The sequence below is a fragment of the Typha latifolia genome, chromosome 13 (assembly GCF_019914945.1).
Source record: "Typha latifolia isolate L0001 chromosome 13, TyphaL0001v2, whole genome shotgun sequence".
Classification (NCBI taxonomy): Eukaryota; Viridiplantae; Streptophyta; class Magnoliopsida; order Poales; family Typhaceae; genus Typha; species Typha latifolia.
Window position 1 is genome coordinate 5,507,072 of NC_133098.1, and position 72,089 is coordinate 5,579,160.

General features: G+C 34.7%; 2 protein-coding genes across 2 annotated transcripts; both read right to left on the reverse strand.

Annotated features, from left to right (window-relative positions):
• Nucleotides 1–1,437: 1,437 nt before the first annotated feature.
• LOC140799771 (uncharacterized) lies at nucleotides 1,438–37,866 on the reverse strand. The gene is made up of 15 exons (XM_073154225.1): nucleotides 37,669–37,866; nucleotides 37,224–37,394; nucleotides 36,809–36,887; nucleotides 36,613–36,720; nucleotides 33,981–34,065; nucleotides 32,833–32,887; nucleotides 25,958–26,362; nucleotides 23,603–23,662; nucleotides 14,580–14,678; nucleotides 14,400–14,510; nucleotides 12,686–12,757; nucleotides 12,466–12,582; nucleotides 10,466–10,615; nucleotides 3,787–3,887; nucleotides 1,438–2,033 (listed from the first exon to the last, which is right to left on the reverse strand). Exons 1-15 carry the CDS (start codon nucleotides 37,729–37,731, stop codon nucleotides 1,706–1,708), a joined length of 2,004 nt encoding a protein of 667 aa, XP_073010326.1. The 5' UTR covers nucleotides 37,732–37,866; the 3' UTR covers nucleotides 1,438–1,705.
• Nucleotides 37,867–70,895: 33,029 nt separating this feature from the next.
• LOC140799865 (ethylene-responsive transcription factor RAP2-1-like) lies at nucleotides 70,896–71,963 on the reverse strand. The gene has a single exon (XM_073154371.1). It carries the CDS (start codon nucleotides 71,902–71,904, stop codon nucleotides 71,299–71,301), a length of 606 nt encoding a protein of 201 aa, XP_073010472.1. The 5' UTR covers nucleotides 71,905–71,963; the 3' UTR covers nucleotides 70,896–71,298.
• Nucleotides 71,964–72,089: the final 126 nt, after the last annotated feature.

Below are 72,089 nucleotides of genomic sequence, written 5' to 3' on the forward strand. Positions count from 1 at the left end.
GGCTCTTCACAATACACGGGTTTATAGATTGAACAACGAATATGATGGCACTGAGAGGTATAAGCCAAATTGGTGATAAAAAGATTACTAACAAAGGATCTGGTTTAGGACAATAATGTGTGGAATTGACACATGCACTTGGACGGGTGAGTTTGCGGTGACTCATAAAATTGACATTGAAGAGCTAGACTCTTGAAACTGATAGATAATTGAAAAAGAAATTGAGCGGTTAAGAGTAGTAGATTAGACTCGAAGGGGAGTAATTGATGTTAGGCTCATTGTTAAGGAGGAGATTGTTGAGTATCACATATGAGAGTTTAATACTATATTAGAAAAAGAAGAAAAAGCGAAAGATTTTATATATACTCTTAGGCCTTCATCTAACAATTAAGTTTTTGGGTTGAGTTAGGTTATAAGATTTGCATCAAACCCTATTTCAGGACTCCCCTGTCTCCCAGCCCGGTCAGCATAAAAGCGAGGAGAGTTGACTGCCTTGACCATCATTTGACAGTCAGTGTAGATGAAACAGCTTGAGGACACACGTCTACTAATAATGATCTTGATATTACAAGAGCTTCCTTGACTAAGGAGCTGTCAAAAAATGGGCACACCGGGGTAGTTGCAAATGTAGATGCCAATACCACCCACACGTCCTCCATGCCAGAAGCATCAACCTAGCAGAGGGGGACAAGGATTCGAAGCTCTCGCTCAACGTGATATTTGTAGCATCTCTAACATTCTCCATGGGTTTGGCAGCAATTTGTATTCCCCCCCCACATGATAGGAAAAGCTTGGGCCAGCAGAGGGGAGAGAGAGAGAGAGCTGAAGGAGCTAATCCAATCTCACCAGTCTGGGAGGAAGCTGGCTACATTTGATTCCCAGGAGGACTAGCAAACTAAACTGCACGAGCAAGGGACAGTTTAGAAGCAATGTCACAAAGTAAAAAGTTCAAAATATCACTTTGAATTTTAGCCAAACCACAGAGAGTGCAACCAAGCAAACTCCGTTCATGGCTTAAAATTAGTTTCGAGCTTAACTCAAAGCAACAAGTTTGAATTAATAACATTCAATTGGAGAAAGTACTTTAAGATTTTAACCAAACCATCGTAAAGTTCCCACTTCTCTAATAATAATAATAAGGAAAAAAAGAAGAAGATAACATCAATGTGATAGTTCTCAAATAGTTAAAAACTCATCAATAAGTTTTCACTCATCTCAAATAATAATAATAATAATAATAAGATAACACTTTATAATGAGAAAATATAATGCGACGGAAGACTTGAGACAGGCCTTAAAAACTTGCAAGATCCATCGGATACAGGTTTAATGTGATTGGATTGGCCTTTTAAACTGACAAAATCACATTAAAAAGACATCTAGCTAAAGGTTCTGCTTAAAAGGTAAACCTGTATGCAGATCACAAGATCACAACCGTACACAAATCATTCTTATACATATGACGGGAATAATCAACAGAACAAGGGAGTGTGCTATGCACAGATCATTTCTGAGAGCTATTAATGAACAATTGCAGGCATCTCTCTCTTGGTTCAACATGGGAGTAAGCACACGTCTATATACATTGAAGAAGGTCGATATCACTGCACTGAAAATCTGAGTAACAGGAAAACCATTTTTATTTACATATATCATTAAGGAAATTTAAATGATTCCATCAAAAGTGAATATGAAGGTGATTGTATCACAACACTTCGTCTTCTTGTTGATAGAGCCCCGAGTCGGTCTCGATGGGAAGGGATGGTGGTGTCCCAGGTGGAATTAAAGCAGCACCGTTCTCTCCTGCACAGATGCACAAAGCCTCGGCGTCTCTTATGGAGCGATCAAGATCTATATGGCCACTAAGTTCATTGATGAACTTCAGGAGGGTGTCAAAGTCCATCTGCTCACCCATGATTCGCTTGCGGTATCTTTTCAAGATTGCAACACACATGTACAAGTGGAAGTGCTCTGATAGATAATGTGTCCATAATACTTCCCACAACAGCATTATCTGCTCATATTCAAACTCCCTGAATAACACAGGAGACAGCAAATTCAATCAGGTGTGATATACACAGGCAAGAAACAAAGTATAGGCACAGTTAAGACTATAATTTAAGAAAAAGACCCTATAGAAAAATTTAGGGATGAGATTAACAACTATTTTAATATTGTTGACCTTTAATTGCAGCCACTAGTACCAGAAATGTGTCACATACTTACTATAAACTTAGATAGACTGGAATCCTTGGACAATCAGGCTTTTACTTTGCAACATTAGTGGTAAATACAACATATTCCTCTACCCGAGACTACTGAACATCATTACATCTAATTGCCCTGACCATCTACCACTGGAGAACAATTCAACTTCTCCTTTTCTTTTTCTTTTTTCTATACATGTCTTAGAGTTCATATAAGTGTATAACAACGTAAAACAACACTGAATTAGCAGAACCTATTTAAAAATTTTGGTGTACACAGATTTCTTTATCTACCAATCATACAACAACAATGACTTCAGCAGAACCTAAGTTCACATTAATTAGGCTTCGACAAACTACTGTCCAAAATTGAAACCTAGAGAGTTCACAGTGGATGTGAATTCCTTGCATAAAGCAAGGTGCCTTCATTAAAGTGGAGCAATGGAAGAGCTTATGTAATTTGGAGCCGCTTCTTTTCCCTAATTTAGAAACATATAGGAAATTTAAAGTGTAGACCACTTTCCTACAAAATTCAAACCGTCCTCTATTCTTCAAGAACTAGCATATTAGCATGTTAGCTCAAAGAGCAGAACTGATATCAGCACCTGTCATCTCATTTACACATTGGACATGCCTAATATTAATTGGACAAGCACATAAATCACAACCCTAATTTAGGAAAGAGGTAAAGCATATATTTTCAATGAAATGCTAAACTTCATGACTATACTCAGGACTTTCTTTTTACCATTATTCTGACAGAGCACATACATCCACGATATCTATTTATTCACTTATTGTGTTATGGATACTTCACCAAGTCCTTCAATAACAAGTCAGCATACTATAAAGGTCTACATTATTTCTGGCTAAGGAAATTCTGGTATCATTTAAGAAAACTATTGTCAACTTCTTCTCTGTGGTTTAAACATAACAAATCTGATGGACGCTGACAATGGTAGATTTATTTAATGAATGCATTTGATGGGTGTCAAAATAGTCAATTATTTAAAGAAATGAGGTGAGATTGAAATATCAGAGTTAAGATCACAGGATAACCAGACAGATTTAATTACAGCAGTTTTTAGTTATTAGCATAAAAGTGTCAGTTTTAGAAAATTGTTCCAAAAAGTGATTCCATTTTCTATTTGCATCACAAGTTGCCTTGTTAGTGACTTCTGCGACCTTTTCAGGTACAGCTTAATATTTAATTATGTCCACTAAATTATTAGTTCTAAAATTCCCATCTGTAAGCCGAGTGTAGAGAATGTCAATGAAGAGAGTTGAAAGAGATGATAAACAGAAGAAAAAAAGAACTATTGTAGTTGCAGTCTAGTCCAATAGATAATTCGAACAGAAAAATGACAACCAAAATAGAAGAATGGACTGGAGATATATCAATAAAACAGAATGCCCCAGATACATTATCCATCTGGTAAGTATTAGACAGGGCTAAACATGAACTGGAGATAATACAAATAGTTTATCACAAACTACTCTTCAATGAAACAGAAAGGAACACAAAAGAGATTAGTATATACTATGTCGCATGGCTCTTTTTGAGCTGTACCAGGATTACCTTTTGAACTGTATCAGGATCCAGCGAAAACAAAAGAAGTAATTTAAACAATCAGCCTGCTTAAAGTAGTTATGCAGCGGACAATCAAGAAGCTCCACCAGCTGAAGAAATTAGAAAACAATAAAATAGTTGCTCAAAAAACAGACTGTGCTAGAATAAACCTTAAGAGAACTTCATGCATTGAGTTGTTGTATGAGAAATTTTTTGAATGAGGACAATTAGTTCATTCCAAATTGAGGGACTGAATTTACTAATGGACAAATCAAAGGAAAATACAGCATAAATTACCCATCATGGATACAATATCCCACGGAATGAATTAAGAATTAGCTTAGTATAAGAGTATATACAAAAGAGGAACATTTCTAAAGGACATAATGGAAAATGTTCCCTTGTAAAAGTTATCAACAATAATATTCAAATCCACCAAAACAATAAAAAAAAGTTAAAATCGTCAACAATGAGTCATATGCCAAGTGAGCAGGGCCATTTGCATTTTGTTTTTCAATTGACAATAATGGGCTCTTGGTGTGCACCACATATATAAATTATGTATACTCCATTATAGCAAAATATACATCGACTATAGAAAATATATGCACTTAGTTTTTAAAAGACAAATTTTGCCAATTAAAAAAATAATTGCAATTAAATTGCAAAAGCCCAAAGTGAGCATGACAAACAGTTTCCCTTTTCAGAAAACTAGCCTGCAAAAGTTTAACAGCCCTCTGGTCAGATAATGTCATGCAGTTGGAATAGTTACAATGCAATAATTTTTGATACGTAAGGGTCAGTTGGCATCAAGGATTCCATCTAAAGATACTATATTGACTGCCTCTATTGCAAGTCCATAACATCCCTTCTTGTTCATTATTTAGAACAAACCATATCTGAAGATGTCATACCCAACAATTTATCAATAGTCTAAAAGTCCATAAAACTAGTTGACACTGTGGACATCCTTCTATGGCATCCTTATTTAAAGCCATTAAAATGATGAACTGGTTAACAAGCATAATAGCAACTTATTCATAGACAAAAAGAATGTATCAGAATCATGGACCATAGATGGCACAAATTTAACATATTTTTAATAAAAATTTAAGATATTTAGAAATGTTTGAATCTTTAGCATGTCAATCTTTGATTTTTAGTTTAAATATATATATTAAAACCTACATTATAGTGTTTTAACTTTAGATTATTTATTATAAATAACTTATTTTATTAAAGAAAAAGTAATAGTCAAATATAAATATTATTCAACACATTCACAATTCGAACGGCAGTCGTGTCCGTTATCTTGACTGCCTTGCGACTCTATCCTTGCCACTACAACCTCAAATTTTCCACCACCTCTATGTTCCCAGCTAATAAATAAGAAAAATAAAAAAGAATACGTGGAAGAGTTCGAGTGCATCCATAGTCGATGCGACCCACAATGGTCTGAATTTCAAAATTGTAGTGCGTTCCTCTCGGGTCCTCGTGGCGATATCCAAGCCAAGGTATCATGGAGAAGATAGTGGAGGACACACTACTTATGGAGGAGAAGCACCGCAAGTTAAGGTTGCACCAGTGAGCACCGTGGATTGGAAGGGACACGCGCCAAGCCAGCTGCCCGAGGGCAACAGACGAGAATATCGCAACTGATTGGAGGACACTGATGATTGTAGTGTGACCGAGAGCTCCCCTAAAGCTCTCTAATGACGTGAAGCATCTACTTAGACCCCCTGGACGGACTCTCACACTTGTTTAGGTGGAGGAGCGACGCTCCAAGGAGCAATGCTTCCGTTGCGACGAGAAGTACAAGCCCAAATATCACTGCTCGTAACTGAGAGGCACCGTCTTGCTTTTCGATGGTCTCAAAGATGAAGGAGATGATTTAGCTATTGTGGAATGTTCGAGGGAAGAGTCAAAGACAATTATTGGTAGGTGAGGTGAAGGAGGAGAAGAAAGAAGAGATGACAACCATAGCTTTGCTGATACGTTTCCATCAAGAATGTATCGAGAGTTCAATCGATATAAACTTCAATTCTGGAATTTATGTATTGTTAGGCTAGGGCAAGCCACAGAATCTGAAATCAGTGGCTGCACGAACTGCAGATACAACCAGGATTCCTAACAGCACCATACTTAGGTTTACGGTCACAATTGTCAGGTGCGGATGCTTTCATAAATTTGTTTCAAAAGTGTCGTTCTCATAATGGAGCCATTATCTCTACTATTGATTGGTGCAGCCCAAGCAGAAAGATCACAGCTTGACTAGTGAGAGCTCACCAAAAAGTGACGCATGTACATTGGCTAGCATAAGCTAGCTAGTGACCCTCTTTTCCTTTATCGCAGCCAGAATACAAGGCCAAAGTAGTCTCTTCAGTTATCTCTCTCCCTCTCTCCCTTCTGTATCAATCCACCATATTTGTCGTGAAACCTGTTTTGAGTAATGATGTGCCAATGTTACACTCTGACCCTCCGTCTTTTATTCCTACACCACTTTCGGCCTATTTCTTTGATCATCATCGAAGAATGAATGGCTTCATGTCTTTGATGGTTGATTATAATATTTTATCTCGTAGATCCTCAAAGATCAACAAATGAGATATCCTATATATTCCTCTACTTGAGCAGTCTTTGAGGAAAAAAGAAGTCCAATTATTATTTAGTCAACTTTATTCATTTGCATTAATTGATTAATTTCCAATTGAATTATGTATTCATTACTGTATATATTTTGAATTCAATAACTTTATTAAAATTCATTGTAATCCACGATGCACCCACATATGTGGCATGCAGTACCTCTAAGACTGCTACTGCAAACACATTGACGTATTGGATGAACTAAGTGAAGCTTTAACATTATGGTAGGCGGATTGGTAAGGAAACCTAAGAAAATGTCTCAATCTTTCAGGTTTTAAAGCCATCATAGATCTCACATGCCAGCTCCTACACACTCTTGTCCAAGGGCCCTACTTTGCTGCTCTCTACGTTTCATGCAGAACATGAATTTGTCTCTATCTATTGAGTGGAAACATTAGACATGGGCTCAATCAATGGGTGGGCTGCAAATGTACTTTGATTTTGGGGCTTCGGCCCAACCATTTGCTTAATTTTGTGGGCAGTGGGCCAGCCTATGTATTGGGCTTTATTTTAGCCCAATTAGAGGATTACAAGGTTATTGTTAAATTCTAGAAATACCTATTAAAGTGTGAAATTTTTTATAGATAAACGTGAAGATTATTTATACTCGTACCTGGATTAGGGATTTGAGCTATCCCACATGGACCTTAGGTGAGTAATTCACTCACGTATTTATCGTCTCATATTTTGTACTACGATTCCATTATATTATTTTCGTACAATATTATAATCCATAAAATGTTAATCTTCATACATTGCTATTCTTCATGCAAAATAGAAAATATATTGATCATGAATAGCTAGCAAAAAATTGGTTGAGTAGGTAAGGACTTTGAGAACAGTCTCTTAGGCTAGATATTTTTTATGCATCTTCCTATGATGACTTAAGTCTACCTTGCATTCTAGGAAATAAATCTATTTCTGATCAACCTATGATCCATTTAGGCAACTTTAGCGGGGTTAGCAAACAGTCTCAGACTAGATTAAAAATATTCTTGAGGTGATCCTAGTCTTTGTTATTAAAAAAACAAGGTACGTTTATCATGTAGTGACACCTCCTAGTGACCTTAATCGGATTACATATGAGGAAAAGAATCGAGCGCTATCTCGATGTGAACTTTAGTTGATGTGGATATATGGGCACAGTCCCAAAATAAAATACATGCTATTTAGTGAGATTGAGAAATTTCATATAATGAAATTGAGCATGCTATCAGCTTGTTAATTGCCTTATTATTAGTTGTGCTTTATTATTCTCATTATGAGCATGCTAGTTTTTGCTATTAATTGTTGAGTTTTAGTTTCTATATCATGTTGTATAAATTTTGAATTTACTGGTTTTTGGGTGGATTCATCCACTAAACTAATGTTGTTAGCTCATTAAACTTTTCGAATGCTGATCAACGCAACGAATGAATGTGGTGCACCGGGACTCATTTGCCTCAACTTAGAATTTTAGCCTTTCTACTTTCAATTATAGTAGTGGTTTTCGTTTTAAATTTTAAAAACTATTTGTTGCCTTAGTTTTATTTAGAAAACATTAGTTGTATAACTTGAATATCTTTGTTTCTTTAGGAGTTCTTGAATTGGAGTTATTAAATTAATTTTGAGTTCTTCATATTGTGCATGTTTTTATACCAATTTTGAACCAATTTGAAATGAATTTGATATATTAATTTTGAATTTTTAAAATTTAGGGGAAAATTGGGGAAAATCTAGTTTTCCCTTTGATTCTTATATTTAAAGAGTATTTTCCATAGATCTAGTATCAAAATGCTAGATTTACGTCGAAAGACCTTTATAAATGATTGATCTAGCCAAATTGTGCTAGATCTATTATTTATACACCTCAAATAGTTTTTGAAGTGTAAAAACCTTAGAGAATGAAAGAAAAAGATAGCTTTAAATAGGATTTGAAGAAGAAATCTTGAATTCTTCCTTAGTTCCCCCCTTTCTCCTCTCTTTTACCTTCTCTTACTTTCTCTCACTTCCACTTCTTTTCTTAGTAAAATGGCTGCCAAACAAAGAGCCTAAAGGTCTCTTTGACTAACCCTTAACAGATTATTCAATTCTGGGCATCATCTGATCCATGTCGACGAGCATGGATCGACACAAGGCCATAATGATTTGGCATGCACCTGTGCCGAATGTTGATACCTCAGCAACAAAGGGAGTGCCGACAAGCATAGCCATCCCTGGTAAGAGTGTCATTGTTATTTACCATATTGGATATGATACGTGTCAGTCTCCAAGGATATCATTGATTTTTCTTTTTAAGTATCCAATTTTTATAATAAAAGTAATATTATGAATATGGCTTGGATATGCTTAGGCTACATTGTGAATCTGATTAGTGATTAGTTCCAAATACAACTGCCGTCTCTTTCTGGTTAGGTCTAGAAGGCTCTACTTTTTAAAAATAGACATATTTGCTATTTTAGGAGGCACAATTCATGAACTTGAATGAGGTCCAAACCAAGGATTGTTATGTTGATACTCTATTGGCACACCCACTAACACGCCTCTAATATGTTTTCATGATTTTTATATAAGTTTTTAGTTTGAATGTATGTATTAAAGCCTACATTAGAGTCGTTTATCCTTAAATGACCTATTTTGTTAAAGATACAACAATACTTAAGTGGAAACATGATTCAACACATAATATGATTGAATACATTCATTAATTGATAATAATTAAGTAATTACGAACCAAAACTAGAGTAAATAAGTAGTTGAGGTAATTTTCCTAATTTTTTCCTTTCTAATTTACCTAATTTTTTCGAATTAAATGAATTTCCTATTTTATGAGTGAATTTTTGGGGATTTCTTTATTTTACTATGTTCAACTCCATGTATTCTCTATTTGTAGAGTACATTAAATGTACATAAATGGCTATAGGATTTATCATTTGTACAACCTAAATTAGTTTTTAAAGTGTAAAGCAAAGGAAATACTCAAGAGAATAAAAGAAAATTTTACCTTTTGATTTGAAGAAGAAATCTTAAATCCTTCCTAGATCTCTATTTCTCCTCTCTTTCTTTCTCTTACTTCTACTTTCTTATTGGGAAAATGGTTGCCACAGAGTCCTATTAGACTTGCTTTAATGGGTCTTGACTCTTGAGGAGCACCCACTGTGTGAAGCACGGTACTCTACTCTAGCTGGTCAGCACAGAATGGCATGGCCCGGCACACCTTCGTCCAAACTCCAAATTAAGATTTCAAGCCACAATAGCTACTTCCATGATTTAGAGATCAAATTTTTTTTTTTTTATCTTACATCTCAATATCTAATGGTATAGATAATATTGAACCATTCTCTCATCAACAGTTGGTCTTTTAATGAATAAATTAGAGCCATGTGATAAGTTCACATATATATACTATTGTATGTTACACCACAATATTTTCTTAATAAGATTAATGCTTAAGGGTACTATTTTATATATGTGGAAATGTGAATATTACATTATACAAATATCAAATACACATATCCACTACATATATTCAGTGTATACTATCTTATTTTTCAAATCTACCATATAGCACATCTGTGCTCTGTGTGTGGCGATGCTTCACAGAAACAAACAGACTGAAGCATTCCATTATTAAATAGTAACCTAATTATCAGAATAACCTTTATTTGATATATGCACCCTGTTGAACTGCATCTTAATTAGTTGCCCTCAAAATATGTGCACTCTTACATCAGAAGGTTACATAAATATATTCCCCAGAATCTGCAGTAGTGAGAACCTTGTGCAATAAAACACCCTTTTTCTAATTAATGAACTAGGCAAACCAACTTGTTATTTGGATCCGAAAGAACTGATGCAATAAAAAGCCAGGCCATGTACGTGTCGTGCCTACTTATCTGGATATGCATGAGCAAATTCTCTTTTGACAATTCATTGAGATAGATAAAAGAATGAGGGATAATCAACTAAAAGAAATAGGAAATGACTGGTGGTAGTATTACTATTTTTATACCCTGAATATTAGAAGAATAAGTGCCAGCATTGAAGAGCACAAAGAAGGTACCTTAGTTAATGCTAAAAGTTGAGAATGCATGCCACTTTGATCACGATTAAAGTTGGGTCCTAGTCGTTCCATCAATTCAACAAAGCACCAGAATGACTCAGATTCATCTTCCATAACAAATAATATCGGTGATAAAAGATCACTCATACCCTGAAAAATTACATGCCCAAATGTTAGTACTATATCAATTACAATCAACATAACAAATAATAACAGTGATAAAAGATCACTCATACCGTGAAAAATACACGTGCCCGAATGTTAGCACTATATCAATTACAATCAAATATATTATTATTGAAAAATTATCAAGAATCTTAGATAAAAAAAATATATCATGATTAGCCATCTAACTACCACCACTTTCAATTTATCAAAATTCATAGAATAGGTGATGCAGGCTAGTTCCATAAAAGTGAAAGAAATAGGAATTTAACAAAAGAGAAATAAAATATGAAACAGATAATGAAAAAAGCACAAAAGACTAGTCAAAGAACTTCAAAGATGTAGGAACATCTCGATTCACAAGAACATGCCATACAAATATGCATCACGAAGTTAGAGAATAACACACACACACACACACACACACAAACACATACACACACACACACACACAGATATATACAGGCGTCTGTTAAATTCCAAAAGGAAGAAGGAACTCTGAGGTTAGGCCTAAAATCAAGGTCTCCCTACCTCTTCTATTGCATTTCCTCTACCAAAATATGTATAAAAATATAGTTGCAGTACAAACTTTACATGAATACATTGGGAAAAATTATTCTTTTCTAGTCACTTGCTGCATCTCAGGATCATAAAAAGCTTGTTCCAATGTGCATAGAGAAACTGATCTTAATTTTTCTTCACCTCAAGTGAGCTTTTATGAATCTGAAGGCTAATTAATGTAATGGCTACAGAAGTGTTAAGACTTTTCCAACGTTCTAACTTAAAGATTGTAGTCTAGCCACATATATGCATAACACACCATTAAGAAGCAAGAGAAAAATGTATGATACTTTGATATCCAAACTCCAAATTTTCAGATATGGATTCCTTAATTGACATCAAGACTTGCACCATGCAACATGGTGGCACATATTTAGGGTCGTAAAACAACCAATCCAATATCCGCTGCTAATTCCAACAACAAGAAATGGTTTTGAGACCTTTTGGAATTCTTATATGTGACAAACCTTTAGTATTGATACCTCTGCTACAAGACAACTTAGAAGATCCCTAAAGCACCAACAATTATGACATTAGAATCGCTAGTTTGTATTAATATTTTTTTTACCAATTTTAACTGCTAAATACTAGGAGGAAGAGAACACTAACACAAAACCACATAAACCCTTATGTAAAACTAAAACCCTGATTTTAGCTTGTTCTTCTCACTCCTACTCAAATATTCTTATACAGTAATGTCAAAAAGGAAGATATAATAAGATGATTAATGTTGAAAAGGAAATAGATGATAGAAGTCTCGTCAAAAAATCAAAGAAACAAGAACTTCACCATTCTAGGGCCATGAAGTTATGCATCACATGCAAGATTGAAATAGCATACATAACTCCACAACCAGAAGAAAAGCAATACAAACCAAAATATCCATCAGGTGACTGTGTTTAGCCCATAACAATTTAACTGCAGTAAAAAACTATGCAGGTCCAGTTACCATCATATTGAATTACAATGCCACTATGGAGTGATCTAGCTAAATGAGAATGTTAAAAAAAAGGTATTCTAATGACACGCCTAGAATAGAGAAAGAAATTATGCTACTACGACAAATCGCATAATTAGAAAGCTTATATACAACTAATCACTAGATTTGTAAAGGTTGTTAGTCATTACTCAGCATTCAGCAAGGACCACAAAAGAAAAATTAGAAAGGAGACTTAGGAGGGAGAACATAAAATTTGAAGATTGTGCATATGATTCAGGAAACAGAACAGATCTCTTTAGCTTATGCAGAATTACTCCAAGAAGTTTCCATATACCTGACAGTAACCAAGGTCAAAATTGTAGAATGAATAAGTCAAGAGTATGTCACGTAGAACTGCAACATTTGGATTATCATCTCCTTCATAATAGGAAACTGATCTGTCTGTTCTCACCTTGAAAAATGATCAACATAAACTAATAGGTCAATTATAAACTGGTGAAGCAAAATGCTTTAGAGTTCAAATTTCAAACAGAAATAAACAACTACCTACTCACCACATCTTTGTCAATGAGACCTTTCCTCTCTCTAAACTTTGTAAATCTTTTAGCCTGTGTTACCGAGATACTCTGCACATGTACCAAAAGTACAAAGAAAATGCACAAGAAAAGTAAATAAATGTATTGTTTGTAAAGAAACAAAAAAAAATAGCATCATTATTAATTTTGAAGCTTGCTTCAGAACCCATGTAATATATCTTCTTATTGGTAAAATCTAATAAATATCAGATATAAGTGCCAAGCAAGAAACTATGCTGATGCAACAAAGTGAACACCCAAAAATGAACCATGAGATAAGCTCAACAGTTTTAGTACTTATAGGCAACCTAATATATAAAGCAAGAAGAATCATGACACCTAATGCGAGGAATTAAATAAGTTAAGCATATATTTGTTCCTGTAGGTTCCAGCACAAAAAATTGCATGATGTGCTACAGTAAATTATAGGAGATAGCTCAATTGTACATAATGGGAGATAGCTCTTAACTGTCAACAAACAAAGGTGAAGAGAGGATACTCTTTGTCGCTGGCACAATTGAAGAAAGAGGGGCATCAAGATTTTTCAAAGCTTAAATGCCCAAACCATATAAAAAGGAAGAGGATGATACAATTTATGGCTGGTTTTGGTCAACCCAGTTATATCAAAGACGAATCCAACCTAAAAATTAAGATTTACAACCTCAATAGTTAATACCAAGTCAGGCCACCCATATGGAGTTCTATCCAAGCCCAAAGACCCTGTGAAATTCTATCCAAGCCCAAATAGGATCAAGTAATGTTGCTCTTCTTCCTAGAGTTTAACAAGGAGGAAAATGACTTACCAGTTACCATCTCTCTCTTCATACCTGTCTCTCCTCTTTGATCTCCCTCTTTGTTATGTGCAGCTGAGACAACCTATGCTGGGCAGCATAACCCATGCCACTTGGCATGCACTATACTGGAATCTTGCATATATCCAGCAGATTATAAATCCTTGTTTGTTCCTTTGACCTTTTGTGAATTAACATGTTACAGAATTACAAACTTCTACAAAAATCTTTCATTCTCTCTTGCATTTTAAGGGACTGGGGTCTGGAGTTGCCATGGGTTATTTATTCTTCCATTGTATAATATTAGTACCAAGAATGTAAGTCACAAACCAATAAACTGATGATATTACATAGTATTGATAGTCTGCAGTATCAAAAAATCAACCAGTAATTAATAATATCATAGCATGACAAATAGGTAGTGATAATGTTTGCATTGAGAAGCCAAGCCGATTTGCAATAACTGGTTAGGAAACCACTTAGGCACTTACTATGCAAATAGAATAGGAAAGATCATTCTTTAGTAGATAAACCAATGTAAATCAATCACTGCAAATAAAATGTAATCCAACATGATCCATGCTTCATAATGACTAGGAATAATACTTTGCTAGAATTCATCTTTTTGACCTACCATGACAATGGGCAAGGGTCATAAAATGACACTCAAAAAATACAAGACAAGCTATAGCAGTTTCAGAAATATTAAGGTATAGCAATGTAAAGTGCAGCAACAAATCACCATCATATATATTGAAGAAAAAGAAGGCACGCATATTAATATTAGCTTAATGACTTGAACCCATACAGATGAAAAAATGATTGGAAAGAAATTATAATGAGACAATTTTAATCTAACAAATTCTTCAGAAAGAAATATATAACGATATATGCCTTCAAACCTGCCACTGGGATTTGATGACTTCATACTCAGATTTTTTTGCTGCAGCAAGATACTCCCTCTCAGCATATGTTGAATCATACTCATGGAATCCCAACAGAAACTTCCATACCTTTAAGGGTACAATTGTAAATGGAAATTCAAGACAGCAACTTTCCAAAATTTATTATATGTCACAAACCTCTTTTCTCAGATTGTGATCAACTCCTCCATAGAATACTCTTTTTCTTAGTGCCTTTGAATCCGTAACTCGTCCTTCAGAATCTAGAAGAGCAGCCCACTGCCACAGGAGTTAAGACATACGTATGAGGGGCTTCTAAAGAGAGAAACGATGAAACAAAAAATCAAGTGGAAAACTGGAGTCTACGTTATGAATGGAATTAGCACAAGCTGAAAGTTGAAATGAGAAAAAAAATAATAGATCAGAAGGCAACACACTATAATCAAATCGACATGACTTATCCATACATTGCAGTCAATTGCAATTTTCACCAATGTATTGGAAGGCGGCCAACAGGTGGGGGGCGGTCACTCCACCGCTTAGCGCCAAGGCGGACACTAAGGCGGTTTAGTATTTCTAATATATAAAAAATAATTATATATAATATAATATAATATATATTAATATATTATATATAAATTTTTTAATAGTGTAATATACAATCATAATAACAAAATATAACAATTTATATTTACATTACATATTTTATTAATACATTTCACATTAATAAAAATGGCTTGGTGCATGCCAGCTAGTGGCCATTTAGTCAAAGTGGTGCATGCTAGGCTGCCATGTAGCAAGGGAGAGAGAGAGAAGAGTGACATTTGTCTTCTTTTCTTCCTTCAATCTATCACTAGTAGCTTCAAGTATCAGATAGAAAGGAAGAGAGAAGTAAGACAATGACTTGTCATCGCTGGCGTCGAGAGTGAAAGGGAAAATATAGAGAAGAAAAAGAAGAGGAAAAGAGAAGAAAGCCTACTGCCGCTGCCGTTGCCACTACTGTTTTCTCTCACTGCCGTCGCTAAAGAAGGGAGAGAGAGGAAGATGAGAGGAAAGGAAAAGGCGGGTCGCTATGACAACTAAGCGGGTTGCGTGAGCCATGAAAAGGAAAAGGCGGGGCTGCCAAAAACAAATGGTGGCCTGCCCACCACTAGCAGGCTACCTAGTTGCATGGCAAGGCGGTTGGGTCGCTGCCCCGCCATGGCAGCCGCCTTGACCGCCTTTAAAAACATTGATTTTCATGACTCTTTCTTGTCTACATGACTTATCCATACATTGCAGGCAGTAACAAAGAGAAAGGGAAGATAGAGAGAAGGTTTTATCTTTAAATGTTGAATTATTTTATCTTTTATTTTAATCTTTGTTTACTTGTTTAGGTTTATATACACTAAAAATTAAAATAGCTTCAAAAGAGAAGTTACACGACATATATCAGGTGGCAATATCAATATTGCGGCACTCTTAGGTAAAAAATGCGTCAAATGCAACTGGTGTGAAAAAGAAATGAGTGGTAGTGTTAGCCGTTTAAAGTACCATTTGTCTGGAAAGTGAAAAAATAGCAATTTGCACTCAAGTGGCCGTAAAAATTAGAAAAAAGATATTAGCTAATTTAATAGGTAAAAGGAAGGATAAACAATATGTACAACAAAAAGAGTCAATAATTCGTGAAGAATTGATGCATAATCCTATAGACATTAATAATGATCGCAATTAGCAAAATGGGAAAGATGATAAGGAGAGACAAATGAGGTGGGCAATAAAATATGGCATAAATATGCATACAAAAGAAGAGATTAGTTTATATACAGGGAGAAAGAGAATATGGAGGCAACAGTTCAACTTTTAGGACTCCTAGTGTTACAGCAGAGTCGGTAAATATTGGATTAATGGATATATATCTTCAGAAAAGAATTGGTCGTATATAGACTATTATCAAGATAGCTCTTAAAGATTTATTCATCCGCCCCGAGCCGCTCGAGATCATCTCCCTTCTCGAGCTAGGGTATCCACATCACATTGGATGGGGGCGGCTCGACAACGAGGTCAACGGCGAGCGAATCGCTGCTAAGAGGGGTGTTGTGCAGCACCCCTCATGCCACGTGCTTGTACACCACCAGCACACCCCATGGTGGTTGGCATGGGCATCGTTGGTTGATAGTCCTTATTATCATATGATGGATGCTATACAGTTAGTAAAACCTGATGTGAAATTCTCTTAGTTTAAATGATATTGCTACTAAATATCCTGAGTAAGAGGTAGATAAACCTCACACTTATATTAAGACATTTAAAAGGTATTATGATAAATTTGATTGTACACTAATATGTGATTGATGGACTATACAAAATAGAAAAAATATAATTAATTTCTTAGTGTACTTGAGCAGGGGAACAAAATTTTTAAAGTTTATAGATACTACTGCAAAAGTGCAAATTACATTTATTAGTTGATAAATGAGATAGTAGAAGAAATAAGTGAAAAAAGAGTAGTCCAAATAATTATAATAATGGGGCTAATTATAAGGCCACTAGAGAATTACTTGCGCATTGTATATATCATGTTGGAAGATATTCCAAAGATCCTGAATTTGACATATATGCATAAGGTTGACAAATTTTATATACAACCATAGTTAGTTTCTTAATTTACTTAGGCAAATAACTGGTGGTAGAAAGATCATTAAATTCGGCCTTACTAGATTTCTCACCCATCTTTTAACATTGGAGAGTATCATGTGCTATAATGATAATATTATACAAATATTTACATCATAAGAGTGGCCTATAAAAATTAAGAATATGAAACCTAAAAATAAAAAATTAGGTAAAACTTTGAAGATCATGGCTCTAGAAAATGTATTTTGTGATAGTATTACAATTGCAATGATAGTATTTGAGTTTTTTGTCAAGGTATTATGACTTGTAGATAGTGATGACAAGTTTGAGGTTGTGACGTAGCAAAGAAACTAATAAACGAAAATGTGAGCAAAAGTTATACGAAGTGGTGGAAGATGATTGTTCTAGATGGAACAGATAATTACATAAAAAAATACACGCTACTGATAGACATACTTTTAATTTATTAATTTACTTTTACTTATAAATATTTTAAAATTTGAATGCTTACAAATTTTAAATTATAAATTTCTACAAAATATTTTCTTAATCCAAAACTTCAGTTCTCTACAAATGTCAATAATAATATTGAAATCTTACTGGGAGTTAGGAAGGTAATTAGTAGACTAGAGGCCAACATTCACAAACAAATCATTTAAGATAAAGAAGTGAGTTATGATTGAATTAAATAATTTTGTTATTATTTGTTTTAAGTTTCAAGTTTCAACATAATTATTTCATATGGAGGATATAGATTGAGAGCTAGGCAATTTAGTACCATTAAAGTTATTGTAGCTATATTTCATAATAGTCCAGCTGAATGGTGGTCTATTTATAGATAAGAAGAGGCATCAAATTTGACACTAATAGCACAAAGAATTTTACGTCAACTGTATTTTCATTAAAATGTGAAAAAATAGACTATTTCTCCTTGATTCAAACCAAGATACGCAATCAATTGACAATGAAAATATTGAACAAGTGAGTTTTTGTCATTATAATATGAGATTGAGGAAGAGAAATCTAAAAAGGCAGAAAATGGTCAATTAATTGATTTATATCATATTTTTTATGAAGAAGACCCCTGACTCCATAGATTAAATATATAGAGGAGAGATTATTAGATGATATAAATAATCCATGGTTAAATAAGGTATTAGGGGAGAACGCGAGGGCAGAGGCTGGTACGAGTCGTTTGACAACGAGAAATAATACACCTACTAGTATTAGTGATAACCTTCCATATTTACTAAGGGAAGTCAAACAAGCATAGAGATTGAAGACAGACAAACTGATGATATACATATTAGCGACATCGTTATAAGGATATTGTTCCTTATGATTATGGTAAATAGAATTTATTGTTTAAAGTCATTACAAGATCCTTATGCTACTGATTGTTATTCTCAGTATCCTCAGACACAAGATCTATATGATATCACTAATATGATGCAATAACTTTTTGAAGCATTAGACCTTAGGCATCATTATATAAAAATTTATGATGATTTTGATAATGAAAACCACAGGAATTTACTAAGCTAGTTTGGCATTCATCAAAAAATTTTGAGTAAATTAATATATTTTTTAAGTTTTTACGCTTCATATGTAAGTAATTATTATTTTCTTTTCATTTTTTCTAAATTTTTAGGAACTTTTCTACATTTTTAAATAATATTTAGAATTTTTGTAATTAAAATAGTCCAATCCGATAAAAGCAGACGATATGCCTGATATGTATTGTTTTTCTGAGTTTTAAAACCTTGGTTTTAATTGAAATTACATCTTACTTCGGCCTACCAAAATCTAATTGAAATGCAAGCTCGTAACAAGCTGATTTCGTATCCTATTCTAATATAAATATCTCCACTGGATCAGCTTTTGCGATACTCTCGGAATAATTCTATTCTTTTTTATTTGATTAACTAGTACTGAGAGTCCACAAATTGCCATGTCAGCTAGCTTGGTCAATAAGTATCATGGTAGTAAATTACTAATGCAGCTTAAGGGCAAGAAAACATGCCGATATGGAAAAGATCTGGAGGTACGTAAATCTACCCCTAAAGATATGACCTCTTTGAATATCTTTATCTGCCTCCATGTACTCTTTTCATACTAACATGACTATATAGATAGAAAAGATAAAAGATAACCTATCAAGCCGTGAGGGAGAGAAGATCAAATCCACCTAGATTGTGGGGGACAAAGAAAACATGATATTCATTACAAAATAAAGAAGATAGAGGAAGAGGAGAAGGGAAAAGAGGTAAATGTGGAATCCTCCATAAAATATTGTCTCAAATTTTCATATTTTTCTTCTTTTATCGGAAACCCCATCATCTCTATAGTCTATATATAAGGAGATTATATCAAATCACAAATTGATCTTATCCACATCTTTCCTATTCTAGTATATAATTAAACTCACTCTTTTAACTTAAAAATAAAAAATATCCTATTAAAACTTATCTCAAAATAAACTAACAATCTAACAAACAAATCTCCTAGATTTTTAGAAGTATTAACTAAATTGGACACTATAAAATCAAACCTAATTTTTAGATAAAAGTACATCCAAAAATAAAAAAGAATAAAAAAAGGACCATCATTCGCTTCCACTGTGCAACTCTCATCTCGATATTATCTTCACAATCTGTATCTTTGAAATTTTCTTCATAAAATATCTCGATTACTATGCACTCAGTTTTTATATTTGCGAACTAGATTTCCTTCATGATTGATTCCATCAGATTTAAACTTGCTCTAATACCAAATTAAAGTAGCCTAGGAATGAAAAAAATATGCCAACACGGAAAAACATTACGAGGTACCTAGATCCACCCACAAGAGAAAAAATAGGGCCTCCGTGAATACTTTTATCTCCCTCCAAGTACCCTTTTTCATTCTAGCATGTCTAAATAAATAAGAAGGTTAGAATATAACCCACCAAACCATGAGAGATAGAAGATCAAACCCACTAAAATTGTAGGGGAAAAAGAAAGCATAATATTCATCGCAAAAGAAAGGAGAGAGAGGAGGAGCAGCAGAAAAGGGATAAATATGGAATCCTCCACAAAAATATTATTTCTCAAATTTTCACACTTTTTTCTTTTTTTATTAGAATTCTCATCACCTCTATATATAGAGATAGAGGAAATTACATCAAATCACATATTGATTTTATTCGGATCTTTCCTAATTTAATATATAACTAAAATAAGATTCTTTTAACTTCAAATTTAACCATATCCTAATAAAATTTACCTCAAAACAAACTAACAATTAAATCTCCTATAGTTTTACCAAATTGGACACTCTAGAATCAAATCTAGTTGTTAGGTAAAAAATACATCTGAAAATTAAAAAAATAAATGGAAATCTACTTCCCACGAATTATTGGCACCTATACAAAGAATATCTTGATACTCGCTCATTCCACCCATGCCAACCCATCCTTCTAGGTATTGATGAGCGTATGTTACATTAAACAAACCCATTTTTGAGTTTCTTTCATCCCTTTTAATACGTCTTTTCTTTTTAATCCTTGATCTACATAAATCACCATGACTTGAAAAATCGTCTGGACCCGAACTGAAATAGATGGGATACTACAAAAATCAACAATATCTTGTATGAACATTGCGTTTCAACTAAACTGGGTCTATTTCTATCCAAAACTCACCCAATTAATTTATCATGTGACAAACATGATTTAATATTCTTGGTCTTTCCCCTTTATCCATCAATCTTCTTTAGTCCTTTTTTTTAATACTCTTACTCCAATCAAATCAATTAAACAACTCTCTTTCACTCCCTTTCGCGTGAGCTGATGCCTCTAAAGTCTAAAGCTCTGACTTACTTTTTACCTTTTTCTTGTTTTGTCAATCTCAAATCAACTCTCTTTCACTATATTCACATGAGCTGATGCCTAAAGTCTAAAGCAGAGATTTAAAAGACTGTCGGCAATGGACAGGCCAGCACTTAGTATTCAAGATGGTTAAAAAATAAAGAAATAAAATAAATAATAGAAAGAGAAGAATTTAAAATTAATACCTACAATCTAAACAATATACTAATGCATTCTTGTTAAGAACTATAGTAAGCTATTAGAATCCACTAATTCATTAACATGTCCGATAGTTTTGATTTTCAAAGTCAACTTACATACTAAAATATTATATGAGATGCTAAGGCAGTCAGTTAGGCAAGAATTAGTTGTATTCTATCTAAAGTAGGAGCCTAGGCATTAAGGCGATTTTTTTTATTACTTTTATTTATTTTTGTTTTTTCTTATTTGCATCAATCTCAAATCAATTCTCTTTCACTCTCTTTCCCGTGAGTTCAGAGTTTTACAGGTATTATGTGAAATTGAGAGCTTTGGAGGCATAACATGAAATTGAAAGTAAGACATGAAGTCATGAACAAGCTGCTCTCTCTTTCTTTCTCCCCATCTTCCCCAGCCAACCATAGCCCTCCTCCCTCTTTTATTTTTATATTTTCTTGCTTCTTCTCTGATGATCTTCGTACTAGGACAAATCACTAAAAGAAACTCAAAGTAAGTTTCAGAATATGAATTAACCTTTGTTGTCAAGGGCATGTTGTCGGGAGGCCCTTAAGTTTCATTGTGTCGTTCCAACCGTCCAGATGCCTTTGACCCCATACGAACAACGTGTTAAAAATTGTTGCTAAATTTGTTTTTCTTCAAACTCTCTTAATTTCTTCGCATGATCTGATCACCCATAAGTTGTGACTTGATCATACATAATTCATAGATTGTACATCATAAATATTTAGTATTTTATGTCCACAAATTTGCTATTACAAAATTTGCACTAATAGTTTTTAAAGTGTAAAAAAAAAATGTGACGATCAACATTTGCCATGCAGATGGTGGCACAACACCTGGCATGGGGTGTGCTTGCCGGTCTGGCACGCATGTGCACCGACCCGTGATGTGGAGCCTATTTTTTTAAACTTTTTCTTATTTCCATCAATAATCATCAATCAACTTTCATCATTTTCTTATTATATATATATTCCTATTAGAATGACAATTTTATTAATCAATCAACCACCAAGCAGACTTCATCAAAGACAAATGAAAGAAAAACAATTATCTTAAGTTCAACATGATTACAGTCAGATGAGGAAAGGAGTCGAGTATATAGATATCAACACATTAAGAGAGGTACGCTCACAAAATGATATAAGTTCATCATCACATCAATCACACTCGTTAGAGCCACAACATCCTTATTATACTCCATATCCATAATCCACATATGCTTATTGTGTGCCTATGCCGGTGTCATTTCCGTGCATGTTCAATATCCATATCATATTATAGGAGAATTGTAAAATTCATATTTTTGTGAAGACTATATGAGATGTTTTAATGAGCAATACTATCAATAGATGAGTTTTGAAGATTATCGATAATATTTAACACAACATTCTTGTGTTATTCTTGTGCCAGCAAATAAAGTCTTTGATCTTTTCCGTCATTCTACGTACAACTAGATATAAATTTTAATTATTAAACTATTATCAATTAAAATTATGTATTGAATGTTATTATGTGTTTAATTATATTATGAAGTATTCAATCATATTATAAAATATTCAATCATTAATATTAGTTCTAATAAATGTATTCAATCACATTATGTGTTAAATAATATTTATATTTGACTATTGTTATACCTTTAATAAAATAAGTCATTTACAAAAATAATCTAAAGATTAAAAACTATAACATAGGTTCTAACACATATTTAAACTAAAAACCAAAAATTAGCATGGAAGACTCAAAAATATCTCTAAATATCCTAAAATTTTTCTTAAAATTATGTTAAAGGTGTATCACTAGCACGTAAGAGCGTGCCATTGACACACCAAGGAGTGTCGAGGGCGTGCTAGTCGGTACGACATATGCCTTCGGCACGGCCATTGTTGATGCCAACAACACATCAACTCGACATGACACGTGCCCCAATATGTACCATGCCAAGCCATAGTTGGCACACCCTTTACCTATATCATGACAATCTTTGCCTGAGACTAATCGTAGATCCTTGGAGTAGGAAAAATACATCTCCTTTGCCCCTTAATCATGAATACTAAAAAGAAAATGCTAATCCATAAAAATGAGGGAATTTCATATAGCTAAGTAGTGCAAAGGAAAGATTGAAAAGGCTACTTCATGGGCTACTTTACGACCAGCATCTCATGAAGACTCCTCAAAGTTGCAACATTTAAGATGGATGTATAGCTAGTGAAGTACAATAAGGCAGTGCAATAATTGTCGCTCAAAACAATGCTATATTGCTAACCTTTTGTAAAAGTTAACTTAAGCTAATTTAAAGTCATTCATAAGCTTCCACCTAAACTAAAGAATTAGAAATAAAACTGTCAATGAACTTCAAGGTCAAGACAACTATATGAAATAAGCGAGAGGAGTGACGTGATCATCATTCTCAATTTTACATGTAAAACTGTTCTGAAGCAATATCAACAGATTTAGGTAGATAAAAACATAATTACTGAAAGAAACATCAATTATGTTTCAAATCACTGAAATAACATACCTCTTGAAGGCATAAGGAACGTTCTCTTTGTTTTCCCCATACAAGTGGTAATTTGTCAAACTGCAAAAAGATAAATATGACTTACCACAATAAATAGAAGAGTTTTTCTACTAGCTTATCACACCACAAATAACAAGAAGAATAACAGGTTTTCTTGTTTGATGAATCTTAACGGAAATTACCATTATCAGAGGTCTGGCCTACTAGTATGCATCAAATTGTTAAATAGATTTAATATTTTTTAATCAAGGAATCTATGTCTGGGGCAGTGGCATCAATATTCAGCAATAAAACAAACCTAATAGGCTAATAATACTAAAAGCTGTATCAAGTCAAGCTTGTCTTTCTTAGTGATAAGGATAGCGAATCAATACTGAGAAGTGAAACAATGACAATTTTTAAAAGAGGCATATGCAAGTGGGAGAGTAAGCAAAGCATTACTAAATCACTACCGATAAGAATTTAACTCCTATTTGTTTTGAGTTTAGAGGACCCTTACCTAGTTCAGTAACCAAAATAATATAGGACCCACTCTCCAAATAAATATTAATATGTAAAATTCAATATCATTTTAAATTGATTCCAATTTTATCCATGACTATTATAGATACTATATAAGTCAGCAAATATGCATTTAAGCCCACAATTGACTATTATAAAAACTATATAAGCCAGCAAATATGCACTTAAGCTCGCAAATGACTATTATAGATACTATATAAACCAGCAAATAAATATTTAAGCTCACAAATGCATATTATAACATTATAAAATTCATATATTATAATATTACATATTCGTATATTATAATATTAATATGTTATGTTATAATATTGTAATAGACAAATATACAAATATACAAATATTCTAATGATATAATTTTATAATATTATAATATTCGAATGTTATAACATTTATATAATATTTGTATAGTATAATATTACAATATTCGTATATTATAATATTATAATATTATATCATTACAATATTATAATATTGTATTTTAATATAATATATTATAATATAAAAATATTTATAAATTACAATACACTATATAATATTTGTATATTATAATAATGACCACCATAATGACAAAAGGGTATTTTCGTCTATTAAATTTACATATTATTTATTCCTTCTAAAACCAACATTTTTCTACTTTTTCATATCACATCACAAATAATAAATATACTCTTAGCCTAGTTCAGAACCAAATACTAAATTACTTTAGTCTAGTTCAAGGTATTTAAATTAAGACTGAGAAATGAAACTAACTAATCTAGTTCAAAGGTTAGCCTCAAACCAAACAAGACCTTAAGTAATTAAAAGTCAACAAACTTGGAAAGTTCGAATATGGATTCAAGATAACCAATTTACTTACCATCCGAAAGCTACATAACTATGAACTAATTATGAAACATACATCTTAGGTAGTTTTGTTGAGTAGTCTACAATAGCGACAGTTCTAGATCTACAATTAATGAGCTTAATGAGCTTGAACAAAATTTTACCTTTTTACTATCAAATGGTAACTGAAGTTTTGGATGAATAGAAAGAAGCAGATCAAAGATAACAAAATGATAGGGCAGAAATATACAGGAATTTTATGACTTACGAGTATGAGAACTTAAATATGATATTATGTAAACTTTAGACGAGGTAAATACTTGGAACTACATAACATAAAATCCTGAACCTTTATTCCTTGGATCCACATAGCATGTGGTTTTATAAGACAATATGAATCGGATCTTGAAAAATCTGGGATGTGCAAAAACATTTAGTAAAATGTCAATTCTTGAAATTAAGTTTGCAAACTGAGATTTTTAGAGTTTTAGACCATGCAGGTTGACATTCTAAAAGAATATGACTGGAAAAAAGAAATCGTTTCAGGCCTAAGACTGACAAAATAAGTTCAAGTGAGTTTAACACTTTCTAAGTTCCAGAAAAGAACATCAAATTCACTTGAATTATGACAATAAGAAAAGTGAAATAAAAATAATATGCTCTCAAACTCTAAGATAAATAAAACACATTACAATAACTCCAAAATAATGCTCTCTAAGAGCATACAAAAGGCAAAATGAATTGGCAGGTATATGCATAAGAATCTCACACATAACTACTACAAAACATAGACTTTAGATAATCAAAACCAACATGATGTAGCATTGAATCAAGCGTATCACTAATATCTTAAAACACTATATAAAAGTTGATTTCAAGAGATATCAGCCCCTTCCAAAGGCTAAAATATAAATAGAAATAAAGAATTAATTATAATGAAATCACATAAGTTCCACTAGAGGCGCACAAACCATTTATTACTGAAACCAGGGGGGAACATGTCATTACCTCTAATGGATCTGAGGCCACCGAAACTGTGTCTGAAGTTGTTTCAACATCACTTGGGCTACTACTAGTTCTTTGAATCGGAACATAATTCTGTTGTTTCTTCCTTTCATAAGCATTGACATCATTATTGTTGTTATCACGAAAGATATGTGAGGTTGTTTCACGAGCAAACTTGGTAACCAATGAAAACTTCTCCAGGACTTGAATTGAAATATCCCGAGCAGGGTCGTGAGGCCTGTGTTTCTGCCTTCTGTTATATTCAGAAGTACTTGAAGACCCATCATATGAGACTCCATTTACTCGCCCAGAATTATCAACTGAACCAACAGAACTAAGTGAATTGTGTAGAGATGCTCCATTTGCAACAGAAACAACCCTTGGTAGCTCCAGGGATGACAAACTTTTCTGCAATAAAGTAAACCACAAGATATAGTCCAAAAACAGACAGCCCAGGCTCATTCACTTAGCCAATTGGTTGAACCCAGCTCAACAAGGTAAAGTAAGGATATTACAAAACTAGAAAATGACAATTCATAAGCTCATAAGGATTATCCAATTTCCCTTGTACATATATAAGGAGTTTTTCAGATAAGATGCTACCAGAAAGAAAGTTAATGCATGATAATTTAACCAGTGGTTATATGAGCATATGTATAATATTGGCAAACTAAAAACAAAAAGACACAATTCGTGGTTTTACAATGCTTACAATGTGTAAGAGCAAGAGTTTCTGACTTCATAATAACTTAACAATTTCATTATACAAATAAAAGAAGTTTCAACCTAGGAACTTTCAATTTACACTGTTTTACTAGCTTTTCATTACATTGATAGCCAGGTGAAAGAATCTGCTCAATTAGTTAGACGGTTTTCTCAGAGTAATTGTCTTCTAGTGAAGCCACACTATGATGTAAAGACTTGTGTGTGATAATGACTTAATTATGCTCCACTTGTAAACTCATAATTAGTGCAACAGTAGTATCAACTGGGGAGATAGACCTCAAATTTTCATTTCACAAACTGATAATTTAGAAGGATCATGTAAATGCTGGGAAAAGTTAATTATTTTTATTTTTCTATCTAAAATCTATCATCAAGACATTTATAATGAATATTCCTTGTTGGTAATCAGAATATCAAAAGCAAGAGGAAAATATTGTAAATTAGCACAATTGAAGCTATGCCATATTATTGTGAGAGGAAATCTGTAGACCATGAGGAAATATATAGACCACAGATTGATTGGCAAGTGGTTGTTCATGAAGCTTAGTTACCAAATTTTAAGGAATGGGGGATTTATGCCTGATAGCTCCACCAACAGTTTCTTAATACACAACTCCTACTGTAGATTGCTTACCGAGTTTTACCAAGCGGGAATTCCATCACAGTGAAAATCTACGATGGTAAAATTAGCAAACAAAAAGCATAATGTATTTATGATTTACATTGTAGAGAACCGTAAATGTAATTTCCATATTATTCTGTCATTTTTCCTACAACAATTTCTGAATATATCTATGCACTCTTTAAAAAATTTCTTATAGTTCAATAGCAAACACAAGTCCAGTCCAAAAAAGTTCATCTACATCCCTAATGTACCTTATAAATTATCTCTGAACTTTGAGAAAACAATTTCACATCCTTGTTTCTAAACATCAAATATATCACCAAATTTATATACTCTGCTTCTGAAATTTGAATTAGACTTACTGGATCTACTTTGTTGAACAAAAAATAGATTTCCTTTTCATGCAAAAGGATATACTATGGGAAAAGAAGAAAAGAAAGAACAGCACACAAGTATAGAACTCCTTAATTATTCCCTTTCATCAGATAGAAGGCTTCGTATTTCGTCTTATGCAATAAAATTACCCATAATGATCAATTATTCCAACAAAGAAAAGAAAAGGCATCAATACTAAGATTTAGCTGATTTAAAGACCATATTACGAGCCCCAACATAAGCTTTTGTATGATAACCTTTTTATACTATGTTAATAATGTTTTCAGCATCGCATCCGGCAAACTAGAATGTAGAGGTTTATGTTGTCAAATGCTTCTATGCTATTGTTGTCATATCCATTAAGAGAAAAAGGGAAAAGAAACAGACAGCATGCGATTAAAAGGTATAGAGTGACAGAGTTGGATAACACAAACACAGAGTCAATTTTGATCAGCAAGATGACAAATCTTCGGAAGGTAACATCAAGTACTTCAACAAAGAATTTACTAAATGGAACTTATTAACCAGGACATTGATATCCCAGTCCTTGCAGCACTTATGTGATACGAACCGGCTTGACCCGATTTGAATCAGTTTCTAGACAGATTTGAATACAGAATTTTGAAGATCAATGCCGACCAATATAACCATCCAAAAGACTTGAAATTCTGAAAGGTTGTTCCTCTGGAAGCCAGAGATCCAACGCAACTAGAATCAAGTTGATCGGATAAGTGGATCAAGAAATATGATCGAAATATCGACCAAAGGTCAGAGGGTGGCGAGATAGACGTGGAAGGTGAATAATAGAGTTGTGGCTAGGGTTAGAGTTATGGAAGGTGGAACGTGGAAGATGGCAGCAGTAATGGGATAAAGCATAAAGCTAGATGAAGGGCAAGAAATGGACCGTACTCTCAGGGACGAGAGAGATCGGTGGACAAGGGAGATTAGAAACAAAACGATACCGTTTCGATAGAAAAGGGAGCAACTTTGACAAAGAGGGAGGAGTTGTAGCCATCGTCTAAGATGAGAGGGGAGATAGACAAAGGCAAAAGCGATTAATCCTTCATTACCTAAGATATAAGTCATAAAGTCCTACTTATAGAAAATAAAACATAAGTTCTAAACTATTAGAGTTATTAGATATATATATTATTCATTTATCTTATTTTATCATGACCTTGTATAAATAGGGCTTTGCTCTCTCTTTCATGATATGCAAATACAAAACATTTTTCTCCCAAACTCTTCTCTTCTCCTTCTCTCTTCTCCCTCAACCCAATCTAGGGTCAAGCCTAATAACGTTACATGATATCAGAGCAATCTCGATCTCTAGAGACACTTGTTGGATCTCTCATTCTCCAACAGTCTCTCTCCATCTCCCTCTTCGATTGTGTCTTCTTCTTCTTTTTTCTTTCACTATTTTCGATCTCAAGAGCTGCCCCCCTCACTCCTCGAGCTCGTCTGCTGCTGCAGTAGCCACTGCCGCAGCCTCCACCACAGCTGCAGACGCAGCAGCAGCTGCAGCTGCCATTGTTTTTAGCAGCAGCACAGCGTGTTTGTCGGCCTCCTCACCACCTTCTCTGTTCAGCAGCAGCAGCAGCGCTGTGTTCAGCAGCAGTAGCAGCAGCACGGCCACATATTTCTTCAATCCAAAAGCAGCAGCAGCAAATTTTTTTTTTCTCTTCGGCTAGTGCCCACCAGGTGTTCAACGAAAGTCCTTTTGTCTCCACAGCCCTCTTCTTCTGCAGTTTTTCGATTCTGCAACAGCAGCATTTTAACTAGTACCCACCACATGAAGGTTTATTGTATCCAAAGCTCCCCTTCCTTTTTTTTCTCTGCTGCACTATTCAAAAGCCCTGCTCACCAAATGTTCGACAAAAGGCTTGAGTGGGATCAAGTTGGAAATCTTGAATCGCTTTCAAGGTGTTTGATAGATTGCCGTCCCTTCCAATGGTGCCTTATGTCCCGGTCGGTCGTGAGAGTGTATCATTAATCGGTTTTCTACTTGTCACTCAGCAGGATTGGACCACATAGGCCTCTTCCATTGAGACGGTCCTCCGTGGTCGACGTCTTCTCGGGCACATCGACGGCATCTCTGCGGGGTGTGCTCCCCCTCGCACTATCATCCAGGCCAGCACTGTGGCTTCTACTGAGTCTGATACACCCAAGGGTATTCAGTTGGAGGTTTCGTCTCCGAAGTATGATGAGTGGGCCTACGTGACATGGAGATTTGCACCTACCTCATCTTGTAGGTTGATCGATCGTTTCGACCTCAGCTTCAGACCTTGTCTTCTACTCAGGCCATATGGGCCCATCTCAGTCACCGATTCATTCAGTCGAGTCTGATGTGTCGTTTTCAGCTCCGTCGCGAGACTTAGGAGGTCAGACAGGGTCAGCTCTCTATTCAAGACTTTTACGCCCGCATGACTGACATATGGCGTGAGCTTACCTCAATGGAGCCTACTTTCTACCCCTCTGACTCGATGTCTGCTCGGCGCCACCGTGACGAGGATCATCTGATGGATTTCCTAATTGCCCTTCTTTCGAAATTTAGAGATTTGACTCAGCATCTGTTGCATCGCTCCACTCTCCCAAACTTGGACAGTGTCATAGCTGAGCTACAGGCTAAGGAGCTTAGGCAGCGTCTCTTACCCTCTCAGCAGGTCACCTCTATACCGTCATTTATTGTCATAGAGAGTGTGCTTGGTGCTGCTCCTGCTCCTGCTCCTATATCAATCACGCATGATATTTCGACTATTGGTCGCGTCTCTCATGTGCCTGGGCGAGATCATCACTAATCGCATCCCATGTGTTCTCATTGCAGTCGTCCTGGTCATCTTGCCGCTCACTGTTATCGACTTCATCCTGAGCTTGTTCCCTGTTCTAGCAAAGGTGGGTCAAGCAAGGACAAAAGTCGTCACTTGGCTTCCTCGATCGTTGTACCAAGCATTGGTTCATCTGATCACTCCAGCAATTCCACCTTCAGCAGTGTGCAACTCCAACAGATTCAGCAACTCATTCATGGAACTTTCAGCTTCACTGGTGCCTCTACTTCTGTCTCTGCTGTTTCTGGTATGACCAAACCCTGGATTTTTTATTCTGGCGCCTCACATCATATGACCGGTGACTCTTCTATCTTTACTAGCCTCACCCCTGCCCCTATGACTCTTCCTCATGTTCACATAGCTGATGGGACCCATTATCCCATCTCTCACATTGGCTACATTACCCCTACCACGGATCCCACGAGTCGTCTTACTTTATTTGATATTTAGCTTGTTCCTGGCCTAACTATGAGTCGTATTTTTATTACTCGACTTTCTGACTCTGAGTTTGATCCTCCACCTGGTTTCCCTCTTCCTCCAAGTTACATCTGTCGACTGCGCCGAGCTATCTATGGGCTCAAGCAGGCCCCTCGTGTATGGTTTGATCGATTTCGCAGGGTTCTCACAGCCTACGGATTTTAGGAGAGCCCATCTGAGCCATCTCTATTTTTGCGCTCTTCTGCTCAAGGTCGAGTCATCCTTCTTCTGTATGTCGTTGATATGATTATCACTAGAGATGACTCGGCCGGTATTCGCTCTCCAACAGCATCTTCAGCATCAGTTTGAGATGAAGGATCTCGATTCTCTTCGATACTTTTTGGGTATCTAAATTGCTTAGTCATCCCATGACCTTTTGTTGTCCCAGCAAAAGTATATTACAAACATTCTCTGTCGTGCCACCATCACTGATACTCGTCCTGTTGCTACCCCAGTTGAGCTTCATGTGAAGCTTCAGCCCGATGATGGTCAGCTTCTTCCAGATCCGACTAGATATCGTCAGCTGGTAGGGGCACTCGTCTACCTGACCATTACACGGCCTAATATCTCTTATGTAATTGGTCTTGTTACTCAGTTCATGCAGGCTCCTCGATCTGCCCACTATGCCGCTCTTATACGTATTCTTCGATACCTTCGTGGCACCATCACTCGCTCTTTTTTCATGCCATCGACTTCCATCTTGGCTCTGTGAGCTTATTCCGATGCAGATTATGCTGGTGACAGGTCTGATCGAAAGTCTACTACTGGCTTTTGTATTTTTCTCGAAAATTCTCTGATTTCTTGGCGTAGCAAGAAGCAGAATGTGGTGTCTCTCTCCAGTACTGAGTCAAAGTATCATGCTATGTGTCCAGCGACGAAGGAGATTATTTGGCTTCGTCGTCTCCTTAGTGATATGGGTGTTCCCTTACCCCTCCCAACTCCTCTTCATATCGACAATGACAGTGCTAAAAAGCTTGCTGAAAATCCTATTTTTCATGAGAGGACAAAACACATTGAAGTCGATATGCACTACACTCATCAGGCTGGCATTATTTTGCTCCATCGCCTCAGCACTGAGGAGCAGATTGCCGACTTCTTCACGAAGTCTCTTCCCCTTCCACGTTTTGAGTATTTAGTCAGCAAACTCTCGATTTATGATCCACCTTGAGTTTGAAGGGGGGGAGCGAGGGGTATTAGAGTTATTAGATATATATATATTATTCATTTATCTTATTTTATCATGACCTTGTATAAATAGGGCTTTGCTCTCTCTTTCATGATATGCAAATACAAAACATTTTTCTCCCAAACTCTTCTCTTCTCCTTCTCTTCTCCTTCTCTCTTCTCCCTCAACCCAATCTAGGGTCAAGCCTAATAACGTTACATAAACAAACTAATAAACTTAGCTAAACCAATCTTCCTTATCTTTCTCAAATTTGTTTTTCGTTTTATCGCAAATAATATAAATTTGAAGAAACTCCGAATATAGAAGTTCTAGATCAGGACATTGTCGATCTTATCTAAGTGGTCTCATAATATTCGGATATCTGAAGAATATCTACTGAATATTTTTCCGAAACTGCGCAAAGTTGGATTTTGCTAATTAAATAAAATTTCAACCTACTAAGATTTTGACTAAACTACATAGGCATAATAAAAAAAATAACTAGACTCGATACATCAAATCCAATGTCTTCTTAATATGATCCGATATAACCCGATTCATATCATCATGATATGTACTCTGTTCGATGGATGCTCCACATGTAAACTAACTAGTGAAACTCATCACATGAAAGAAAGTTATCAAGTCAAGTATAAATCAAGATAATAAGTGCCAATGCACATACCTGAAGGGGATCTTGAAAATCATTCACAAGAAAGACATTTGCATCATCACCAGACCTAAAAACAAGTATAGAGTTGTTATTTCTTAAGGTATCACAAGTTACATATAAACAGCAAATGGAATATAAGCATGACTTGCAAGCACTGAAAACCAATGTTTCTTCACTATGGCAATGACATAAATAAAGGATTATCACATGTTAACTGAGATGGAATTAAAGAAAATATCAACCTGTAGTCGGCGAGTTAGGTGTATTTCATGGACCTGGTGGAAAACTTGAGGAAATGAATGCAAAGAAAATGTCAAGCTTGATGTGCCAGAAGTGGAATGGGATAAGAAGACATAATGAACATAGATGAAGCATAAAGTCGCAGGGATGGTAGATAATAGATAGAAATCTCAAAAGCAAAGTAAGTTATCATGAATTATAAATGTCAAATACCTACCCAAAGCTATTCCTAGGAAAAAAAGAAAGCCAAAGTACAAGGAAAAAGCAGGAGATGAAAGAATGCTTATCATCAACAAATAGAGAAACTTAAGTAAATGGAATTAAAGTTTCTTGCATATAGTAGGGCGGTTAATCTAGTATAGAGACCCAAACCATTTCATTAGCAGAATAATTCATAAGTGTTCAATTCATATCTTTGGCTAGTCTAGGCCCCAAACACCTTCCTATATCAAGTTCGACGTTTCTCCTTCATCTAGGATTTCTAGTAAAGAGCAACTTTTGGATGTTGCTTCCAGTTAGGACTAGGGAAAAGCAACCATCAAAAGTAAATAGCAGTACTAACAACTGGCCTAAAGGTTTCATAAGTATCACCTGTGAAAGAAAATTGAATCAGTTTAAAAGGGTCAGATGACATGTCAAGAAATGGCCGCAAAGTGTTAAGTAGGTTAATTATTCCACGTAGCATCTTCAGGCTGTGTTCACCTGACTGCTAGCTCCATATTGATAGGAAAGGTCTAAATGATGTAAGAGCAAAAAATTGTAGCTCATCATTGTTCTTTTGCTGTATTGTTATAGTTGAAGAAAAAATTGCTAATCTTATTTAAGAAATAATGCAACTTTAATAATTGTTAGGTCCTCCCAACCTGACAATGAAAACATGTATATGATAGAGATAATCCAGCAAGATAAGAAAGACCAACCTGACAATGAAAACATGTTGCTTTAATGTAGCAAGGAATTCACGGACACCTCCACTGTAGAAGTAAAGAGGAGGAAATGCTAGACCTGCATATATCTCTAAAATATTAGATATCAAAAGAAACAATATATATAGAAGATGGTATCAGTTATTAAGAACTGTAGTCTTCTAGATACTAGAATGCCAAATGCCATTAAAAAAATCTATACTGCATGAATAATACTAGCCAAGATTCAAAGTATCGGTTTCAAGATTGAGATTAGCCGCTCAAAAAAAACAAAACATATCACTGGTATCGGCCATTATATTGGTCATTTCGGTATTACATTGTTTTTTTAAGGGTTAATTACACTTAGACCTCTTGAACTATCATCGTTTTTCACATCTCTTTAAACCTTTTTTGTGACATATGGACCCCCTAAACTATTAAAAATATCTCAAATCTATTGGTTTCTTGAATGAATCGAGCTGATCCCAATCTGTGTCGATCCTAGGGTCGGCTAAAACTTCATTCCATGGCACTAACAAGATGTCCGTAAATATACAAAGTTAGGCATAAGATAATATATAAATGTCAAGACGGAAATCATGGAAGGCAACCTAAATGGCATAAAATGATAGGATTTTGATAGTTGATACGTCAATAGAAATAAATATAAGTCCATAAAGGTTCCATTTTGGAGAAAATGTTGTTTTAGCCTTTTAGGTTTTGTCCTGTCAATACTGTGATATAAGAAACTTATCTATGTCAGTCCTCTACTAGGAAAAGCAATACTGCGGACCACTAGTGAACTCCGTATTTTTCTATGTTAGTCCTCTACTAGGAAAACATATGATCCTCCATATCAATATTTGTGCTCTCAACTGTGATATATATGGCTCAGGGCACAAATGAGCCGAACTGAGCGAGCTAAGCTTGCCACAAGCCCAGTTGGAGAACCTCCAAAAACCAAGCTCGAGCTCATCTCAAGCTCAGCTCAACCCAGCTTGGCTTAAAGTTTGCTACAAGTTGCTTTTCATCGCTGGCACAATGATTAATACCAATAACTTTTGGTACATAAAAGAACTCCCATTGGTAACTGCCATTTGATAAAAAAAATCTATACAAGAGCAAATTCGAGCAGAGCACGAGTGCAGATTCAAGATCAACTCATTTATCAAATGAGCTCAAAAGTTGAATTCATGCTTAACTACTTTTGATATCACGCAAGGTCAAAGGGAGCTAAAAATGGGCCAAGATCGAGTGATTCACGACCTGACAAACTTACGTGGCAAGCCTATATAGGGTTGAGTTGAACACTGAGAAAATTTTGGTACAATAAATTTATATAAGCAATCTACCTATAGTTTAGCAATTTTAGTTGTACAAAGAAAAGGCATGGAATAGCTAACTAAGCACTTCGCCATCCATATTGTTTTTGCATGTTTTGTTTCAATTATTTACTATCCATATGTTGGCTACTCATTTCTTGCAATATCTCACTTGATACTTCAGCATGACTTTATCAAGTTATGTTGCCATCTTATACAATAATAGGTCCTCATTAAGTTTTATATATTTTTTTTCTTGTTCTTTTTAATTCTATTGGTTTTGTCTTTATCCAAGGATTCCTAATATCTACTAGTTTTTAGTACTTCCTTGCAAGATTTAGATGGACTCCATATTGGCCTCCATACAACAAATTTGCATGTTTCATTCATATACCATGTCCTCCTTATACAATATTGACAGAGATTCTTCTCAAAGACATACCAGCTAAACTTTTGCCGCATAAATAGAATCATCCTTAAGAAAGTTGAAGGAGAATATGGAACGTGAGCCTACCACTTACTCTACTTGACCACTAGTAAGTAGAGGAACCTAGCTCTCAGTATTTTAGTCACCATATGCTCTAGAGTTTCAAGTACTTATATATTTGTAAGTCCATCGGTGATCACTCACTCATGAAATGCGCCTCTATGCAATTTTTAACAAATTATGGAGTAGCATTCATTGAAAACCTGAAAAAGTAACTTGTGATAACTATTCAGTCAATCATCAAAATTAACCTGATAAATGTAGATAGATTAAAGTGAGGCTCTTATTGTGAACGCCACCATGAAACTCTTTTGTACCTTTACTATAAGGAGCATTTCAGATGGATTGATCTACTTGTGCTAAGTTTGAAGTTCAATATATAATTTTGTGGACCAACATGGCAACATCCACAATGATGGGTTAAAGATTTTTCAAGAGTGTGAGGAAGCAAGAGAAGCATTTAATAATCCAGGAGGATGAATGATGTGCAAATTTAGAAATGAACAAATGAAGAAAGGAAATAAAAGGAAGAGAGTAGGTCCAACTTTCAAGAACAATATATCATTTTCAGGCCAAATCTTAATATTCAGATTTAGATAAACCAAGCCAATTATTCAAATAAACTAGTTAAAATCTCAACATCCGAACACTTACAAGAGAAAATTAGCATCAATACCTAGCATGATGAAGCAAATAAAGCAAAATAACCAGCAAAAACACCAGCGCCAATGGAAAAAGTAACACCAACAAGGCATGCATATACTTCTGATATATGAGAAACACAGCAAACTTAGAAAAGCAAAAGCATGCTAAAGATATTAGATCACTATTTCACCTGATGATAAAACAACAATTATATATTGCCAACCAAGTGTCGGGGTATGCCTACGAATGGAGCGCACATCGCTTAAAGGCAGGGCCTTGATCGTGTACAAGTTTCTGTCTGCATAATACAACACAAGTCAGAATATCTTATGCATATTCTAGTGATACTAACATTTCCAATATTATAAGGTCTGATCTACAGTTACCTTTTTCTAGTGACACCGAAGTTGAGCTGCGTCCGACAAACTCAGCTCCATCAGAACTGGGCTTGTATGGTATCCAAGACTGCCACACATGTGTTGACAACATCAGAAAACAAGTGGAAATCCAAATATCTTAGTGAACAAGAACCTAAATAACGTACAGCCAAAAGATAGCAAGACAAAGCATACAATGAATAGCCCAAAGTTTTAAAATTCATATAGAGATCTAGAATTGGCCCATATTACATTCAAAATCATCACAAGAGTCAGGAACTCTTATTCAATTCACAGTAAGGGCATTCACTTTATACAACTCATATGTACATAATAATTACCAATTAAAGGAACTAAGCATTCGAGAAGAAAAAAAGGATATGGATCGAGAGATAGAGAGAGAGTGTGTGTGAAGATGATTCACCATGAACAAGGAAGAGCCTTGCTTTATGAGGCGCAACCGGCCGCTGATCCGCTCCGATCCATACTGCGTCGGGTGGATCGTGACATTGTCTTTCGAGAACACGATTTCTGCTCCACTGGATTCGCTGGTGGTGCTCTTAACGGAATCGCACCGCAACATGCTCGCCGATGCCTTCAGATAACAAACAACCCATGACATGAAACCAGTCAACGACTACAAATTTATTTTCGATCTGTTAAGATCGCCAAACTACCCCACCAATTCAAAGAACCAAAAACGAATCAATTCAAAGATCAACTACCCCATAAATTGTTACACAAAAAGACGAATCCTTAATGGGTTTGGTACAGGAACCAATCTCACGCTAAAAACCAAAACCGTATTTCATCAAATTCGATCAAGAACAGGAGATTTGAAGAAATTGGAGGGATCGATCTATCCTCACCTGTTGCTGGGAAGCGGCGTAATCGGAATCGTCGGAGAGGTCGTGGACGTCGGTCTCGTGCATCCTGGGGGGGTGGGGATCAAGAGGAGAACAAGAACGAAGTGATTCCAATCGAATGGAAGGCAGGCGATGGGTTATTGCCTTCGACCCTGCGTCGGATCAGGAATAGTGTTTGTCACGGTGATATGCCAGTATTGAGCAGTGCTACGCGCTGTCGAAAATGTACTTGATATTATTATCATTGATTAGGATATTCGATGCGGCAAGGAGAGTGTTTAATAGTGTTTGACCAAACTAGCCCTGTTTTATATGTTTATTTACCTAAATAGACTATTCCTCGGACTTAATTCCAAAATAGGTCTTTAACACTCTACCCTAGGTAAAATGCAGATAAGTTCAGCATTTTACTTTTAAATAAAAATATCGAGAAGTATTTATAAAATGCCCAACTCTTTAGGGTTTTATACTTAGAAAATACATGAGAGATGAGCATTTTATTTGAAAAATTGGAGAAAAAATTCAAAGCAAATCCGGAGTAGCTACAGCCTTTTTTTTTTTGTGATTCTAAGCGCAGTTGGCTTCAAAAAATGACTATGTCATTTCAATTTATAGAAACTCTTCTATATCTTCGCAACTATATATTTTATGACTAAAATAGATAACTGCCCATAAAGTTATGATGTTATAAATTTTTTCTTTATATTTTTATTTATATCATTGTTGTGTATTATTTTTAACAATAAAACGCTTAACTTTTCAACGTTTTATTTGTATCCTCTATTTATAGTAAATCGCTGAAATATTTAGTATCTTTTTAAAATAAAAAACGTAATCAGATCATCGTTTTACTTAATAAAACGCTGATCTGATCAGTGCGTTACTTCGGATCGAGACACGCTTAACAGTTTAGCATTTTGTTTAGGACTACATTGAAATAAAACTTTTTATTTATTAAGTTTGGGGTGTATGCAATTTTAGTAAAAAAAATATTAAAAACGGATCTAATTTGGTCAAAACCCTTGTTTAATGCATGCGAACATGATAAATTATTATGAGTTTTGACCAAATCAGTCAACCACTAACTTCGTATTTAAGTTTCGAGATAAGTTGAACGTGTACAAAAAATTAGCGGACAATTAAAATAGTCAAAAACGTAATTATTGCTTCACTTGTCCGACAATGTATTTGGATAATATTCTGAGAGTTTTCCAAATGTCAAGGTTAAAACAGTTGTTGTAACTAGTTTAACATAAAACAGTCTGGATCTTTCTATGTTCTTTAGAGAAAAGTTTTTTAAGAAATATTTTATATTTTTCTTTTATTAGAATTCACACTCTACTCCTATTAGAGGTGAAATCGGATTAGATACAGATGAGATAATGCTCAACTCATATCTGGATCCATATTTTTAGTCTGGATACGAATATTAGACAACTAGCAAAGTTTAAAATCATATCAACCTTGTTTAATATTAGTAGCCACCCCTGTGGTTTAATATTTATAGCTAGCTATGAATTATCATTTTCTAGTGGAGATTTTAATGAGTTTTGAGAGAGCGAACTCAAGGGGATTTGTGGGGCCTTCTTCTAGCCTTAATGTAACACCCCTTAATACAAAAAAAGTTTAGTACACATACTAGACATGTACATTGCTTCCTCATCTTCATCACACTTGTCAAACGCATGCCTCCCCTCTACTCCACTCCCATCCCCCACTCGTTCGCCAGTTACGAGAGGGGAGAAAATCTAGCCTCACCAGAATAGAATTTAGGCTCCACTCCGTCCACGTCATCTCCTCTATAAAACCCTAGCCCTCCCTCATCTAGGAATTCTCAATTCTAGCCACCTCCTCCCCATTTCCTCCTTTTCTCGCTCTTCTCTATTTTGTGCTGCTAAAGAGCCCGACAAAAGCCGCGAACCACCGAAGCACCGCCAGGCCAATCCAACTTTCAATCTAACTATAGGTTAGTTCCTTACACCCCTTAGTGTAATTAATATAATTCTTAGCTAATAATTGTAGTTAATTCGTGAGTTTTCTTTCATCAGCTTCACAAAATTCCTCTGTAACATCCTGAAAAAATAAAAAAATAAAAAAATATTCGAGCGCACCTCCCTTTCCTTTTTCTTTTTTTTTTCCTTCTTTCCTTCCCTCCCTCCTCGTAGTCGTTTCCTCCTTTAGCTCCTTGTCGCGTCAGAGCATCGCCGAAGCATGTTGCTACCATAGAATGGCTCGCTAGTGAGTCCTTCATAACCAGTATAAGTTAATTAAATTATAGTTGTGTTTTTAGCCTCCCCCTATTTCTTTCTCATTTGGTCTCGTCAGTCAACTAGGCGACCGACAACCTCAAGTCGTCGCCGTGCCGGCCTAGGGAGCTTTACCTCATGATGCTCTCATGGTTAAGGCCCTTTGTGGGCTCTCCTTGCTTTTAGGAGAGGCCACACCTCCGCCGGCTTTCGAGGGCGAATTCGGCCACTATCGATGCCATCTCTTCCCCTCGTCTACTCAAAAGTTTCCCTCTTCATGAGGCAAAGCTTCCGACGTCGTCCTTTGGTGCTCTCATGGTCGGGTTCGTCAGGCAACTCATCCCCCTAGTCGCCGGCCTAAGTGTGGGGCTTGATCATTATCGGCTGCCTCAACTAGCCGTGCGCCACCTAGTGTGGACTGCGTGTGTCGTGTGTGTGCATTCGGTGTGGTTGGCTGGGTTTTGTTAGAGGCATTGATAGCTGGTGACCCTCCATCCCCCATTGTAGAGCCAATCCTTACTAAGACAACCCCTTGCTCGGCCTTCGACCGGGTTGCTCTTTGGGTATCATCCCTGCTGTGGGTGTCTGCTAGTGCACCGACCTCGGCTGCTGGCGATGGTGCACACCGACAGCTAGCTCGTTCCTCTTGGTTAGTCTTCTGTTGGGTGAGAGGAAGGAGATGGCAAGGTGAGGTGTGTGAAGTTAGGCTACGGGTGAGACTCAGGCTTGGGCCCCGGGCAGCCCAACCCGAGTGGTGGGTTTGGGCTGCAGGCAACCTAGCTCAAATTTGTGGGGCTAGCCTAGCCCAAGTGGCTTTATTGGATAATTGGGTTTTAGATACAAGTTTAGTGGCTCAAATTGATGCTCTTTAGGTTAGTTGCAGCCTAGCCCATTCCTTTGGGTCTTAGGCTGACTCAAATTGATTAATTACTTTTCATCTATTTTAACGTATTTTTATGTAATTATCTATGTCAACAGGAAATATAATTAATTATTTTAGAGTGTCGCTTGGTAGTCATAATAATTATTGTAAATTAATTAGACTATGGCCTGAGAGTGTTGTTATAAGTAACTCATAACAGGGAATTAACTCTAATTGGAATTTAGCATGGTTGATTACAATTTGGTTATATTAATTTTAGCAAATGTGTTGTTGATCTAGAGATATCTGTATTGATTGTTTATGTCGGATAATTAATACATATTACTATAGGAAAATTATATTAAGTAGTTTGTCTTATTTAATGAAGTGAATTAATTGAATCTTCCTATGTGATTTACCTTAAATCGATAATAATTAGTGGAATAATAATTCAAGGTAGATTATTCCAAATTACTTTTGATAACGTGTTTGGTGTTGATACAACTATGTTAGCTCTACCTAGTTAATAAATATAAGAATTCGTAGATGGACCTATCCAAGCCTATAGTAAATATCAATAGAAGTATTTAGTTAATTATTATTATAAGGTATATGGTGCTTATAATTTTATTAATCTTTATTATTGAGGTGAACTCTCTACCAAACGAGAATGATCTCGTGGCTAGTGGTGATAGTATTAGGAAAGCTATAACAAATAAGTGAAACTTCTATAATCTAGAAGTAGTGTAGAGAAAACGATAACTTACCTTATGGCATTATTATATTCATATCATATACGTGCATACATTTCTTTACTATTATTATTGCACGTTGTGCATGTTAATTTTATTTTGCCGTTCAACAAGATTTCACGTTTCATGATTTCTACGCATATCTATTGATCATGATCATTTGCGTTAGCACGTAATATATGATAAAGATATGTGTTTTATTATAATTGTTGTGTTGTATAATATCATGTCACTTACATACGTGCACAACTATAAAATGAGTGACTTATATATCTCGATAGTACTCGATATCTCCCCAGCCAGAGTTAGGAGTGGGAGATATTATTATATTTATATATTAGGGCCCACATTTGATGTCTCAGTCTATTGATCACAAGCAATCAAGCAGCCATTTCGCCGAGTGATAGGCAATTTATAGTCGATCGACGAGAGTCATACTTTTTAGGATATATAAGATAGAGAGAGAATGGTAGAATAATGTAGACCTAGTGATACCCGATGACATAAGGTGAGGGCATTCATGAGCGATAGCTCATGAGTTTTTGCACGGTGGTGTCATGATGTGGAGTCGAGGGCTTTAAGAGTAGTATCAGGTGTGATACTTACTCATGTGATAGACTTATGATTAAGATAATTCATCGACGATGCCGGACAATTGATCATGATATTCATTAGGTGATTAGCTTAGCCCAATCCACCCAATCTTTATGGGCTATGGGGTAGGCTATAGCCCAGGCCCATAGCTAGTGATGGATTGGGCTCATCATAGTCCACCCAATCTCTGTGAGTGAGTGGGCCATAGCTGTAATGCCCCCGCCCGTCCGGCACTGGCACGTGCACGCCCACACGTCCACACGGCACGTGCGACGCACGTGACAGGTCGGGCGAGGCCCGTCACACACTGATACACTCTTATGCACATACAATCATGACATCATCAAATACTATCTGCTAATATGTCCATACTTATATAATCTAACACCAAATAAATCATACTATCAACCAAATAAACTTGTTAATATATAAATATCCAAGTCCACAATATTATACACTAGGCCACTACATAATCTGGTAGGACCCACACAGGGCACAACAAACCATCAAGATACAACTAAACAACTCATACACGAGTACACTATAATCTGACATGTATTATACAAATCACCGTCTTTACGGGCTATGAGGTGTAGCCCACGCCTATAGCTAGTGATGGATTGGGCTCAGCCTAGTCCACCCAATCTCTATGAGCGAGTGGGCCATAGCCCACACTCATAGGCAACCTAGTCCGTTTTTTTTGTTTAGTGGGCTGTGGGTAGGCCCCGCAGCCCACTTTCTTAGCCAAGCAATGCAAGGCTAGGTCTTGAGCCCACCCAACCCGTGGATCATAGGCTAGCCTAATATCAGTCTTTTATCTTCTTTTATTAGCTATCTTTTGAGAGTTTTTCCTAATCATTTTTATTAATATAAATTTAAGATAATTTAGAACTAAAGTTAGGTTGTTTAAATTCATTAGTCCTTGCATTTTTATTATTAATGCCTTCGACATTTATAACTAGGGATAAATTCTAGTTTTACCAATGGCCAATTTAATTAAGACAAGTAAAAGGCATTGCACTCTCATCACGAATATAAGATGGTGACTCTCACCATGATTTAGATCATTAATTTATTTGTGAAAAAAAAATAAAGAAGTTATCAACTGATTACGTTAATGTAATTTTTAAATCATCATTTTCCAATGAATGTTTAGCCCCAATGAAATAATCGAATTTGAAAAATACTCATGAAAGATTAAGTTGTAGAAGATTACAAAAGTTTTCCAACATACAAATTAAGTATCGATTAGAGTTTATTTGAGAAAGATATGAGCAAAACAGTGAATAAAAATTGATTCGGTTATTTAGTAACGGATTATATTAGTTATCAACGAATTACGTTTTTTCTTTCAATGAATTACGTTTTTTCTTTCAACGGATTATGTTATTTTTTATTCTGTCATCTTTCAATGAATTTTTAGCCCCCAAAAGGTTGAATTTGAATATACTCTAAGATATGAAGCTGTAGAAGATTGAAAAGGCTTTCCATAATGCATACAAAATAATACAAATCGGAGTTCATATAAAAAAAATGAACAAAATAATGAACCAACATTAATTCAGTTACTAGTAACTGAATACGTCAATTATCAATGGATTGCATTATGTTTTCATTCTGTCATCTTCTAAGGAATATTTTAGCCCTAGGTTGAATTTGGATATATATATATATATATATATATATATATATATATATATACAGAGAGAGAGAGAGAGAGAGAGAGAGAATATTGAAGATGATTGAAAATTGAAATTTTATATGAGAAAGATATGATCAAATTAGTGAACAAAAAATGATTTCGCTATTTAGTAATGGATTATGTCAGTTATCAACGGATTATGTTATTTTTTTAAACTGTCATCTTCAATAAATTTTTAGCCCCCGAAAGAATTTAAAGATACTTGTAAGAGATAAAGTTGTAGATGATTACATTTTTTCCCAACACATCAAAAGTAGTATCTATTAGAGTTCATATATGGGTGCTCAATTAACCTAACTTGCCCAGGCCTTCGATTTGAACCAATCTCCTCCCCCTGCATTCTTTTCCCTCGCCGCCTATGGCTAGGCGGTGATCTCCCACCTCCTCGCCGCTAGAGTGGCTATCATTGCCGGCCTCTCGGGCTTCGATCTTGCCATCATTGAGGAGATATATTCTTTCTCCTTCCTTCCAACCTCCGAGCAATCCTCCGAGAAGCCCTCCCGATAGCTGCTAGCTTCCTCGACTAGCAATGCTCCTCATTGTCACACCTCTAACTCCTCCTCTCCCTCCCCTCGTCCAGCCTCACTATAGCTACTTCTGACGACCAATTATGGCTCGCCTTTTGGGGACCGATGCTGCAAATCACAAGTGGTTCTTGGATCGTTCGTCGCCACTCGTCCCCTTCTACTACAACTTCTACATCCCCATCGTCTCCAGTCTCGCTTGAAATGACCTCGGGGTTGTCGATCCAGTCGTTGGCAAACTGGGAACCAGGGAAGATAAAGACGAAGATAGGAGAGGAGTGTGAGTGAATGGAGAAAGAAAAAGAAGGAGCTCGCAACCCATTTCACTTTTTGATCCTGGTGGACAGTAAGCTCAATGATGGAGAAAAAAGATAGTTCAGTATCTTGCCCAACCCACCCGTTAAACTCGGGCCAGCCCGCCTAGCCCATCCAGCCCGCCTAGCCTATCTAGCCCGCCCAGCCCATCTAGCCCAAGCTCGCACAGCCCGAGCCCGCTCTCTCACGGGCTAGTGGACAATAATAGTCTAGACTATTCTAGCCTGGCTCGACCCAACGGCAAGCGAGCTAGTGAATAGAGTGCCCAACCCAATTGGTCCAATGGGCCCGACCTACCTAATGATCAAATCTAAGTTCATATGAGAAAGATACGACGAACACATATGACGAACCAGATCTAGAATGATTCGTTCGTAGAAAAATTATGAAATTTTTATGGTTCTATCCTCGGAAGTCACAAATCTACTAGCTTTGTAATAAAATGATTTTGAGGTCAAGGTGAAAAGATATGGCTGAAATAGTGTTCATCCATGGGCACTCCTTCCTCATTCGTCTTCCTTGATCTCATGTTAACCATCGGTCAATGAATAGTGGCTCTGATACCAATATTACAAATTAGGTCTAGAATATAATATTCGTATAAGAATGGTAGCCTCAAAAGTTGTGAATCTAATAGATTTTGAATAAAGTGATTATGAGGTCAGGGTGAAAAAAATATGGTTGAAATAATGGAGGAAGGTCAAAATTGGACAGAAATAAGAATACCAATATTGTGGTGGTCATCAAAGGGTAGTGGAAGGCTGTAGGATGTGGAGGTCAACCGTAGGGTAGGGTGGCTCATGAAGGGAGGCGTGGATTAGAGTTTGGTAGCTAGGTAGGGTTTTTATATTTAAGATTCACTCGGAGGAAAGCGAAAGCAATCTAACGACTACGATTAATAGGTAAAGGCAAGATATCAAAATTAACTTAACTCGATATTCATTTTATGATGATAAATAACCTATGGTCACTCTTATTTATAGGAGTAGAGTCGTAGAGGGTCGGATGCTACTCGCCTTACTGGACTTACATTCATGGATTATCCACTTTAATTCAAACTTAAAAGCAATATAAGCAATAAGCAAAAGCAACCAACTAAACTCAACTCGACTTAACCTAACTGATCGACCTATGTGGTTGGATCATAACAAAACACTAAACAAATATTTTTTTTTTTATAAGTTCTTATCTTCTAACGAATATTTGGTCCCCGATAAGATTGTATCTTAAGATACTTATGAGAGATAAAATTTGGGAAGATTGGATAATCTTTGTTATGCATCTAAAATAATATTAATAATAATTCATATGATAAAAATAGAACCAAAAGACCAATGTATATATATTTTTAAATGTCAAAATCCACTTATATATATATATATATATTCATATACTATACCAAATTAAATTAATAAAATGAAAAGGTTGACTAGGAGGTCTATGAACTTGTATATGGTTTGTGAAGACAATAATGATAAGTTTATCTACATAAAATGCTTGTAAAAGAATGAAGATGAAAAATATTTAATTCCTTGAGTTTGAAAAGATATTGTTTTCTCTAAAAGAAGTACTATTTCCTTTTGGAAAATGATAAATTGGCATTAAATGAAAAGCATAATTTTCTCTCTTCACTTAAAAATAAAGTAAGGACAATTTGGTAATAAAGCAATGAAATTATTTAATTTTGCAATGGAAATATGAAACGGGGAAAGCTGACTATATCAGAACTATCAAAGATGAAGAATACTTTCTAGATCTTTAGCAATATTAACTCAATTCGTAATTAGGATGACCCTTGTTGCCAGGGCTGAGCTTTGACAGAGGCCGGTTTGCTTCCTCATTTGCAATATTTGGAAAAATATCATCTAAAATAACATTCTAGATGGACCAAGTGTCTTTGCATCTTTGATGAGCTTCTCCTTCACTACAACCCTCTTAGCTATATTAAGCTCAGCCTCTTCTTTTTCATTTTTGAATATTTCAAAACCCTCTTCTACAACGCACTATAGATTATAAGACTTAAATGTAGTCCTCATTTTGATTTGCTAGAAATCATAGTTATATCAATTAAATATTGGAGCCCTAAGATATGAACTACTACTAGAACTGGCCTTGAAGTTGATTTACAAGGGTTTCACTCTGTGAAATCTCCTATACTAGCCTCACAACATGCCCAAATGCACACCAAATCAAAACCAATATTACCATGTTAGAAACACATATTTGTAATATGTATTTACGGTGAGTGTGTAATGAATATGCATAATATTGTAGCTCAAGGAAGAAGGAAAGTAAAGAAATAAACAATGTTCTATCTTCTAGATTGATCTCACACGTGCAATTTCAGATGAGTCTGATATTAGACAACGAGTAAAATTAGGATATTCATATACCCATACAATGCTATCAACTCTTGTACTATATTCCAATTGTCCTAAAATCTAATTATACATTTGTACTGATCTTTAGCTTTTAAGATCATCTAGGAACTTCAGCCATATGGGGCTTTGCTTGGTCAGCAAGAAATTCAATTTTCGTTGTCTTATTTAAGTCAACTATAGTTTCTAGCTTAACTATCAACACTTTCCTTGACGCTACTAGCAAGAGTGATCCTTAGATAAAAGAACCTTTCTTTAGGCAAAGCCTTAGTGAAAATGTTAGTAATTTTCTCCTTTAAATTATAGTACAACATCTAAATGATATTGTTATGTAATTGATCCCTTTTGAAGTGATACTTCTTCTTAATGTGTCTAGTCTTGTGATAAAAGATTGGATTTCTTGTCATTGCAATGGCAAAAGTATTGTCACACATTAAGAGGGTTGCATCCAACTAAATCTCAACTAGATAGCTTGAGAAGTAGCTTCCACTACATAACATATTCTGCTATTGCAATTGACAGAGCAACACTTTGTTGCTTTACAGATGCCCAAGAAAATACTCCTGAGTCAAATGTAAAAGCATACCATGAAGTGCTCTTCATGTCATCCTCACATCCACCCCAATCACTATCACAATAACCAATCAATATTGTTGAATTTCCTCTTTCATAATTGATGTCATATTCTAGAGTTCCTTGTATGTATCAAATGACCCTTTTAGCAGCTTCCATATGAATTTTTTTCGGACAATGCATGGATATGACAGTAGACTAGCTACAAACACAATATTTAGTCTAGTTGCACTCAGATATAATAGACTTCCCACAATACTTTTACATAGACTAGGATCTACTGCTTTACTTCCATCTTCTTTCTTTAACTTCTCATTAATTATCAGTGGTGTGGTCACTGATTTGCAACCTTTGAGCCCAAATTTCTCAAGAAGTGTCCGAGCATACTTCTTTTGGTGAATGAAGATAATGTTAGTACTTTGAACTACTCCAATTCCCAAAAATTGATGCATCAATCCTAGATCAGTTATCTCATACTTCATCATCATGTCCTTCTTGAACTCTAATATCATTTCTTCATTACTACCGGTGCATCATCCATATATATTGACATTATGAGTATGTTTGTATTGTTCACTGTCTTAGAATACATTGTAGCTTCACTTGGTCTCCTCGTATTGTTCACTGTCTTACTGTACATTGTAGCTTCACTTGGTCTCCTCGGAGACCCATTTTCAATAAAATAGGAGTCTATTTCTCCATACCAAGCTCTAGGAGCTTGCTTCAAGCCATATAAAGCTTTCTTCAATTTATAAACTTTATATTTTGCATCTTTAATGTTACAAACCATATATTATGAACCAAATATGGATTGATTCAGACGAAAAAAAATTATGAACATTTAGGTGATGGTAGCTTCTTGAGTTAGGGTTCTACTAGCTCTAATTTCACCTAAATTGGAGATTGAGCTGAAAATATATAAATAAAAGAGTGGAGCAAAGTCATAATATGGTAGAACAGCAATATATGACGTTGTGGCAGTCGTCGAAGGGTGGCGAATGGCCGTAAGGTAGGGTGGCTCGTGAAGGTGATGGTGGCTATAGATTGGAGGTAAAATTAGGGTTCTAAGTTAGATCTACTCCTAGAAAAATAAATGACTATGATTAATTTACTTCTACTCCTAGATTATCTTACTCTTACTTTTAAGATAGTCTAAGGCTAAAATATAATTTTAAAAAATAAAGAAGCTCAGCCCCTCTATATATAAAGGTCGGGTACATTGAGTCGTACTCGGCTTTAGTCCTAAAGACTTATACAACTTGAACTATGACTTGTCTTAGAAGTTTATATGAGTTAATTAAACTTGCCTTAGTAGTTTATATGACTTAATTAAACTTGCCTTAGTGGCTTGTATGGTTTAACTAGAATTGTCTTAAGGGCTTACATGACATATCTAGACTTGTCTTAAGGCTTACGTAAGAGATAAATATGAATCAATTAACAGATAAATATATTTAATCCATCGAGCCGGATATCCTTATGACGCAATCGATCTTGACCTGGTTCACATCACTTGACCAAAGAACCATTAGGCTGATCTACATAGACCTCTTCTTCCAACACACCATTTAAAAATACAAATTTGACATCAAGCTAGTATAACTTCCAACCTTTCTGATCTAATAAGGCAATCAATGTTTTGATAGTGTCTAACTTTACAACTGGTGCAAAGGTTTCATTGAAATCCACACTAAGTTGTTGAGCATATGAGCCTATCCTTTTGCTACTAGGCTTGATTTATTTTTTTGCACCGAACCATCTGAATTAAGTTGTCTTGTAGATCCATTTGACACTAATGACTAGTTTGTCACTTGGTCCATCAACCAATTCCCATGTTTGATTTTTCTCAATCATTGACACGTCATTCTCCATTGATTTCTGCTAAGTGACATCCTTCACTACCTCTTCAAAGTTTTCTAATTCTGCAACACAAAAATTGCATAATGCATATATTTCATTCAAACTTCTAAGCCTCAATATGTTAAGCTGAGAGTTGAATATTGTGATCTTGATGCTTCATGAGTTGTATTTATAGCTTGAGGGGATTGAACTGGAGTCATTGGTTGGAACACTAATAAATTGCTCATAATTTATTTCTCAATTTCACTGTAATTTCTCATTGAAAAATCACATCTCTAGACAAGATAACTTTACTAGTTTTTAGATTAAACAACCTATAACCCCTTCACGTCTGTCATAACAAATAAATAAATATTTTATTGTTGATTCATCCTATTTCAGCCTTAATTATTTAGGCACATGAGCAAAGCAAATAGAACAAAATACTCTTAGATGCTTGACTGATGGTTTTCTTCCACTGAAAGCTTCAAATGGAGTTTTCTACTTCAACGCTTTTGGTTGGATACCTAGTCAACAAATATACAGTAATATTAATAGCTTTTCCCTAGAAATGATAAGGCATTTGCTTCTCATGCAGCATTGACTTTGCCATTTCAACTATTATTCAATTTTTTTCTCTTAGCAACTCTATTTTTTTGATAAGTGTAGGTAGTAGTCAATTGCCTCCCTAACCCTATCTCTTCACAAAATTTATCAAACTCATTTGAATTGAATTCACCTCCCCAATCACCTCTTAATCTTTTAATATGGTAACCACTTTGCTTCTCAACCATGAGCTTAAACTTCTTGAACATAAGAAACGCTTTCGATTTCTATCTCAGCAGATACTTCCAATATATTCTTGTGCAATCATCTATACAAGTGAGAAAATATCTATTTCCAGCTAAAGTTGCAGCTCGCATAGGTCTGCAAACATCATAGTGGATGAGTTCCAAGGGTTTGGAAGCACTCCAAGTTTGATTTTTTTCGAAATGATTCCCTATGCTGCTTCCCAAGTGCACAACCTCCACAAATTTTGCTTCATGAATCTCTGACAGACCATACACCATCTCATTTTTCTATAAATTTCTCAAACTCTGAAAGTTCAAGTGCCCCATTTTTTTATGCCAAAGCCAAATAGTCTCCATAATAAATGGCTCTCATAGCTATTGGATTCAAATACTTCAAGGAGAGAGGAAAACTTATGTTGCCCTTCATTCTCACCTTTGGAACTAGATTTTACATTTTTTTGTCTTCATAAATTGATGCCGCAGAATCTCCAAACACAATGAAGTAACCATGCTCCATCATCTGCCCTACACTTAGTAGATTTTCATCTAGACCAGGCACTAACATCACTTTTTTGATGTGCCTCTTACCCTTCTTAGTCTAGACTACAAGAGTTTTTTTGCTAGTTGCATTCACCAACGCACCAATACCCATTTTCACCTTTGATATGATATTAGTATCTACGTTGATCACCACTGCCTCATTCCCATCATGTGGTTACTACAATCACTATTTATGTACGACACACTGTCTTCATTTACTATAGTTGTAGATTGACAGAAAAAGAACACAATACCTTCTTCATTTGTCTAATATGCATAGTTAGCTTGTTGATTTCCATTTGTAGTGCACTCCTTTTGCTTATGCCCAAATCTATTACACCTTCTATACTTTGGTTTATCTTTAAATCAACAGACACCAAAATGTATTTTGTCACAAATTGTGTAAATTGTTTTAGGTGCACTAGTGGATTGTTTTGATTTAATACCAACTTTTCCTTCCATTTCATATTATTCTATTTTTTAGGCTTCTTACTTTTGTGCTGAAACCTCCACTAAATTGCTCTTCTCTAAGGTTGACACTCAAACCCGAAAATGCTTTCTTTGTAATTGAATCAAAGTGCATCTCAAATCTTTGATCAAAAACCTTTATGGAGCTCATAACCTCTTGTACACTTAGCTTATCTAGGTCTTTTGTTTCTTCAATAATAAAAATAATAGACTCATATGACCTAGTTAAGATAAATAGAATCTTCTGCACAATCCTTTTATCAGGTATTTGTTCACCAAAACTCCTCATTCACAATATCAAGCAATCTAGTGAAATATCATTAAGCAACTCATTTTCTTTCATTCTAGTGTATTCAAAATCACTTCTGAGAGCTTGAAGTTTATAACTCTTACCTTCTCATCTCCTTTGAACTCCTTCTGCAAGACATTTCAGGCTACCTTAGCTGATTCTTCATTTGCAATCCTTGAAAAAATATCATCTGAAACAACATTCTAGATGAGACCAAGTGCCTTTGCATCTTTTGTGAGCTTCCTTTTCAAGGCAATCCTCTTAGCTATATTAAACTCAGCCTCTTCTTTTTTACTTTTAGATATTTCAAAGTCTTCTTCTACAAAGCTCCACAAATAATTGGACTTATATAGTCGTCATTTTGAATCTCTATAAATCATAGTATCTCCATTGAATATTGGAGCCTGAAATCTGAACCACTACTAGAACCGGCCATCTATTTTATGAAATCAATTTGCAAAGTTTCACTCTATTAAATCTCCCATAGGGTTTCACTCTATGAAATCTCCCATACTGGCCTCACAACATGTCCAAATGAACACCAAATCAAAACCAATGCTCTGATACCATGTTAGAAAAAATAGATTTATAATATGTATTTGCAGTGAGTGTGCAGTGTATTATAGCTTAAGGAAGAAGGAAAGCAAAGGGATGAAGAATGTTCTATCTTCTAGATTGATCTCACATGTGCAATTTTAGATGAGTTTGATATTTATACAATGGGTAAAATTAGGGATATTCACACCCCCATACAATTCTATAAACTCTTGTACTGTATTCCAGCTGTCCTAACATCTGATTATACACTTGTACTGCTACTTAGCCATTAAGATCATCTAGAAACTTTAGCCATATGAGGCTTTGCTTGGTTAGCAAGAAATTCAATTTTTGTTGTTTTATTTAAGTCAAGTACAACTTGTAGCTTAACTATCAACAAAATTACATATGCTAGATTGCATTCTAGTAGAAAATATGTTCATTATAAAGAGAAATTAAACCTAGCTATGTACTTCGTAATACTAATAGTCCGCTTGGATAGTGTAAATTTCAATAGGAATCTATAGGAATTTGACTTTTTATAAAAATAATTCTAAATAGGTGTTTGGATGAAATTTTGAAAGAAGTATTTTTCTTAGGAAACACCTTTCCTAAGAGAAAAAAAGAAGAAATTTACTCTTATCTTATCTTTTTTTCCTAGCACTCTCTCCCTCACTCTCCTCTAACACTCTCTTCCCTATCTTTCCCTCTCACTTCCCTATAACCACTCAGCTTCTCCTCTGAGCCTGAGCTAAAGTCGGCTTGCTTAGGCTCGACATGGAATAGGCTCAGTTACACCCATTTGAAGACAAAAATTACCCCTATCTACATAAGACAAAAGACCTAAACCTCTCTCACATCTCCCACTTACTACATCAGTATCCCATCCACCTCCAATCCCACCCTCACAAAGCACACATGCCACAACGCATCCTCGTCCTTCTCCTTGTTGGCTGCGGTGCAACTAGCCCACGGTCATTTCAACGGATCTAGGGCATGCCACACGGCGGACTAGTCGGTGGGACCGTCAACGAGGTAGGCCACAACGGAGACACCATGGGTGTCGACAAAAATCATGATGATAGAGGCGGAGTCGGAGAAGGAGAGCCTGTAGCTCTCCTTGTTGGAACCACTAACAAAGGAGAGCCCGCAACTCTCTTCGTTGCCATTAATGGTCACGGACTACATCGCTTAACGGTAGTTAGAAGTTGGCGACGAGATCGAGGAGAAAGACGACTCAACTTAATATTGGTACGTAGCTGCGTGGTTTAATTTGGGATTGGATAAATTAAAGAGGTGTAAGGTAAAAGTGATAGTCTATCGCATCAATACTCTGTAGAATGTATATTTAATGCTTAAATCACTTTGGGTTATCTTCTTCGATTACACACCTCACCAAATGAAGAAATATTTATTAAAAGTAATTGCTTTCCTCCTCTTCTCCTTCTGCCTCCTCATGCCTCCTTCGGCAAGCTACCGCCTCCTCCAATCTGGCTCAAACTCGGGCAAGGCTCGAGTAGGCTCAACTCAAGCTTGACTCAATTTAAGCTAAGCAAAGCGCCTAAACAAAATAACTAGGCTCAAATTAATTTCAAATTGTATCAGGCTCGCTCAAGCTCGGCTTATTTACACCCCTAACCACCGCCATCACCATCATCACTTCCTCTTCTTCCAACCACCACTTCCTCCTCTTCCTTCTATCTCTCCTTTTATTTTTCCCACCAAAATTTCCTAAACTATCTAAACAAGATAAATTAAATTAATCCAAAAGAAAATTTCACATAAGATCCTTTATTAATTTCTCTTTTCAATTCCTACATTTAGAATTTCTGATTCAAAATATTCCTTACTTACCCAAATATGCCCTAATAGGATACTACTTTAATGGTAGATATTATTGTTTATAAGTACAATGAAAAATTGGTTTTCATCTTGACTTGGACTTATTCACAGTTAATAAAAACAGATTAAATATATTTTAGCTTTAGATGAAAATCATTTTACCCTACTTAGATTTTTTTTTTTTTTTGTAACACTTAGCGTCTTAAAATTTTTTACTGCATTGCAACTGCTATCTTGTCCTTCCAAAGCTTAATCCTAGATAGTATTACTAGTTTGAACAAAAATTACTTTACTAATCCATGAACTATTTTCATTTGGTATCACTATACTCAAAAAACTAGGAAACTAGAATTTTACTTTATCTAATCAAACATAAAAACTAGGAAAACTATTTCTCGATGAAAAAATACACCATACTCTTCCTTTTCTTTTTATTTTGAGAAAGAAGAAAATAGATTACTCTCAGTAGATTGCGGTAATTAATGTGTAATCAGGTAGAAGAAAGTTCAAGTATGCCATAAGAGATTCAGAACTTGGACTCTTAATTGAGATCTATTCAAAGTTTAATAGTAGGATCATTCGAATAGAAACCGAAATGAATTCCTTAGTTTTGGAACCAAGTTTATGAGTAAATAAAAATGGCAGTAAATGAGACTAACATAACATACATGCTTTTTAGTTATGCAATCTAAAAATGCTGCTTTCAAATAAAGCCATTATGAAATAAACATCTAATGACATACTAAATTATATTGCTTGATATATACACATGACAATATTTTAAAGGGATTTCATGTAATTGTGCGATTAAAATTTTTTTTAAATATCATAATTATCATTACATTCTTTAAATTATTTTAATTGCTTTTTAAATCTTTTAACTCTTTTAGAACCGGCAATATTATTAATTTTTGACGGAATATTCTTCGAATATTCCTAATAGATGGTTATTAAAATTAACATATATATATATAACTAATATTAATTTAAGTTTAATCTTAGTTATGATTAATTAGATTTAACTAACGGAATGATATTGTGGAAAGAGTTCAATGATTTCAGTGTCAATTATGATGTTCTAAAACTCATAGTGGCTAAGCTATTATGATATTTTAAAAGTTTTCAAAAGCAATTATGTGAATTCCTATTTTGAAAAGAACAAGATTTAGTAAGTGTTTTATGTGCTAGACAAAAAAAATGATAAAATTGTTACAAATTCAAATATATATTTACTAGTACAGATAATATGCAACAAAAAGAGGAAACTTTTTTTGTCTGCCTGAGCAAAAGATTTATGTTTACTATGTCTATGAACAAATGGAAATATATATATATATATATATATATATATATATATATATATATATATATATATATATATATAGGAGAAAAAGAATTTGTATCCAAAACTATTAATATTTTACCTTATAGTTGCAAATGTTTTAAAGAAAATGATCTGGGTTATCTATAATGTCTTTTTGGGTAATTTCCAATAATATTTCATTGCATGATAAGTATTTTCACTATTCTTTTCTCATGCAAACTACTCTTCTATTGAGATGAGAGAGGAACTATAATAGTGGTGTAAATAAAACAGGTATTATATTCATCTAATGCACCATATGATAGATTGGACTTGCAGATACTCTATATTAATTAGCTATAAAAAAAATAAACTGATCAAATACAAATTAACGTATTATGTTAATAATTAATGAATTATGTTGTGTTATTTAAACTATGTAATATTTTATATATGTATATATGATATGAAGTTCTTGGTAACATCTAATTGTGAAATACCTTTTAGCAATATATATTAGAATGCCATTTAACAAGAATAAAATACCTTCTGTTAACAATGTAATACACTCTAATAACTACCGAATACCTTCTAATAAAAGTGAATTATCTTCTAAAAATAGAATAATACCTTCTATTTGGGTGGATTAGATTGCATGACTCATAAAAAAATCAGAAGTTATTTGACTTTTTCGATTGTTTTTATCCGTTTTTTAGTTCCAAGTTATAGCTTCGCATTCCGTAGTTATATCGCATATACCATTGTTTTTACTCTTTTAAGTTCTAATTCATAGCCTCCTATTCCACCGTTATGTAATGTATTCTAATATTTTTATCCTATAAGTTTTAAGTTATACCTATGCTCCACAATTTTGTAAGATATTCCACTATTTTTAACCCTTTAATTCTAAGTTATAGCTTCATAATCCACAATTATCAAACATATTATGCTGTTTTTTATCCTTCAACTTTCAAGTTATAGCTTCCTGTTCTGCAGTTATTCAACATATTCCATTTAAGCTTTGAGTTATAGATTCCTATTCTGCAGTTATATAAGGTGTTCCACTGGTTTATCCCTTTAAGCTTTAAGTTATAGCATCATGTTCCACAACTATGTAGCTATTCCTATCTGAGTTCCAAGTTAATAGCTTCAGGTTTCACAGTTATGTAAGGTATTCAGCTATTTTTACAACCTTTTAAGTTTCAAGTTACAGCTTTTGTTCCATTGTTATTTAATATGAAGGAGAGTTAATATTTATTACATCTTTCTGAGACAAAAATGATAGGATAAAAGGAAAAAAAGTCTTTCAACATGCATTAAATGTATAGCAAATTTCTCTCTTATCATATCTCAACATAGTCTAGTTTGGAAAAAATACAAAAAATAACTTTTGAAAATAGCTTACATTATAAAGTACCTAAAAGTGGACTTAACTTCTAAAATTAAAAAATGCATCGAATGTCGGTGTGTAAATGAGCTGACCCTAAGTGAGCCGCCTTAGGCTCAACTCATTTAATAAGCGAGCCTAATCTTTTAGTTTAAGCTCGGCTTAATTGAAACCGAGCCAAGTTGAGCCGAGTCACACCAAGCGCAACCTAGGAATAAGCCCTAATCAAGCACATTTTCAAAACGAGCCCAAAAGCTTTAAACGAGCCCAAGCCTCAAACGAGCCCAAGAGCCTTAAAGAGCTGAATGAATTAAGTTAGAAACAAATAAAGTTTTATTAAAACTTTCATAAAATTTAACAATTAACCTGTAAATTATAAAAATAATACACCTACATAAAAGTAATCATCAGATTATTACAATTAAAATAGACATCACATAAATTTGAAATTCGAATATATAAATTCATCAAAATTTGGCTCAAAGCTAAGTCTAAATTTTGACATCCAGATTGTAAGTTAGTGATTGCTAAATATTATAACAAAAGTTATTAATTTATCAACTCCCAAATGTTACAATAAAAGATTGTCACATATTATAATAAAAGATACCAATTGTTCCACCCATCACCCTTCGAATTGAGGTTTTAATAGAAGATTGCAAGCAGATTCTCAATAGAGAGCGGCCCTTTGACAGCAAATCCTTGATAGAAACCAAAATTAAAAAGAAAATTCATTAGCTATAACAACAACTCACCAAATATATATCAAACCACATCAGGATTCAAGAATCTTCGTGACCACAATTTCTATCCCAGATACTAGAATAAGATAAGATTATGAGTAGTAGACGCCTGTTTATAAAAAAGTGTAAGTTTAGAAAAGAAAATTTATGAGAATTAAGCTGCTGCTGCTGCAGATATCTTAGTGGCATTGATTTAATCCTCCACTACTGCTAGACTTAAAAGAGCTTCGAAAATTATTAAGAACCCTACTACCAGCATTAAAAATTGACTCGTAAGAAACAGTGACAATCTAAATCACAAGAATATCTCAAGCTATCTTAGAATGAATATATTATTCACTAGTACACTATCATAAGATTAGATAATCGAAATAATATCTATAAGTAAAACATTCTTCGCACGAATTTGTAACTAACAGCATATAGATTATTACTTAATAACCATCATCTCTCAATGTAAAATTTTCCTTTTTTTTTACTCTTAGTAAAATTTTCCTTTTTTTTTACTCACAGAGTTTGGATGGCTGAATCTTGAGATATCGACCGAATAGTGACCAAAAGTCCGGTGAACCCTAGCTTGTTAGCCCTCCAATGGCTAGATAGGTGCTAGGATAATTCTTTCGAAGTGAAGAAAGAGAAATTGTTGTAGAAGAGGGAGATTAGGAGTTAAAGAAAGCCGACTAAAGACTTGGGCGGTGGAAGAAAGGAGGTGGGAGAAGGCGCCAATTGTTAGAACAAGAAAGAAGGAGAGAAAGGTAACAATGTTGTTTCAATTATCAGATAAACTCCAATTAGGGTTTCCTCCACAAACCAATAATTTTCGTCGTAGTGCATTCGAACGCATCTGATCGCGTTCGAACATGCAAATACCGTTCTCTATCGTTGCGAACATGTGCAGGCATTCAAATGGTCGTGTTCGAACGCACAAATCATGTTCTCTATTTTGTGAACGCGTGTAAGCGTTCGCATGGCCCATTCGAAACGTGATCATTTGCATGCGAACATCCCCCGACAAAAAGTTTTTATTTCTTCAAGCAAAAACCAAACTAGATAAATATGCTCATTCCAATAAACACAATATCACAAGTGAAGTCAATATGACCGAATCGTATAACAATCATTATTAGTTTCATCGTATTTGATCACACTAAAGCTTGAAATTTGACTCATTAGAGACAAAATTATAGAGAATTAGATAAAAATTTTAATGCATCTAAAATAATATTGATAAATTTTTTTTTAATGACAAAGATATAATAAAATATATATATATTATTTGAAATTTAGTCAGTGTTATTTTCCCTCTTTTGGTGGCAATTATGTAAGAATTCATTTACTTTTTTTTCCCTCACTTAGATGTGAGATTAAACCCTCACATGTGGTACTGTGCTACTCAATATTACTTCTCTTAAACAAGCCTTGTGTTTAATTTCTCTTATGGCCAATTGCCTATGGAAAGAGTTTGATTCTTCATTTACTTAACCGCTCTTCATGATCATTGTGAATCCACTCGCCTGAATTCGAGCATCAAATCCGTGCACCACTTTTGTCATAACTTAGGATTTTTCTGCACATACTCGATCGAGTGTAACCAATCTTACAAACTACTCTCACATGCTTGACCCTAACACCAAGGCTTAGTTCCACCAAGCACACCACACTGACTATCACATTATAATTCCTCTAGAAAAGTTTGTGTATACTAAAGCCATCAAATTACTCGCACTAAACCACTTCAATATAGTCTATAATTATTGAACCAATAGCTATGATACCAATTCTTAGGGAGACAACAAAGTCCTAGTGCAAGTAAAAGTGAGCTTGATACATACCTTGAATCTAACCCAACCCAAAAGCTTAAGCTATTATATGAGAGCCCACACCTTTTCTTCGATGTGTAAATAACTCGCATGTGATACCCTATGCAAAAGAAACAAATAGGAAAGAAAAGAAAAACTAGTATCAAGAATAAAGATAACAAATAAGGAAAAAAGAAAGAGAAGGAAAGAGAATAGACTAGACGAAAGGGATAACTATGCAACTTATTCTAGCTCATCGGAATCACATGGAACTAGCGACCTTACATCAAACAATGCTTCATGGGGAAGGAAGAAGAAGAAGAGGAGGAAGAAGAAGAAGAGGAGGACGAAGAAAGAATCTTTATTTATATCTTTGAAAGAATTCTATTGTATTTTATTTAATAAATAGCAAATTATTGACCCAAAATGTCTTAAATTGAGCCTAAAGCATGCCCAAATGCAAAAGCTACGAAGATACATAAAAATAGGTCAAACAAATAAAGACACCCATATACCAACTATCAACTCTAATCTATCCTTAGTCAGTATATGTTCCCACATTAAGGGATCATTTGATTTCTTGTATTTCGAAATATATGTGGTTCAAGAGATACATATATATCTAGATATTGTATCTTGTGAAAGCTTGTGTAGTTAATTGTGTTTCATAACGTTATATTTGTTAAACATATATTTGATTAGTTATATTTTATAATGACGTATTTAGTAAATAAGTATTTAATTATAGGAGAATAGAAGAGATGAGAGGAAAGATAAGTAAGGGTTGAGAATGGAAATAAGAGGAGTGGAGAAATATGGGTCATGTTGCGATAGCTAGATGCAGTCTTTTAATATCTATTTGATCCAAGTGAATGTCAAAAGACTAAGTTTGAGTCTAATTAATTTTTTAAAATACTATCTTTTAAATTTAGTACACCAATCAAATAATAATTTTTAGATTAGATATTATATCTATTAATGCAGCATCTAGAAAAACTCTAGACAAAATAGGCCCCAAAGACCAGTCTGAAGAGGACGTTATCCCAGTCGTTCTCTTCACAGGACAACAATTGGTGATGTATTTTTTAAAAATTGATGCTAATCAAAATTTTGATGCACTGGAAATCAATTTTGTACTCAATTGAAGATAAAACAAATGCTGAGTCTTTTCCATCACTTTTATAAGAAGTTTACAATGCACCAAATAGTGATTTCCTCTTAAATTTTCCTTCACGAGACTTTGTCATCTTCAATATGAATAAGTACTGAAAAAAGAATAATGCTTTCTAAGAATTCTAAACGCCCTGGTAACGGGTCTACAGCGCTCTAGAATAGTATATTAATGTGAAATAATAAAGCATAACATAAACATAAGTAATTTTACATAGAAAACCCACAAAGTTGGATCGAACAAATTATAAAACAAATTTAACTGTTACAAGATTGACTTACGTGCAGATCGTCCGTCTATACTCACAACGATATTTTTAAGGTCTTACTCGCTTGAACCCACAATGTACTTCTTTCTATAGCTGATTCTAAACCTCGATAATCTTTGAGATTGATGCTTCCAACTTAATGACCAGTAATCATTTGAAACAAGTGTCTGATACATTTTGGTCCCGACGTTATCATAATCCTCTTCTAAATATCGATTCCAACTCCCAAAATTATGGAGAGTCCAAATCTGGCCTTAGAAATGGATTCCGATAAATAGATGGGGTTCCAACAGTATCCACGGACGTCGGAGTTAAGAGCCAAGTCAAGCTTCAACTATTAGAATTAGATGCTACTTAGAGGTTTGGTAGATTAGGGATGTAGGAACTCGGCTAAGGTTGGTGGAGGTGGAATAATGGAGGTATGTGGAAGGTAGGGGTGCTGCACAATGTAGAGAAGAGGAGGGAGAGAGTGTGTCGTTTCTCCAGGATGAGAGAGCGACCAGACGAAGAGGGAGGAGCTTGACCAACATTGGTGGTTGGCTAATTTGAATGAGAAGAGAGGGGGAAGGAGGGAAGAGATAAGATCGATTAATTCCAAGGTGACTACTCAGGTACGCACCATATCTATTTGTAGGTGGCTCCTTGATTTGACCTAACTCAGTTAGTTGGTTCAAACATACTCTGTCCAACTTACATACACAAAAGACTACAAAACAATTACATCAAAGATGGCTTCATCGTCGGGCGTTTGAACAGGCCTTGTAGGGCATTCAAACGCCTAAACCCACCTTTTGCTCTCGAGCTAAGGCGTTCGAATGCCCAAACCCGAGACATGAATTCTTGATTGGTTAGAGACATTATTCTTTAGCAAACAAGCTAAAAATTGCTACAACCCATAAGGAAAAGAATTACTAACCTACGAGTTGGTTCATATTAGTGTCATGAAAACTGCAACATGATTCAAATAAGATCCATGCTACCACACACGAGTATAGCAACGTGACTAAGTTGAATCCATAGGGAAAAAGATGACAACTGCATTCAAACTAAAGATCAATGGTACAATTGAAACATACGAAGATGTTCAACTATGTGATACACATTGTTAGAGTCTTTTCTTATTGTATTAGTTATTTATTTTCATTAAAACATATTTTATGTAGGCCACATTCGAACGTCTTTGCGAATGCCTGCATTAGGTTCGCAAAAATAGAGAAAGCGAAATGTGCGTTCGAATGAGGTCGGGCGTGTTCGAACGCCGCGTTTGAACGTCTACATCAGGTTCACATCGATAGTGAACGCCTTTTGTGCGTTCGAATACGGTCGGATGTATTCGAATGAGATCGACGGGAGTCCATTAGAATTAGGGTTAATAATTATTATTTTGGCTTGTTAGCTAGTCTCTATAAAAGTGTGGATGGCAGCCAAAATCATGATGCTTAATGAATATTGATTTCTTGCCTCTTTTATCCTCTCTCTAGTCTCTCTACCCTAATCTCCCTCCTCCCTCTTCACTAACCTACCACATTTACCGTTGGCAAAGTCTCTCCTAACTTCTAATCTCCCTAGTCTGTCGAGTCCTCCCTCTTCCTTGAGATCTTGACCACTTCTTCCCCTTCATCTTTATGTCTTAAACAACATCACCCATCCACCCTCATCTCTATTATCATTCATAACCCTAATATCCACTCCACCCATCACCACCACCATTATCTGCACTGTGTCATATTTTCGTCTTAGTTGTAGTTCGAATTTGTAAAGGGCATAAATATAAAAAATATAGATCAGGAAGTTACAGATCGATCTAACTTAGCTTCGTAATTTTCTAACTATAAAAGAATATTTGATAAATATTTTTCCTTGGTTGCGCGAACTGCTTCCTATAATCAATTCAAATATTGAAGGGATCGTTCCATATCCTATCACTATGTGAATGATAAAGAGGGTAGATGCAAAATTATATAATAAAAAGTCGAAAGCATTTTAAAATATGATGTACAATTAAATTTTAATGTTAGATCAGAGACACATAACTTATAAAAGAATATTCATGTGAAGAAGATTGAAAAATAGAAGTAAAATCAAGTTAAAATTAGCATATTCAATTTCTACACTCACGCAGCCAAATACAAAAAATACATAGAGTTCTTGTGTAGGGAAATTTGCTTATAACATCTTATCTTTTAATAAAATTATAATTTATATTCTACAGTTTTACTATTTATAAATCTAGCCTTATGATTCAGCCAATATGTGCAGAAAACACTTTACTATTAGATCAGTTAGTTAAACTTAACCAAATCTCTTATTTAAGTTAACTATATTAAAAAAATTATGAAAATACCCTTAACCAAGTCATACTAAGGGCATTATAGTTATTTTAAAAATAAAATATCTTTGCTTAACGAAATATTCTTACGTCGTTAGTTCAAATCTAATCGAGGGTATTTTTTTACATATATTCGCTAAATCAAAGGCCTTGATTTACAAATAATAAAAATGTAGGATGTAAACCACAATTACGTTATAAAGTAAGGTGTTATATATAAATTTTCCTCCTATGTATTCCAGAACTCGGTGCACATTGACTAAGTAGGGTGAGCAGCTTTGACAACCTAATAAAATATAAAAATTATGAAACTATTTCAAACTTGGGTTTTAAAATTCACCTAAATTTGTGGCTTTGAATTATGAAATCACCAAAAGTATTTCACACACCTCCACATATTCTATCTATCGAAATGCAACACAATGCAATGGATCAAATAGATATAAAATAACTTAGTGATAATGAAGCAAAAATAAAATAATGCATGAAAATCTATTTCCTAGGCATAATTAATCTCTATAACACTATAAGTTTTTACCATCATAAGTTATTTTAAATTCAATCAAGCATGACATTATAGTACAGAAACAAAATAGGATACCATTTATCTAAAATTAAGCATTAACATAACCATTCAACTTAGACTTTAACTTCTCCCAAACAATAGAATTAACATGAGCAATAAAGCACATTAACAATATCATAATTCTTATTAAAAGCAAACCAAAGAGTTGATACAATGAGGTTCAAAGAAAAGAGAAGAAAATGTCACAAATAAGATAAGACTTCATTATTTTAGTGTGTGGTCTTCCTTTATAACTTTGAATGACCATCTTCCCTTTCTTTTCCTTCATTGATTTCTTGGAAATTTTTCTTGGTAATAGAAGCAACCAATGATCTTAAAATGAAATGGCTATAAATCAGCTCAATCTATCTTCTTCACACCTTTTTTTTTTTTGTGGCCACTTATATGTCCAAATATCGAAATAGGTGGTTTTCCACTTCAATGTGAATCAAATTAAAAGTGGGATATTTACTGAATGAGTTATGGTAAAAGAACACTAAATAAGTGTCACTGAGATTTGAATGAGATTCTTATTTGAAGAGTTTTTAACCAAACACTAGCGATGTTCTAATTTTTTTTAACTAAATAGGATTTAATTTATTGTAGGCCTAATAAAAATATTGAATTGATCAGTATTTTTATTTGATCCTAAAATGTTTAACTGATAAGTGTTATATATATATAAATATCTTTAACTTAGTACTTCAGCCGTTAAGGCAAAAAAATATATGATAATAAAACGTTGAACTGATCAATATTTTTATTATGGCTATAGTGAATTAGACCTCATTTAATAATAAATTTGAGTGATAATCTATTTCGATAATATATATATATATATATATATATATATAATGAGTCTATTTTGGTCCAAAACTCTATGCTAATAAGCTTATCATTGTCTAATTATTCATGTCAGGTCTGATCATGATTGTAATTCCATCATTATCTAATTATTCATGTCAGGTCTTGTTTGGATGAATAATTTACATCGGTATGAAACTCCATATGGAAGTGTACAAAATATACCCTGCGAATTAGTCATTGCTAATCCCTTAGCAATTAATAATAAATAAATCTAAGCTTCGCCTAACCTACTTAGCACGCGTTTAATTCCTAAGTTACCCTATTGGACGAGTTTAATTAGTCTTATGAGAATTTTGGGTGATGCTACTCACAAGCATTAATATTATATACATTTGCGTCATTCAAATAAGAATACTTAGTCAAAATAAGTAATACTTAATAAAAAATTAGTATAATGAATCATTAAGGTATTAGTCTCATTCACTAATAAGTTTAACAAGATAACACAAGATTTTTCTAAGGTAATTAGCACCCACTTTCATTCTCGAATATAAAAAAAAATTCGAGTTATCCTAAAGACATAAAAAAAGAAAACTTAGAAAAAAGAATTCTTAACCTCGCGACCTCTCACTTTGACATATTACATTACTAGTTATCACAAAAGTTTGGATTGTTAGGTAATAGATTATTATATCTATAATATAATTTTTCGCATACGAGTTTTAACACGAGATAGATAATAGAACATAGAGAGTAAATATATGCTAATAAGATTTAAACATATGACATCCATTGGCCTTTCTATCCCTCATACAAGAGGGCACAACTCTCCTCTTAGGAGAACTTTGTGTTGCATTCATTCCAGATAGTGCTCTTGACTCAAATTCTATTTTTATTATTAAAGAAAGGTAAAATATGTTACTCTAAAATATGCTTGAGATCTCTCTCTCTCTCTCTCTCTCTCACACACACACACACACAATGTTTTCATGCACTAGAAAATAGCATATTTTAAATTGTAAGAGTCAAATGTATGATTAGCTCTTTACTTTATTTGCAGTGCATCAGTTGCAGTACCTGATCTCTTCTGGTTGAGAGTTCACTATTTTTTCATCAGAGTTTTATCACCAAAATGTATTTGAGTTTACTATGACTTATATTTGTTTTCTAGTTGCTCTCTGTGTCTCTGCTACCTCTCTTGGCTTTATATTAGTTAAGACTTCTACCACCTTGAATAGTTTACTCCATAGAGGAGAGAGGAGATAGGAGAGAGGAGAGAGGAGAAGATTACACCAATCAAAGCAGTGCAAATGGTGGCTCTTTTCCACGTCCCCAATCCACAAGTTGCTGACCCACCAATATCATAACCTACTTTACTCCTTAAAGTCGGGCTTCTGTAATCAATAGAGAATCTATTCACTTAGGCCGCCAATATATAATTATATTAATATCAAAAGGGCATTTAAACCTTGACAACATGAATTGTTTTGCAATTGATTAACTTTAAAACGAAAAGTCTTTTGCTATGACTAGACTATAGTGTAGTGGTAGAAAACACCGATAGATAGCCGTGTCGATCGGCGGTCAACATGAGGTCTACGTTTACGGTCACTCATTGAGCTTTTCGTGGTCGATGAATGCCCTAGCCGGAGGAGGAAGAAGATCTCAGGCGAGCCAGATAGGTGAATTAAAACTTATGTTGCAGATCGAGATCATTATAGCATAGTGATAGATAATGTACTCTTTGCGTCACTAGGTTACGGATTAATTTGAGGGCTTGTGAGTATAAATTTCTTTGTGTAAGAAATTAAAATGCATTACGTTTATGTGGAGTTTATATTGGCCTATTGTAGCTCTGTCTAACTTATTTATCAGGAAGTATTAACCTCTATGATTATCAATATATAAAGTTCTCCTTATACTGTTTTGGCAGCTGCTTCTTTCATTTTGGACATACATAAAATTTCTATAGGAAATTAGCCATATGGTGAATAAAACAAGATAAAATATTTTTATTTACACGGAATAATATGCGAAGTATGATAATTATCTATTTGTTTCATTAATTTGATGATATGTTCACTGGATCAAGATTTTGTAAATGGAAGGCACAAAATTGATGTTATTTTGAAAGATTCTTAGTAACACTATTAGATATGAAATACCTAAAACAAATCACACCTCGTATTTGATAATTTTGTAACCCGATCTCTTATTTTTCTCTATAATTCTTATTTGACGTCCTGACACTAATTATTTTGACTAACTGATATTGATCAAATTACTAAAATATTATCACCATTATTTTTCCCCCTCTCTGCCCCTTCTTTGAAGAATGCATGTGTAATTTAGGTATTTATTATTTATTTTATATATTATAACGGAATATTTTTTTGCTTGTACCATTTAAATTAACGAAATATGTAATGAGAATTATAAGAAAAAAGTAGAGGTCTGAGTTATAAAACCTCAGAAGCAGGTGTGAATGACAAAATAGATAAAATTTTATTTTCTAATGTCTATTTGAGTTTAAAGCATGATTGTTATTTTGCATATGAGTAATTTAATTGTTCAATTAAACATATTGGTTATGCTTGTCTTTGAAGGTGTTTTTCTGGGGCAATTTATATTGGATTTGTTGTCTTCTGAATTAATTTGATTTATTTTTCCAAGTTACAATGTACCAAAAAGAAAACAGATTCTTAATGAGTCAACTATTATGTCTATAAGAAGAGAAAAAAATATTGCAAAATAGAGAGTGCTTAATTGGCTATAATAATTATAAAAAAAAACAATCTATAAAGAATTGATCAAATAATTCTTTGAAGTCAAAAACTTTACATCACATGTGAAGAAAGAGAGTAGAAAGTATCAAAAGTGACTTACAAAACAATGGTCAAAGCTAGGTGGTGATCTTTCATTAGTGTGCTTTAGAACCTAATTTAGTTGATGTTTTATCTAATACTTTGGTGATTTGACAGTAGAGCTACTGTTTATATTTCAAACACTATGCAAGTGTATCAAAACAGTAGAAAACTTGGGAATGTTGAAAGAAAGCTATATAGATTGTTCTACTCTATAGCTTGACCCTAGAACTGCAAGTAGTTAATTTATTTTGTTATCCAGAAAGAAAGATTCAAGGGTTACAGATTTTATTGCCCACACTAAGATGATTGAAACCAAAACTGCAAGATGATGGATTTTGAAAATGATGGGCATTGCATGCAAAATGATTTCCTTCTGAAAGGAAAATTGTAATGGTGAACATCTCAATAATATACCTATGGAACAAGCACTTAATAAGAAAGAAGATGAGCAATTTATATTGGATATATTGCATGTAGCTCAATGGATGGAAGCCATGATAGATGAAATAAATGCAAATGGGTTTTGAAGACTAACCTAGATAATAAAAGAAAAGTTGAAAGATATAAAGCTAGATTTATAACCAAAGGTTTTCAATCAAATAGAATGTGTAGATTGTAAATAAACTTTCTCACTAGCACCAAAGAATAATTCATATATCAAAAGCATGTGATACGAAATAAAATCCAAAAAATTATATCTCAAAAAGTAAACGCACTTTGATATAAATTAAACAATTTCGGGAGAGATAGAATTCATAGATCAGTTAGGTTCAAACATATGGAAAGAGAACATCCAAGTAAAAGTAAAAAACCAAATCTAAATTGATTTAGAAAATCATGAACTCTATAAAATTTGATCAAGAATCAAACTTTAAAAAGCAAACCAAGAAGGAGATGGAAATCCAAATGCTATTCTAAATATGAAAACCAAAGTTTAGTTGGTGAGTAAAAATATGAGTAAGAGTAGAAAACTTAAAGTGAATAAGAGTAAGAAAAAGAAACACAAAAAATACACCATGACATAGTTTTCTAACATGGAAAACTTCTCAAATGGAGAGGAAAAATGTGGACTCATCCACATCTAATTGATCTTATTTCATCAAGTAATAGAAATAAGATATACTTACAACTCCTCTCGATACTCCAATATCATAGTGATTAAGTAACATTTTAAATAAGAAGTGCATGATTAACTATCACTGTGAAAAAGATCATTTATTCTTGGTATGTACTCGAGCGGTAGATTAAACTTCAAACACGAGTGTGCTGATAATGATTGATGCCGACAAACTTTTAACTTCTCCAATGCATATAAATCATCTATATTCAATTGAACATGTGTAGTAGCTCTCCTCACACTTAATAGAAATATACTCTATGAGGTAACTTAGAGAACTCTTTCAAAAATAAGAGTGTAATTTTCTTTAGTTCTCTCTTAAATTAATGTCTCAATTTCTAGTTCTCTATTGCTTAAATAGGAGTGATGATCATCACTAGGACAAGTTGCCAAAAAACAATCTCCAAAATCATTTTTGATCTGAACTTCCTTTCGTTGTTCTTTATACGCCGCTTGTTTAGATGCCACTTAATTTTCCTTAAATTAATGAAGTATTCTAGTCGTTTGGATGCTACTAACCTATTCACACACAATCCTAGAATATGCATATTAAATTTTGATTTCTTCTCATCCCATCTTGATTTCTTCACATAGCTTGATCTTTCACAAGTTATGTGATTTGACCATACACATGAATCTAGTTCATAAAACTCAATCACAATGATTAACTATCATTGTAAAAAAGATCATTTCTTCTTGATAAGCACCCGGGCGATAGATTAAACTTCAAACACTAGTGTGCTGATAATGATCAATGTTGACGAACTTTCGGCTTCTCCATTGCATATAAATTATCCTCAGCTATGATACATTCAATTAAACATGTATAATGGATCTCATCACATTTAATAAAAACATTACTCTATGAGGAAACTTAGAAAAGTCTTTCAAAGATAAGAGTATAATTTTCTTGATATCTTAAATTAATGTCTCAACCTCTAGTTCTCTATCTCTTAAATAGAAGTGATGATTATTACTAAGACAAGCTACAAAAGAATTTTCAAAATTATTTTTGATCTGAACTTCCTTTCTTTGTCCTTTATATGCCACTTGTTCAAACGCCACTTAATTTTTCTTAATTAATGAAGTATTCTAGTCGTTTGGATACTACTAACCCATTCGCACACAATCCTAGAATCTGCATGTTAAATTTTGATTTCTTCTCATTCCATCTTGATTTCTTCACACGGCTTAACCTTCCATAAGTTATATGATTTGATTATACACATGAATCTAGTTTGTAAGCACTCGAGTGATAGATTAAACTTCAAACATGAGTGTGCTGATAATAATCAATGTCAACGAACTTTTGACTTCTGCAATGCATATGAATCATCCTCAGCTATGGTACACTTAATCGAACATGTGTAGTAGATCTTCTTACACGATAGAAATATTGCTCTGTGAGGAAACTTAGAGAACTCTTTCAAAGATAAGAATATAATTTTCTTAATTACTCTCTTAAATTAATGTCTCAACCTCTAATTATATATCCCTTAAATAGAAGTGATGATCATCACTAGGACAAGCTGCCAAAGAAATCTCTAAAATTAGTTTTGATCTGAACTTCCTTTTGTTGTCTTTTATACGCTACTCGTTCGAATGCAACTTAATTTTCTTTAAATTAATGAAGTATTCTAGTCGTTTGGATGCTACTAACCTATTCACACACGATCCTAGAATCTACATGTTAAATTTTAATTTCATCTCATTGATTTATTCATACGGCTTGATCTTCCATAAGTTATGTGATTTGAACATACATATGAATTTAGTTCGAAAACTCAATTACCTGTGAATTTATCTACAAATTTGCTATTATAAAAATATCAGTTTTACAACCTAGATTGAATCTTTAAAGTACCATGGTGAGAATCTCTCTATACACAGACAACTCTTGCCTTCAAGAGAGTGAAAGATTAAATTCTTTATGTACCACCTACATTTACTTTCACACTAATCACACTTTCTCTAAATTGTTAACTTATTATACTTCTCCAACAGCCTTCCTAGAGAGTAAAACCCAAGTTGCTAAGATTCAAATGTAACTACACACATTTTAAAAAAAAGAAACATTTTAACTTAGCTCTGCTCTGCATTAAGACTAGGGTTTTTTTTTTTCTTTAAACAAAAAAATTCACTTAAATTAGTTTTGACTCAAACAAGCTACTCCAAAAGCATTTGACATCTTTGTTGGAAGATTTACACTCACCCCCAGTAGTACAATTTTGGTATGCAACCAAACTCATATAGAACCCAACTGCAGACCATGTCAATACCTAAGATTGGCCAGCCTATGAGAGCTGCTGCACCTTTGACCTCTCTCTCTACCAACTAAATACAAAGAATCCCACTCCCCTTCCCTCCATTCAAATAACAAAACAGTAAACCTAAATACCTAATTTTAGTACTCTTTTTGCACCCAGAAGCCATTCTGAATGGGTTACTCCCTCTCCCCAGTTTCATCAATACAATAATAGAGACCCAAACCTCATAACATTCCCCTCCCCATCTACCATTGCCGGTGACATTAACCACCAACACTACTTCTAACAAATTCTTCCAGGATTTACCCAACAAACAACTAAATCCATCCAACAACAGGAAACAGAGGCTTTGGAATAATAAAAACTATGATGCAAGATATATGTATAGATAAAAGGTTTTGTTGCCTTCTAATTCTTCTTCTTCTTCTTTTTTCTTTTCCTTTTTTTTTTCTTCCTTTTTTTTTTTTTTTTTTTTTTTTTTTTACAACACCAACTGACATCAGAGGGACCGCCCACTTCCAAGGCATCTCCCACTTGCTGTCTTCATTCTTCTTCGCCGCCGCCCCTTGTAAACACCTTAGAATTGTCGGCGAGTACTTCCTCTATCCTCTAAAATTAAAAAGAAAAAAAAAACCATCTAAATTTCGAACAACTCAAAAAGAAAAAAAAAATATTGAAACTATTACAAGTGGAAATTTTTCTTCTTCTTCTTCTTCTTCTTCTTCTTCTTCTGCTGCTGCTGCTGCTGCTGCTGCTGTTTAATCCACGTCGGAGCTCTCGGGGCTCGGCTCTTGGTTGAGATCGGGATTCTTTGTGTGCCGGAGTTGCTGCGGTGGAGGAGGAGGAGGAGGAGGAGGGGGAGGAGGGAAGGATGGATCCCGGCGTTGGGATATCAACCCGGCTTGGAGCGCGTCGACTCTCGCGCCGACCTCGGTCGCCTTCTTCCTAATCGACGCCGACGACATGGCTTCTCTCGCTACGCCTCCAACCCCCCCGTAGTCCTCCTCGGCGGCGAGCTCGTCGGGGAAGTTGAGCCTCGCGGAGCGGCCCCGGAGGTAGTAGACTGCGGTGTCGTAGGCCCGGGCGGCAGCGACCGGGGTGGAGTAGGAGCCGAGCCAAATCCTCGATCTCTTGTTGGGTTCTCGGATCTCAGCGACCCACTTGCCCCACTTCCGCATCCGGACGCCGCGGTACTGGCGCTCTCCGCCTCCCGCCGCCGGCGAGGAGGAGGATGAGGTGGTCGTAGTGGAGGAGGAGGAGGACCTCCTCGAAGAAGAGGACGACGGCGGCGGCTTCCTCGTCTCCTCGCTCGTCGAGCAGCACTCCCTCTCCATCCCTAACCCCTTTTTACGCCCCTTTTCCATCTCTCTCTCTTACTTCGTATTTATATTTGGAATTTTGTGTGTGTGTGTGTGTGTGTGTGTGTGTGTGTGTGTGTGTGTGTGTATGTATGTATGTGTATGTATGTGTGTGATGGGGATCACAGTTTTAGGTTTGGGATAACAAAGGTGTACTTCTTACATTTTACCTCCCTGCCTTTTACCATAAT

Coding starts and splice junctions, on each gene's coding strand:
- LOC140799865 (XM_073154371.1), bottom strand. CDS start 71,904: ATGGAAAAGGGGCGTAAAAAGGGGTTAGGGATGGAGAGGGAGTGCTGC.
- LOC140799771 (XM_073154225.1), bottom strand. CDS start 37,731: ATGCACGAGACCGACGTCCACGACCTCTCCGACGATTCCGATTACGCC. Junction 36,721..36,808: donor TTCGGTGTCACTAGAAAAAG/GTAACTGTAGAT, acceptor TGTATTATGCAG/ACAGAAACTTGTACACGATC. Junction 12,758..14,399: donor TCATCAAATCCCAGTGGCAG/GTTTGAAGGCAT, acceptor GTACATGTGCAG/AGTATCTCGGTAACACAGGC.